Here is a 70,788-nt window from a genome sequence, read left to right as displayed (position 1 = left end):
CTTAAACACACACACATTTTAGGCTTCCTAACATTTCTTAGTTATCTATTAAAAATAAAATTTACATAATATGCACTTAAAGATATTCATGTCATATTGTATCCTAAACTTTAAAGACTTGAGGAAAATCATATCATATTTTCTATGTGATAATAGTGACTTCTGCATAGTTTATCAACTACATAGATATGTATTATACTATTATATACTAAAACCTACTAAGCCAGCACCTCTTCTCTATGACAGAGCGATGTAACATAGGGAAGGGAAGGATCTCTTAATTATATAAAACGAGAACCAAAAAGCTCACTGAATTGATCGTAGGGCTTATTGCATTTCAATTATAGAAAACACCAAGCAAGTGTGAGTTTTGTTATCAAGTTCAATTCAAATTTAACCGAAACTCAAAAGATAAAATTAACATGTACTAGTAGATACTTAACAGTTCCACAACCCCAGAAAACCACTTTGTAAACCAACAAACAGTGAAGTTGAATCAATCAATGGCTAATTAAATTTAAAATTCATATCAACAAAAAAGACTAATTTTGTTTAGACTAAAATATGAAGCAATGATGGAATACCTAATAAGATTTTTGGAAGTAATACGGGGAGCTTTGATTGCAGTGCCGATCAAACTGCTTCCGGTTATGTAAATACCCCTATCAACAACCACATAATTACAACATTAGGATTTTCACAAATTTTAGAGAACAAAATTTTCATAAAAATGAAAGATATTAGAGAGTAGAGAATTGAAAGAGACCAGGCGATGGCGATACTGATGGCGGAGAAGGTGTAGGGGGACACCTTTACGAGGGCGTGGGCCCACATGCCTGGATATGCTCCTATGCTTGGCATTCTGATTTGATTTGATTTCATTTCATTTCCTTCGATTTGATCTGTTGCTCTACACCAAAATTCGCTAATGCAATTTGATTTCTAAATCTCTTTGTCTCTGTCTTCTTCCTTCTTCCAGGTTTCCTATCTCCTCTTTGTGGGACAGACAGTGGAGGATTTTTTTTCCAATTAGTCTTAAATATCAAACATTTTCATTAGTTGTCACATTTTAAAACAATATGATAAACTAGCATCTCAAGTTTTTAAAACTCGAGATCAGTTTACAACTCGAGCTTTTAGAACTCTAGTTCTAGTGTTTGTCATACCCTTACGCGGACAAATTTTCCATGTGGACCAAATTTAGCCACGTAGAAATTGAGTTTATAAGACTCGAAATCTACACAGTCTAAACTAAAAACACAGCCACTTTCAAACGCCTCTCTCGTCACTCTTACACTTCAAACTTCAACCACTCTCACTCAAACACCCAAATCACTCACCCTTAACCCCTTGGCGTGCAACAAAACTCACCCTCACACCTAAATAACTCACCCTTAACCCCTCGGCGTGCAACTAAACTCACCCTCACCTTGGAAATAGGTATCTTAATTGTGGCCACTAGATCCTTAATTTCATATTATCAAAGTGAACTTGATGTTGCAACGATTAAATTGATTGGTCTTGGGCCTTAATCGAATCATTAAATTGAAAGTTATCATCAAATTGAGTTTTAATGGACGAGATACACTATCACAAATTGGTCTGATTATATGTGATTATGAACAATTAATTCTAATTGGTTATAATTATAATCAATTTGAAATTAATGACGTGTCATAATTTGATTGACTAGGACTACATCTTATAGTAAGGTTGCACACACTTGATTAATTAGATAATTAAATATTAATTATTTAATGAGTAATTTGTGTAATTGTCTTTTTTAATCGGGGTAAAATTGGGACTGATTAATTCTAAAATGAAAGTAATTAGGCCTATTAATGTTAATTGGAAACTAGTTTGAGACCTATTAATGTTAATTATGCTGAAACTATTTTCCAACAAATGACCTCTGCTCACCATTTCATTAATATCACTCAGAATATTTTGAATTTGTTAGTGAGGTTAACTTCACAAGAAATTAGACATTTGGGGCTTCAATTTGAGTACAAGAATGAGGCTATTTCGATTAGAATTGAGAAATATATGATTTTTCGAAGTTAGCTCTGAAAGCTATTACAGGAGTTACTGGAACAACCGAGATTTTAGACATTTTTCTTGCTCATCAATCCCACCAACTACTAAATTTAATGCACCAAATTTTTCTAAATACTGAAATAGGATCTAGGTTCATGATTCTTTTTGATCCTTTGTCAACCCTAATTTAATGCCCTTCTATTTATATTTTTTCCACCACTACTATATAAACCTCCCCCCCCCCCCCCTTTTCCTCTATTATAGAACACACAGAAACACCCTCTTTTTTCCCCTCTTGAGTTCTAGTGAAGTAGAGCTGTCTTGTCATATCTTGGTCTTTCTAAGACTCAAGGTATTGAGTGAAACTCACTCTCTCTTTCTTAGTTCTTCTTTTCTACTCCACCCTTAAGACCTTTACCAAGAGCCTCCTTGTCCACCGTGTGGATCTTGCATGCAGGTATGATCCCTTTTCCCTAACTTGTTTTTTATATTGCTATGATGAGAATTTAAGATTAAAGCATACTAGTGATTATTTAAATTCCTTGAATATGTTTGAATGTTCTTGATATTCTTAAATATTCATATGCGTTCTTCATATGTTCTTGGTTGTTCATTACATGTTCATGCACGACACTAGCTTTTATCTTAAATCCACATCCAAAATATGAAAAATATGTTATTTTCATAATTTTCTCAAATCCTTAAATCCAGGATATTACCATTCACACACATTCACAAGAATTTATTTTTCAATCCAAAAGTAATGATTAATAAATTGAATTAGGGTTTATCACATGCACACACATTAAATTCAACATGCAAATTGATTGATAACATATTGGATGATATGATATGAATGTTTTGGCCACTATAGTCTAGAAGATCCATTTCATCGGGTAAGGTGGGTGTTTAACACCTTCCCACCTTGTAACATAGCCTCCAAACTTAAATCAATGATTAATAGATTAATGTTTATCTATGTAATTTTTAATTTCTAGATTGTAAGTAGGAAACAAAGCTGTAAGGACACAATTCTTTGGCGGCCCAATAAGGATGTTGGGCTCGCGCATGAAAGATCCCTCACAATATGATTTGTAGAGAGTGGGCTTGAAAAGCTTAGCCGTTGGTCACGGGGCGATGCCTGGTCTTGGTTTTAGAGGAATTCGTGTGAAAAAAGGATTTGGGCTTGAACATTTAAGCCCTACGGCGCCGCATCCTATGGGATAGGCCTCCTCGGACTTGATCCGAGGACCATTGGGGTCTTACCCCGGTTACCCGACGATGGGTTTTTTCTGTAATCTCAGGTGTTGTTGAGATGTTCTCACCCAGATCGTCTCCTTTTTCTTGGAGGTGGGATCGAGAGTCCCTTTTAGATTTACTTACTTTCTTCTTTTATACTAGCTTGCATTCGCTGTCCTTCGTCCACGTGTAGAGTCAATCTTTACAAAAACTGACATTTGTCCCATCAGTCCAATCCCGGAATTGTTGGGGATGGTTTGATAAAGCTAAAGAGTACGGCTCTGTCAGGGGCAGCGCATTGAATGGCAATGAGAGCAGCTTTCCCGGATATTCTTAGATTCTTCGGATATTCTTAGATTCTCTTTTAAGCTTGGCCCTATACCGGTTTTATCCTTCTTATTTTGGTGAGGTTTTGGATCTGCCGAGGACTGAGTTGTCCTCGGCTGCACCACAAAAATGTTTGGTGCTCTGCATTGTAGAGCTTGGGCCGTAGTTCTTCTCGGCTCGGGCCTTTGGACTCTCTAAGGGCGAATGGGCCTGGTCCATGAATTATTGGGCCCCACAATAGCCCCTCAAAACCCTTCTATCCGACTTCCGGGTTGGAAAGGAGGGTTTTGGCAAACCCGGGCCCTTAATATGGCTTATTTAGTTCAACCCCGTATTTATGTGAGCGGTTCTCCACCTGTCCAGGAAGTTAGCCGGTTTTCAAGGGATTCCGTTTAATCTGCTCGTGATCTACTCCTGCCACTTGGCTGTCCCAGACGCGCCCTTAATGAATCCCTTTTACGAGGCTCATTTATGTCCGGCGGCTCATCTGATAAGGTGGGAAAATGGAACGGACGTTTCTTTTTTCTTCAGATTCTTTTGGAAACTTGAATGCATTTAATACCCTCCATTTTGCCCTTCCTATAAGAAGGCAAGCAGGAGGCCATCACTTTTGTGCAGACTCCTTTCCTTCCTTCTGAAATCTGAAACCCGTAGCCTCCTTTAGCGTCTACTTAGCCCGTTTGTTATACACCATATCAGTATACGCCTACCATAACGAATGATGAAGGAACCATGCCCCTCCTCAAAACACCATGTTCTGATAAAGCTTGAAATGGCTCGATCAGGGCAAGGGTGGCGCAGACTTAAGATCTGTCCCGCCTCTCTTTCAGCCAAAATCCGAAGCAGGGGCTCGTCACGTCGAATTCTCGGCGTGACTGAGTCGAGAACACCCAATATCAGCACCACCCGGCTCCTCACGAGCGTACCTAACATGGCACCAGTGTGTTAGGAGTCAGGGTTGAGGCAGGGGCGAAGTGCTTCTGCTTCTCCCTCTCTTTGCTCACTGGTGCCCTCCTCCGCCTTCCTCTTATAGTCTTCCCAGCACCAGTTCCGCCCTGGTGCTGTCCTTCTCCCTCTTTTACTCCTCTCTTTGTCTCTTCATCTCTCCCCCTCTTCTTCTCCTCCTTCTCTTACTCATGTCCTCCATCTTCTTCATTCATCTCCTCCATCTTCTTCATTGATTTCTTCCTTACTATTTCCTTCTTCTTCATTCTTTTTTTTTCTTTAAGCGAGTTCTTCTCTTAGTATGAGCAACAATGAGGTAGAGATTGGAGAGACTTTGAAGACAAGTTTAAAAGGCGCTTGACCGTTTGCTTATCTGTACTGTGGATGTCAGTGCTGCTTCGGCAGTCCCTCTTTTGTATAGGCTTGTTGAAGCCCCTTTTTGTACATTGTAATAATTTTTCATATTAATAAAAGTTGTTTCTATTTCATTTTGCATGTTTTGTCTCTGTTTTATAAATTTGCAAGCGCCACTCGGCACAATAATATAGCATCTAGATCAATGTCAACTAAGACCAAAATACTTGATAATAAAAAGATGTCGTCATAACTCTAATAAAAATGCTTGGCATAATAAGGCCGACCAGTGAAAAGTAATAATTACCCATGCTAGCCGAGGAGAGAACTGAAGGCTTGATGCCGTGTGAGAAATAACCATTTGAAGACATATCACCCACCAGATGAACAGCCCTCTTAGGCCAATGAATACTGGGGCGTTCTAGCACCTTCCTTACACCTTCGTTGGGCCTAACCCTTTAGGGTGTTTAAGCCGCGGATGAAGTGACCTGACCTTTTTATCAAGTAGCCCATCTTGCGAAATTCAAACCTTTTCTTATCCGAGTAGTTGGTTTCCCCGTAGGCTTGGGTCCGAGGAACGTACAACGCCTTGGTTCCGTCCAAAACTTGTAGTAATCGGAATTTTTGTACTTGGTTTCCCTATAGGCTTGAGTCCGAGGACCATACAAGGCCTTGGTTTTGTCCAAAACTTGTAATAATAGGAATTTTTGTACTTGGTTTCCCCATAGGCTTGAGTCCGAGGACCATATAAGGCCTTGGTTCTGTCCAAAACTTGTAATAATAGGAATTTTTGTACTTGGTTTCCCCATAGGCTTGAGTCCGAGGACCATACAAGGCCTTGGTTCTGTCCAAAATTTTATGCTCTTTTTACGCACTTGGTCTTTCCTCAGGTATCTCACAAGTTTCCGAGCAGGAGGTTGTCCTCGGCAACGGTTATTCCCCGGCGTGGGCCGTAGTCCGTGGGCCTCCATGTAGAACGGGCCTGGGACGCGAATTTATTAGGCCCACAGATTTAGAGGCATTTCCGTAGTCTTTAATCACGCGGTACTTTTTGGTGTCCCAGTGTTCGAGGTGCGCCTTCACGAGGCTCCTTTAATATTGCAGATGGCGTGGGAAATCGAGCCGGAGACATTTTGTCCGTAGCGTTCCTTGGGACGTTGCGTGCATTAAATGCCACCACTTTAGCTTTTTGAATAAATAGGAGAGAAAGCTGTCTTGCCTTCGCACAAATCCTTCAGTTTCCTCTCCTAGTACATCATGTTTGAGGCGAGGGTTGGGGCAAAGGAACTCTCTCCGCCACAAAGGCGCCGTGTCTTCCTGAGACTCCAGATAGTGGGGTACGGGCAAAGGAGGCATAAATTCAAGAGAATATTCCAGTTCGAGAGAGGGGAAAGGGTGTTTCTCCCTCTTTTAGTCAAAATCCGAAGCAGGTTCTGGTCATGCCAGATTTTTGGCATGTCCGAAGAAGGAATTTCCGCCATCAGCGCCGTCTGCCTTATAGCAGACAAATTTTTGCGGGGGCTTCCCAACTTCCGGCTCCCTGCACCTTTTCTGTAGATGGTGTTAGCCTGAGGTCAGGTTCTTTGGCTGCCTGAGTTATGGGCACGTAGAAGCGTCGAGGAATAGTTTCCTTAGACGACATCTTGGAACAGTAGCCAATCTCTCCTCTGAACTATCTCCTCGGCATCATCTTCACTCTTTTGTACTTTTCTTTTGCTTACGCAGTTAACTCTAATGTAAGCTTGTTTCAGCTTTTATTGTACACTGTACTGTTCTTTTATCTTAATAAAAGATGTGTTTATTTCTTCATACATACTTTTTTTTTTTTGCAACAACCACTTTGGGTCTGAGTATTAAGTCTACGCCTGCCTTTAACAATATTCTGGGCAGAAGAATACTTTAACACAAATCCTTATTAGTTTAAACTCGCAAATATTATCAAGTATAACAATGGTAATCCTCAATAGATTAAATTCATGGAACTAACCGGGATAGCTGTTGATTGCTGCGCGATGCACGCTAGACCAATTCCCGAGAACGATAAACTCTAAACAATTCGTCCGAGATGATAGTCGAGTAGCGAAGGACTTTGTGCTTTCGGGTAATATGCTGTACCGTATCGCATCATTCCCTTTGGCACGGGGGATCCGAGGGTAGACCGGGGAATCCGTGCAGTTTTAGGGATCAACCCTACTGTTAACGGGGAGTTCTCCTCGGATGGATTTTAATGTTCAAGTAACAGTTTTTCTTTTATGTACTTGGTTTCCCCATAGGCTTGAGTCCGAGGACCATGCAAGGCCTTGGTTCTGTCCAAAACTTGTGATTTTTCTTTTTTGTACTTGGTTTCCCCATAGGCTTGAGTCCGAGGACCATGCAAGGCCTTGGTTCTGTCCAAAACTTATGAATCTTTCTTTTTTGTACTTGGTTTCCCCATAGGCTTGAGTCCGAGGACCATGCAAGGCCTTGGTTCTGTCCAAAACTTGTGGTTTTTCTTTTTTGTACTTGGTTTCCCCATAGGCTTGAGTCCGAGGACCATGCAAGGCCTTGGTTCTGTCCAAAACTTGTGATTTTTCTTTTTTGTACTTGGTTTCCCCATAGGCTTGAGTCCGAGGACCATGCAAGGCCTTGGTTCTGTCCAGAACTTATGAATCTTTCTTTTTTGTACTTGGTTTCCCCATAGGCTTGAGTCCGAGGACCATGCAAGACCTTGGTTCTGTCCAAAACTTATGAATCTTTCTTTTTTGTACTTGGTTTCCCCATAGGCTTGAGTCCGAGGACCATGCAAGGCCTTGGTTCTGTCCAAAACTTATGAATCTTTCTTTTTTGTACTTGGTTTCCCCATAGGCTTGAGTCCGAGGACCATGCAAGGCCTTGGTTCTGTCCAAAACTTGTGATTTTCCTTTTTTGTACTTGGTTTCCCCATAGGCTTGAGTCCGAGGACCATGCAAGGCCTTGGTTCTATCCAAAACTTATGAATCTTTCTTTTTTGTACTTGGTTTCCCCATAGGCTTGAGTCCGAGGACCATGCAAGGCCTTGGTTCTGTCCAAAACTTGTAAAATTTCTTTTATTCGGTTTACTTTTCGACCATAAGCCCCTATACCAGGGCGGGGAAAGTTGGCTTGAGGCCGGAAGCCCCTAGAGATGCCCGCGCCCTTGGCACTGTAAGGCGTAGCCCCTAACAGAAGCTTATGCCGGAGCAACAACTGTATGTCGTCGGAGTCGGAGGAAGCCCCAGGAATTTCTGCTTGCTAGAGAGCTGACTCCACCGCCGCCTGCGCCAACGCGCAAGCTTTCCCACAGACGGCGCCAATTGTAAGGACACAATTCTTTGGCGGCCCAATAAGGATGTTGGGCTCGCGCATGAAAGATCCCTCACAATATGATTTGTAGAGAGTGGGCTTGAAAAGCTTAGCCGTTGGTCACGGGGCGATGCCTGGTCTTGGTTTTAGAGGAATTCGTGTGAAAAAAGGATTTGGGCTTGAACATTTAAGCCCTACGGCGCCGCATACTATGGGATGGGCCTCCTCGGACTTGATCCGAGGACCATTGGGGTCTTACCCCGGTTACCCGACAATGGGTTTTTTCTGTAATCTCAGGTGTTGTTGAGATGTTCTCACCCAGATCGTCTCCTTTTTCTTGGAGGTGGGATCGAGAGTCCCTTTCAGATTTACTTACTTTCTTCTTTTATACTAGCTTGCATTCGCTGTCCTTCGTCCACGTGTAGAGTCAATCTTTACAAAAACTGACATTTGTCCCATCAGTCCAATCCCGGAATTGTTGGGGATGGTTTGATAAAGCTAAAGAGTACGGCTCTGTCAGGGGCAGCGCATTGAATGGCAATGAGAGCAACTTTCCCGGATATTCTTAGATTCTCCGGATATTCTTAGATTCTCTTTTAAGCTTGGCCCTATACCGGTTTTATCCTTCTTATTTTGGTGAGGTTTTGGATCTGCCGAGAACTGAGTTGTCCTCGGCTGCACCACAAAAATGTTTGGTGCTCTGCATTGTAGAGCTTGGGCCGTAGTTCTTCTCGGCTCGGGCCTTTGGACTCTCTAAGGGCGAATGGGCCTGGTCCATGAATTATTGGGCCCCACAAAAGCCATTTACTTTATCTTAGATTGTATCTAGGACCAAAACCATGTAATTTCCTATGATCAATGTAAATTCAGTTTCAAATTAATAAAATGATGAAAATTTTCTATTATGATTTTCTTATTTTTTCCAATAATTAAATAAGTGGCGATTCTATTGTAAAACCCTTAATATAAAGAGGAAAATATAATTAATTGAACCTCCATTTTGAAAGACAAATAACACTACTCCACTTATTCATGTGGGTTTGGCCCAATACCAAAATGGGCTGGGGCGTGGTCTCTCACAATTAACCAATAAAGCACAAACATTAATGTTGTTGTTGGTATCTTTTTTTATGACAATAAAATTCAATATATTCATTATTTGAATTTAATTAGAAAATCAAAAGTGAATCTCATTAGTTTCAAATCCTATGCTATCTATTAAAAGAGAAGAAGAAAAAAACAACCTTATTATAGTTTCATGGAAGAACTCTCTCTCTCTCTCTCTCTCTCTCTCTCTCTCTCTCTCTCTCTCTCTCTCTCTCTCTCTCTCTCTCTCTCTCTCTCTCTCTCTCTCTCTCTCTCTCTCTCTCTCAATAGAGTTAGGCGAATTATGTTGCAAATCATAATTGTTGACATAAATTTCTCTTCTCATTCTGCTTTGTATTTTGCAGGCATCTTTATCTTCTCTAAAGAGATATAGAGATCAAGTGGATAAATTTCATTGCAAAAGTGGCAATATTTGATATGACTAATGTACTACATGAATTCAATGCACATATGTTCTTGCGTATTAGTGTTTAATATAAATAGGTTCATGTTTACTTGCTAGTTTCTTGTTTGGGTGGGAGAGGAGGTCCTGTCAGCACACTAATGAAATGAAACAATCCTCTAATTTCCTAGAGATTTGGGTGAGACTCATTGCCACACGAGATGGGCCTGCAGGCCCATTATTTTGTGCTTCATAGGTTGGGCCCAAAAGCACAGTAAATGGGCCCATATCTGGCAAGGATGATAATTATTATTATCATTATTTTGGAAGCTACAGCACACCAAATGGGCTTATAAGTCCATAATCTCTCGCTTCACAAATTGGGTCCAAAGCCTAAACCTTTTTACTACATGGATCAAGTGACTTCACTCTGTCATAGGCTCGTAGCCCAAACAAGCTATAAGATTTTTTTGACAAGAAGCTAGAGCAAGCTATAAGTTTTTTGTTTTTTGAGGATAAGGAAAAGAGTAATGCTTTTTTTTTTTCTTTTTTTTTTGAGAAATAATTACAACATGTTGTTAACCCTGTATCTCGAACTTTTTCCTCCCTAGACGCCAATTTAGTTACAAGGCCTTTGGCAGAAAAGAGTAATGTTGGAGACACTAACTTTGGCACAACTTGTTTACGAAAAAAAATTTTGGCACAATTTTGTGTCACAAGGGTGAAAAATAGATTTGATTAAAAATACAGACCAAGACTGCAACAAAATTCACAAGTTGTTCATGTGATAAGTTGTGAGTGGTGGAGTTATGGACTCATTATTTTTATTCCACTTCTCATAACTTGTTATACAACAAATTGTGGCAAAAGCTGTGGAATTTGTTGAGGTGATAACATTTTGTTAAAAAAATGGATTAAAATAAAAAGTTTCACATAAAGTTTCAAAACAACTGATTCTGTTATTTTGCACTGCACACTGCACACACGTCATTCAACTATATATATTGTTGTGGTGATACTGTTACTATAAATACTTTTCTCCCGGGCCAATTCAATTTATATCTCTATGAAACAAAGAAAGAGTGGCGGGTGAAATCACACAAGTTTAGTTTGTGGAAGGCAAAGAATTGTGAAGAAGAGTGAGAGTTTCTCTGAAAGCTTTCCTCTCAATCTGCTTCGGTATTCACGTAGAAGAGTGACTGTATGTACTCTCTACTCTTTCTATTCGCTTCAGTTTTTTGTTTTTGTGGAAGTCATATTTATGTTCTGTATTGTGTTTGTGGGTGCTTTTTTTGGTTGGCAACACTATGAAAAATACTTGAAAGATAATGTTATAGTTTGAACTTTGAAGAATAAACAACTTCAAGTTTTTGGGTGTCATCAATAATAATGTATGAGCAATTTCAATGACTGGGAATTTTTCTTCTATTGAGTACTTAGAATTTTGATATTCACAAATCTGTTAACCCCTTAGTTTTTATTCTTGCGTTTTAAAGAAGCAGCATTAGGGTTTTGCTAGGGTTCTAGAATTTGGGAATTTGTAGGACTAGAGAGTATGTAAAGCTTTTTTGATTTCTGGGTCTTCCTCTGTTTGTCTAATTAAGCTATATATAAGGTAGTTCTTGCTCTTGAATGATTCATTCTTTAAATTATTTCAAGAATGAAATGCATTTGGAATCTGGGTCTTGTGGTGCAAAGTACTAATTCTTTTATATATATATATATATAGTGATTTCAAGATTTCTCATTGGACTTATTTTTCTGGTGCAGCCTAATCGTGATTTTCAATTCGTTTTCTTGTTTGGCAAGATCATTGATTTAAAAGCGATGAAGGTGTATTTCCCTCCTTATTCTTCATTAATGCTGCCCTGTGTTAAGTTTTGCCCAAACGAGGATGAGTTGATCTATTACTATCTTCACCCGAAGGTTATCGGTGAGCCATTGTCTTTAGGAGGTGTTGAATGTACATGTACCGGAATTTGATGTGTTTAGGGTGAAAGAACCTGACAAAATTTGGGACATGATTTGGGGTGAGGATTCAGCACCGGACCGTGTATATTTCTTCACTACTGCATCAGCTGCACAGTCATTGTTGGAAACTTGTTGGAGATATGAAGTCTCTGAGGTGATCTATGATGAAAATACTGGCTACCCTATTGCCATCAAGCGGCAGTTCTATTACGAGAACCATGATTCGCCTCAAGATGGTTACTGGATCATGAACGAGTACAGCCTTGACGTTGAGGGTTCTATGCTTCTATTACCTTCCTCCTCCTATGTAGCCTGTGAACTGTGTAAGAGTAATCTAGATGAGATTGACCAAAACGAGACTACTGCCTTTTTTGATGAGTACCAATACAAGACAAACACTTATTTTGATGAGTACCAAAATGAGATTACTATTTCATTTGATGAGGACCAAAACAAGACTACTACCTATTTTAACGAGTACCAAAATGAGGCTACTGTTTCATTTGATGAGGACCAAAACGAGACTAATTCTAAGACGAAGAAGTTGCCAGTACAGCTGCAACAATGTCACCCAAGAAAGAAGCAGAATTGTAATTGAACCCAAGCACAAGGGCAGAGTGACATTGAACTTGAACCGACCCAAGATCAAGATCAATTTGATATTGAGGAATTTTAGAACTGATATGTTTGATGATTTTTTTCGTAGAATTTTAGGACTCTATTCATGATCACTTGTTGCTCTTACCAACTGTACCACCTTTTTGGAAAACTTCTGTGTTCATTGACTAGTATTACTACTTTTGCTATATGTTCTAACAATTTCAAAATTTCAGTACTGGGTCCTTTATTTTATTGTGTTGAGTTTACATAGTTATTTGCATATTTTTTATGTCCCATTTTCTAATGCATTCTTCTATTCGCATTTCCCACAAATTTGGTGAGTATATAGGTTCAAAGAGAAAATCAATGTCTATTTTCCCCGAGTTTTATACATTTGTAGGATTACAAGGAAACTCCTTAAACTTGAAATGACTGGGCATGGACCCCTTCAAGCTACATACACTGCTATGTTCAATACAGCTCTTATTTTATTCACTTTGATTTTTGTTTTGTGGATGGTTGAATCGGGTTCAAGGTTGGGGGCTTATGGACAAGTGCTGCTTGGTATTGGGGGGGGGGGGGGGGGGGGTTGGTTGTGTGTGGGGCTTAAGAAAGAAAATGAGGATGTAGAACGCCCTGTTTCTTTGGAGAAGCAGATATGCAATGGTTTCTTTTTATGTGATTTTCATTTAAATGGTTTCTCTTAAATATTAGCATTGATACACCATATTAAATATGTTAGTATGGATGCAGAAGCGAAAGTATAAAGTATAGAATACAATAACACACGAAGGTTACGTAGTGGTTCAGCTTAACGGCCTATATCCACGGAGGAAACTCTAAATAGCTACATCAATAATATATTATAGTGTAGTACAAAATCCTGTATTACAATGAATCATAACATGTGTATATATAGTAGACTAAATTCTAGATTAATAGACTTCTAGTACAAGTAGGAGACTTGGCTTGCACACAAAATATAATTAGGCTTAGGTCTATGCTAATGGGCTAATATATCTCTAACACCCCCTCTCAAATTCAAGATGGAAGCTTGATGAAATCTTGAGATTTGATAAGGTTAAGAAGATCCCTTGAATGAAGTTTCGCTCTGTGACAGTAGTTTGAGGAAGGTAATGGTCTTGCAGTGTTGATGCGACTTCTAATGGTGGCATGACTATACCAGAGAATTTTGACGGCAGCAGTAGGAAACCAAAGAAGATGAACGCAGCGAAAAAACACCGAGGAAGACAAATATTGCTCTTAAATATACCGTAAGGACAGAAAACCATGGCCACAAAAAGGTGGCTCTGATACCATGTTAAATATTAGCATTGATACATCATGTTGAATATGCTAGTATGGATGCAAAAGTGAAAGCATAAAGTATAGAATACAATAACATACAAAGGTTACGTGGTTCAGCCTAACGGCCTACATCCACGGAGGGAATTCTAAAGGGCTACATCAATAATATATTATAGTGTAGTACAAATCCTGTGTTACAATGAATCATAACATGTGTATATATAGTAGACTAAACCCTAGACTAATAGACTTCTAGTACAAGTAGGAGACTTGGCTTGCACACAAAGTATAATTAGGTTTGGACCTATGCTAATGGGCTAATATATCTCTAACAGTTTCAGTGCATATAAAATTTTTAGATATAGTTTTTGTTCCATTTGAACTCCCTATATGCAAACAAGGAAGATATTGAGATAATTCTGGAAAATCATTTTCAAATGTTCTTTCATTTCTAGTGTTTGTGAAACATCTGGTATATGTAGGACACCATAAATAAGTACCACAAATTAATGTGCTTTTTGAATGTCAGTTGGACTGTCTTCCTTTCTAATTTATCATTACTCACCTATGTGGAGAGATGGTGACCTAGAATCCTCACTTGGGCCTTTTTAAAGGCCATTGAGAGATTCTAGTGGATGATGACAAGCTACCTAGCTCTTATGTAGATTACTTCATCAGCCAATGCTCTAGCTACTTGGCCTCTCGTTGTGGAAGTATATGTATAGTTGAACCGTATAACCCTCACTGCTTTGGTCGACAATTCGGTTTCAATCAACACATCCCTATGGAGCTTAATGAGGACTTTCGCACCGTCACCTTAGAGCAAGTGGTATGCTTCTGGCGCCAATGTCTTTGTCTTGTTACCAATTCAAAGTTCTTGATCCTTGCCTGCCCATCTGAGCATGGGGCTCCGTGCACGAAGGACTATATGAATTGGTGGGCTAGAAGATCTGATGGTTTCTTTTCTAGTAGGGCTGAGCAACCGATTAGGAATGTTAACCTAAGCAAGATAAGACTCAAAATAAAACAGCCCAATGAAGTAGTTGAGCCCGTGAAGCGCCGAAGTGATGGGAAGCCCTCTTTTGGGATTTCAAAGGCTACCGATGAGTCTTTAGAAGGAACGTGTGTGGACAAGGCACATTCTCCTAAGCGTGGGCCTTCTTGCATAGTCTCAACGCCTCAAGACATGGAGGTGATCAAGGGTAGGGATGCATCAGATTTTGAGCGGAATAGTGGCAACTCAGATTCTCATTGGAGACGCAAAAGGCAGAGAGATAATCCCAGCAAGAACTTGGATCATGAGGGGGTCACCCAGGCGACTGACCGTGGTGTCGATATGGATTCGCTTCCCGACCCTTTAGGTGGCAATGCACAAGTGAGTCTTAATTCTCTTTTTGATGATTTTGATCTTGAACCCATTAAAGACCTTTGTTTCCTTCACGATGACCTTGAAACTATTTCTGGTATCCAAGAACTTTTTGAGAATGACAATCTTGGTATTCTTCCAATGCAGGATGACAATTATCCTTCGAAAAGAGCAAGAGAGAAGTGTACACCAGTTGTCACTAGCCCTTCTATGAGCGAGTTTTCCATTCAAGGTTCGACAGCCTTTGATTTGGCTACTAAGGCAATTGACCCATCACGTTCGGGGAAGACTAACGTCATTCCTTCTTTCGACCCTATTCACATGCCTTCAAGGGACGTGACTCGAAATAAATCCATTATGTGTAGTTCAAGCATCCCGACCACTTCAACTGTCACAAAGTTTGAACCTGATGATTTGATTTTGAAGGCCGATCGACAGCGTGCAAAAACATTAGGAGGGGACCTAATTGAGAAGGTCGTCAAACCCCTTTTACTTTGATGACTTCACTTAGGGATGGAGTCGAGAAGATTCTCCAAGTTATCACACAAATAAAAGTTGGGGATGCAATGCCTTTAAGAGAGCGTATTTCGAAATATATGGATGATGCAGACTGATATTCTTCCCTCCATCATGCTCTTTCACAAGGCATCGCGCTTGAAGACAAGGAATAGAAGCTCACCGACGCTCGGCATCGTCTCACTCTTGCCCTCAACGCAGAAGCCATTAAGATCAATCAAAAAGTTGCAATCAAGGCAAACTTAGACAAGGCCTTAGCTAGAGAGATTGAATTGAAGAAGGAACTTGAGTTGCTTTCAATGCAAAAGGCAGAGTTTACAGCGTCGAGCACCTACTGTGATTCAGAGCTAGCCCAGCAACAAGTGATTATTTCTCAAATCAAGGGGGAGGCTACTCCAACTTTAGAATCACAGCGGGTGCTCGACACTGGGATACCTCCCCCTTGATTTGAGAAATGATCACTTGTTGCTAGCTCTGAATCACAGCGAGTGCTCAACGCTATAAACTTTGCCTTTTGCATTGAAAGCAACTCAAGTTCCTTCTTCAATTCAATCTCTCTAGCTAAGGCCTTGTCTAAGTTTGCCTTGATTGGAACTTTTTGATTGATCTTAATGGCTTTCGTGTCGAGGGCAAGAACGATGCCGAGCGTCGGTGAGCTTCTATTCCTTGTCTTCAAGCGCGATGCCTTGTGAAAGAGCATGATGGAGGGAAGAATATCAGTCTGCATCATCCATATATTTCGAAATACGCTCTCTTAAAGGCTTTGCATCCACAACTTTTATTTGTGCGATAACTTGGAGAATCTTCTCGACTCCATCCCTAAGTGAAGTCATCAAAGTAAAAGGGGTTTTGACGACCTTCTCAATTAGGTCCCCTCCTAATGTTTTTGCACGCTGTCGTACGGCCTTCAAAATCAAATCATTGAGTTCAAACTTTGTGACAGTTGGAGTGGTCGGGATGCTCGAACTACACATAATGGATTTATTTCGAGTCACGTCCCTTGAAGGCATGTGAATAGGGTCGAAAGAAGGAGTGGCGTTAGTCTTCCCCAAACGTGATGGGTCAATTGCCTTAGTAGCCAAATCAAAGGCTGTCGGACCTTGAATGGAAAACTCGCTCGTAGAAGGGCTAGTGGCAACTGGTGTACACTTCTCTCCTGCTCTTTTCGAAGGATAATTGTCATCTTGCATTGGAAGAATACCAAGATTTTCATTCTCAAAAAGTTCTTGGATACCATAAATAGCTTCAAGGTCATCGTGAAGGAAACAAAGGTCTTTAATGGGTTCAAGATCAAAATCATAAAAAAGAGAATTAAGACTCACTTGTGCACTGCCACCTGAAGGGTCGAGAAGCGAATCCATATCGACACCACGGTCAGTCGCCTGGGTGACCCTTTCATGATCCAAGTTCTTGCTGAGATTATCTCTCTGCGTTTTGCGTCTCCAATGAGAATTTAAGTTGCCACTATTCCGCTCAGAATCTGACGCATCCCTACCCTTGGTCACCTCCACGTCTTGAGGTGTTGAGACTATGTAAGAAGGCCCATGCTTAGGAGAATGTGCCTTGTCCACGCACGCTCCTTCTAAAGACTCATCGGTAGCCTCTAAAATCCCAAAAGAGGGCTTCCCATCGCTTCGGCGCTTCACGAGCTCAACTACTTCATTGGGCTGTTTTATTTTGAGTCTTATCTTGCTTGGGTTAACATTCCCAATCAGTTGCTTAGCCCTACTAGAAAAGAAACCATCAGATCTTCTAGCCCACCAATTCATATAGTCCTTCGTGCACGAAGCCCCGTGCTCAAATGGGCAGGCAGAGATCAAGAGCTTTGAATTGGTAACAAGACGAAGACATTGGCGCCAGAAGCATACCACTTGCTCTAAGATGACGGTGCGAAAGTCCTCATTAAGCTCCCCAAGGATGTGTTGATTGAAACCGAATTGTTGACCAAAGCGATGAGGACTATATGGTTCAACTATACATATACTTCCGCAACGAGAGGCAAAGTAGCTGGAGCATTGGTTGATGAAGTGATCTGCATAAGAGCTAGGTAGCTTGTCATCATCCACTAGAATCTCTCGATGGCCTTTAAAAAGGCCCAAGTGATGAACCTGAAGCTACTCATGGCACGAAATAGCTTACGGGCAGTAACCTCGTCGTAATGCTTGGTTGCACCTTCTCCGGAGTATCTAAACATGCGCGGAACAACCTTGGAGCGAGACCCTTCAAGTTCAAAGTGAGTGTCGAAGTATTCAGCTAACCAAGCATTCAAGTAGTGTGCAGGAAAAGTGGCATCACATTTACTAGGAGTCTTAGAAGACACAATTTCATTCAAGCCCCTATAAATGTTGGCCAAGACTGGGACTGCAAGTCAGTATCTCTTACCACGAGCCATCGCACTTGCGCTCTTGAAAACACCAGGCCTGATTAAGTTTGGTCCCCCGTCGGGAAGAGTGAACTCACACAGCCAACACATGATCAAAGCAGCTAACCAAGTCTCTTCTATAAGCCTTTTCTCCACTTTGAGCACATTGAAGGGAGCCTCGTCTTCTTTAGTCAGAATTCTGGGGGCATCGATTTTACCAGAGGGGTTATAAGATTGCTTGCCTCTTGCATTCCTCTTTATTGACCTTCTAGTCAGCGGTTTCTGATATTTAGACTCGCCACGGAACCAAAACTTCACCCATGCGGCTGTAGTGACCAAGTGCGAACCACTAAGCTCAAGACTCAGGTGATGGAAGGCGGAAAATAGATGACGACAACATGAGGGGAGAGATGATATGTCTTTCGAGTTTGGAACGACCTCTTCGTAGAATGAGCCGTACACGGGGAAGCCCACCGATCGAATGTAGGTCCCATAAGCTAATGGAAACCTCTCCTACAGACGTGTGTAATGTGTTCGTAGCTGCACACCAACACTCTAGGAAGGCTTGCAAAGACATGGGTGTTCCGATCATATGTGAATAATGATGCAAGTAGTGGTGCGTAAAGATTGGCATCATTTAAGACTTTAGTATTGCAGCTCAATATGTCTTTTAGCCACTCCCAATATTTAGGGAGGTAGGAAAACTTGCCCTTATATTGGAGTGGAGGAGTCTTGGAAGAAGGTAGGGCCCATTGCACCTCTCTCGCTCTGACGACTAAGGAGAGGAAAATGATTGATGTGATCCGCGGTTGAGTGAAGGTTGGAGGCCAAAGTAAACGTCCTCGAAACGACATGTGAATTCTTTCTAATCGGGTTGTGTAGTTCGTGAGATGCTTCGACCCACCATTGAGATAGACTCGGAGGACGAGGAATGGCAGTAGACGAAGATGAAGGGACACTGCTACCAAGTGGATGGACTTTCAAGACAACGCCTTTCTCCAGGGGTTCGTTCGTAGAGCGCAAGAGAGTGATGGATTGATCACTGAGAGTCCTCGATGAGTCGTAAAAGATGACCATGATGAAGTGCACTTGATGGCAGCCACTTGGAGAAGACAAAGCTCGTAGAGGTCACGACTTGAGCAAACGTAGAAGAGTCACAAAGTCGAGCAAAGGGTTGGCAAGCCTGAATCACCTGACACACCTGACAGCAAACCAAAGGAAAGGTTGAATACCTTTTTCATTCAAATGCTCTTTACTAATAAATTTATAAAATAATAATAATAATAATAAATAAATAAATAAATAAAATAAAATAAAATAAATAATAATAATAACAAAAAAAAAGAAAAAAAAAGAAAAGAAAGAAGCACGGCTTATTAGAAAGAAAGGACATGTGGTATTCAGATTCAAACTCACTCTACATTAACATGCAAACATCATGTGCAGGTGTTGAAATAGCCATATGATGGACACGTAGAGGCTTGCATTAACATGCATGTGAAGAGAAGGACACGTAGAGGCTTGCATGTCCACTATCCAAACTTGGAAAACCATGTTATAGCTTTTGGTTATTAGGCGTGGCATTGAAGTTCAAGGCTACAAGGAAACCATGTGTCCGCATGGGGGCATTGGAGCTTTAGGCGTGTATTTAGTGTGCACCTTGGTTGTCACGTAAAGATGTAGGCAGCAGCACAAAGTCTAAGAGGAAGGCAGCAGCGCAAAGTCCAGGATGAAACCGCCGATGCTCGAATCCGCAAGACGCTGAAAGAAGAGGAGCATAGTTCAAAGATGAAACAGGAATCTCACTGCAGTATTGCCTCCAAGAGATAAAAATTGGTGCTTGAATCCGATATGTGGCTCTCTTAATGCTCCAGCGCCAACAGCCGCGAGGTGGAGACGACGGATACGCGAACAGAGCTACGCACCTATGGTTGTGGAACAAAGGCAGTGAGAAGGATGCGCCGACGAAGCTCTCGCAATGATAGAAGTACACGCCGACGAAGCTCTCGCACTACAAGGCAATGGTGAAGGCAGTCAGAAAGGTGCATCGAAGAAGCTCTCGCTCTGATGGCCGCAAGACGAAGGCAGTGAGAAGGTGGCGTAGATGAAGCACTCACACCAATGGTCACGAGACAAAGGGCAGTGGAATGGATGCGCTGCTGAAGCTTACACCCCGTGTCCGAGGAAGGCAAGAAGACTGCTGTGCTCGAATCCGACGGACGCCAAGATAAGAAGGACAAGATGGTAGACTCGCTTGAAACTGAGGCTTGGCTCACGCAGTACCAGCTTCTATGACCTTGGCTCACGCAGTGCCAACTTCTATAACCTTCACAGAGTAAATCAAGGGGTTCAAACAAAAAAAAAAAAAAAAAACACGTAGACAAGCATAAGGAAGAATGAGAAAGAGAGAAGATGCCTGCTACGGCTGAAGAAAAAAAAAAAAAAAGAGAGAAACGGCGCTCAATTTCCTCTAACCCGTAAAACATTAAGTCCTTTTATAGGGGTGGCACTCACAAGAAACCCTTGTAATTTGTAAGGGTGCGGCTAAAAAAAAAAAAAAAAAAAAAAAATGCTTGCCGAGCAAGACAATTGTGACACCGACCTGCCTAACAAAACTAAGGTGGGCTTGCAAGGAGAAGTCTTTTGTGTGTGATCAGGCCCGCGAAAATGAAGCCCCAGTGTTCAAAAAAAAAAAGGGGTGTGTCCTCCATATGGTAAGCAGTGAAAAGATATCTTGGATGGCAAAGTTGTAATATAAAGCATTGGATGAAAGAAGCCCAAATTGCGCTTGGATGAAACCCGTGTGTACCGGTAAAACCAAGCCCATTATTAAAATAAAAAAATAATAATAATAATGAAAGAATACTTCAAGCTTCGTCTTTCTTGCATCAGAAAGATGCAATGTCGAATCTTGAAGTGGGGGCATTTGTAAACATCAAAATTTTATAATGTATTCACAACCGTCCGATTGTTCATGATAAAAAATTTGTGATCGAATTAATCTCCAATTAATGAGGTGGATGATCAGCAAATGAAATCAGGTCATGTGGCAACATCAAATAAGAAAGTCATATGGCAATGTCAAAAGAAAAGACCTATATATAAAGTTATTATTAAATGGGAGATTAAATTAAATCCATAATTAGCTCTCAATAAATGCTGAGAGAAAATTCCAAATTAAATATGATTGAGTTGCCTAGAAATAGGGGCTTCTCATATAAGAAAGGGAGAACACTTAGAGAGAAAACACTACTAACACTTTGCAAAAATAGAGAGTCATTTCCAAAGTTCACAAGAATTCTATTGTTCATCAAGGCCTATTCCTACTTCTTCAAATCAAAGTAGGGATTCTCCTTTAATCTAGCTCAAGATCAAGCCAACGGCCCTCGCATCAAATCAAGCACGTTCAACTATTCATTCAACTTGGAGACATCAAAACACGACTCAAGATCAAGCTTCATAGCCCCTTCGGATCGTAACGTTTCTTGGAGATCGAATCAAAAGAATTTATTGTATTCTTTCATTGTAAAGATTCATACAGAGGATTGTACTCACATATATACAAATCAAATTCAAATTTATTATTTGTTACACTATTTCGTGATCGTGTGATTCTTCTTTTACGAAAATTGTGTGTACATCCGTGTTTTTCTTTAGAAAGTCATTGTTTCCCTTGTTTTACTTTGTATGAAAAAAAACAGGATGATAAGTGTAATTTTTACATGATTTTTACCATTAGGCCAAAATACTAATTGGTTTTTGGTGATTGATGGGATTGAAATTGAGGCTGTGTTTGGTTCGCGTAAAATCATTTCCGGAAAATATTCTATTTTCCGGAAATGCTATTTTCCGGAAAGGAAAACGTTTTCATGTGTTTGGCTGTCACAAAATTCATTTTACGAAAAATTAATTTTGGTGTTTGGTTCATTTAATCATTTTACCAGAAAATACATCAAATCCAACGAAACGCTCGTCCGACGAGCGGCGCTCGTCGATCGACGAGCGCGCTCGTCGATCGCGATCGTCGATCGACGAGAGACGAGCGCGCTTGTCGATCGCGCTCATCTGTGCTCGTCGATCGAGCTCGTCTGTGCTCGTCGATCGCGATCGTCGATCGTGCACCGCGCCGCTCGTCGGCGCGATCGTCCCTCTCTCTCTCTGATCTGGGCTCTCTCTTCTCTCTCTCTCTCTCTCTCTCTCCGGAGGTCAATTGAAGTGAAAATGAAGGCAGAAATCATTTTCCGTGGTCAAAGGGAAAATTCGTGGTCAACTGGAAATCATTTTCCGGAAAATAACGTTTTCCGTGACAGCCAAACGCATGCATTTTCCGGAAAATCATTTCCGGAATCACTTTGAAGTCGATTCAAACGCAGCCTGAGATGTGACAGGAAACTTCACATATTGAACTTGAACTAACTGGAGAGTACCTGCTTCAAGGACTCTTTGTTTTTGCATGTTTGTTTGAATAATAACCCTCCCGTGACAGTTATGAAAGGATAAATAAATTAGTACCCTGCCCTGCCAGTATTGCCCAAATTCTACAGCAGAGAAGAATAATGTATGCTTTCAAACATTATAACTTTTACGGTGCCCATAGAATAAGCAATTTCTATGCACTTTACCTACTTTAGAACTCAATCAATGTTTATTACTGAAGATGACAGCAAAAAGGAGACTGATAGTAGTTAAATTCAAGAGCATGATGTGGAAGCATAGATGATCCTGTTCGATTAACAAGGGATATTTACAAACCAATGCTAAGCTAAGGGATTAATAAGGTTCCCAATTACAACCCAATCCCATTAAGCATCCCTTGCAGAGACTCCATGCACTATTTCGATTCCCCGCAATCTTGTAGGTCAGAGTTCATTCAGCCTGTTCTACTATTATGACACTTCATAGTAGCCTTGCAGGCATTACTAGTATCCAAAAGAAAATTCCTCAACAGGGAAGGAGCATATTGTGCATGTCATGCTGACTATAACATATCTTAAACATATTTACAAATCATGTTCCTAGAAATAGAATTCAAAGGTCTCACATATTTAACAAATCACCTCTTAGTCTCATTAAGTTGCAGCTACCCATCAGTAAGTCACTACAAGATAAAGACCTTCAGTGATATGCCCCCAAAGCATGAAAAAGATCAGGGAAATGGAAGCAAGCTGTTCAGACCAACAAATATAGCTTCTATTGAGCTTTTCTTTTTCCTTGCTGGTTCTAACTCTCTTTAAATTTATCTCCACTTTGTGTCTGCTCAGTCCTCATTGGTTCAGGGACAAGCTGACCAACTTTGACATATTTTTCCTCAAATTTATCTTCCCAGTCTTGTAAAATTTCAAGCTCGGGAGCATCCAGGCCTTCAAGGTTTCCATTAATGTCTTGAGGCTTAAAAGAAAGAAGGGCTAGGGCTCTGCTGGCTTCTCTTCCAGCAAACATAGCATATGGCCCACCAGGACCATAAAACATCCTGCACATAAACCTCAACTGAGCGTCTAGATATAACTAGTATCCAGTTTCTAAAGTTGTATGTCAAGAGATCGAATGAATGATACTGAAACAGATAACATGAATATAATTTGTGTTGAAGTTCCTAAGCAACAAACACACATACTAGTCCTAGTAATCATACAACAAATCCATGCTCAAAATGATTGGACAAAAAATTAAGGGGTATACCCAACTATGCTATAACCCTTTTGCACACTGCCTATATGTGGCTTAAAAAGTTGCACTTTACCCACTTTACCCACTTGATGTAACTCCATCATAGTTCCCATTTAACGAACGGAGTTAAGTGGGTAAAATCTGACTTTTTAAACGACACATAGTCAAGTTGTACACGGGCTATATATCATAGGTGGGTATATGCAATTATCCTAAGAATTAATCTATTGTGGGATGTGGAGGTTAACATAGGATTCGGTTTGGTTATGAACCAATTACAAACAACATATAAAGTCATCTCAAAACTAGTTTGGAATAGGATCTTCTCCATTTCACTTTAAACGAATAGAGATTTTCCATTCACAGTTTAAATCCCCCACCCCAACTATCAATGTATATACCCAAAAAAAAAAAAAAAAAAATTAATGTGAGCCTAATACAATTAATTGGGTTTATTTACTGAGTTGGGATTCTATTAACTAAAAAAAACAAAAAATATTGAGAGAGATTAGAGAAAGGGTACATACTTGGAGGTAGAGACATCATAGATCTGACCTTTGATGGCCATTAAGATGGGCTTATTGGGGTCAGACCCGTCATAAGCTCTGAGTTGTTGTTCAGTGACATCTCCCAAATGAACAGGTTTTTCATTGGTGGAATCGTTAAAGTTCAAGTTGCCGAAACTGTTGTTGCTGATGTTGATGTTTGTGGCAGAGGCAGTGATTGTGGGAGGCTTATTGAAATCCTCAGGAGCAACGAACATGCCACACACAGTTCTATAAACGACAACCATCAGAGCTGCGATGGTGAAGAAGGCTGTTGGGGATAGACCAGTGTGAAACGTTATCTCTTCCATCATTCTTGAATATAGCTCCATCCCTGTTCTTTTCTTTTCTTATTGGGTTTGAAATTCTAATGAAGGCAGATAATGAAGAAGAAGAAGGAGGAGGAGAAGATGAAAGCAGTTGAGACTAGGGACTTGAGACTTGAGAAATGTCCAAGCTTACCAACCACCAACTCACCTTAGCCTACCAACCTTCTAGCTAGGCTGCCACTTTTTGGTTTTTATTTATTTATTTTTAATCAAGTTTAGCAAAATAAATGGGCGAAAATGGGTAATTACCCATAAAACCCGAACTATTTAGTTAGTAGGGTCAGTTTGGAAAGATATTGGCAAACTAGCAACTCGAGTTTGAGGGAGTCGATTTTGGATTTCAAAATCGAGTCCCTAAGACTCGATTTACAAACAAATTTTTTTTTTTTTTAAACTTTTGAGTCTCAAGCGCAGCCTCGCCTCACCTCACCGGATTGGATCAGATCACAGAGGAAGAAAGAGTCAGATCAGATCAGAGAGAGGGAGACCATATCAGAGGCCGCACGACCTGGGTCGCGCGACCTGGGCAGCGCGACGCCGCAGCCAGGCCGCCGCGACCCAGGCCGTCGCGCGAGCCCCAGCTCTCGTGCGACCTGGGTCGCGCGACCCCTGGCCGCGGCGACCCAGGCCGCGCGCGAGCCTGGGTCGCGCGACCCCTGGCCGCGCGACCCCTGGCCGCGCAAGCCTGGCCGCGCGACCCCTGGCCGCGCGACCCCTGGCCGCGCGACCCCTGGCCGCGCGACCCCTGGCCGCGCGACCCTGGCCGCGCGACCCTGGCCGCGCGACCCCTGGCCGCGCGACCCTGGCCGCGCGACCCAGGCCGCCAGCCTCGCGCGGCCTGAGGTTCGCCGCGGCCTGGGTGGATCTGGTTTGTTCTGGGTTTTTTCTTCGTCGTCTGATTTTTTTTCTTCTGTATCTGATTTTTTTTCTTCTGTATCTGATTTGAATGTATAAGCTTATAAATCGAGTCTGTAAGACTCGATTTTTAAAATATGATCAAAATCGAGTCTTACAGACTCGATTTTGAAATCCAAAATCGACTCTCACAAACTCGAATTGCTAAAAAGCTAAATAGTTTCAAAATGGGTCTATTAACTAAATAGTTAGAATTTGATGGCCATTTGGCCATTTTCGCCAAATAAATGCTGTTTTCCATTTTAAATTTATGTTAATATTTTTGTAATACCTCTACTTCATGTAGTTTTCTTTTAAAAAAAGAAAAAAAAAACTATAATAAAAATTACCTCTACTTCATTTAATTTTTTTTCCCATTTTGATCCTTTAACTTTAATTTATTTTTAATTTAGTTATTTTGTTTGGTTTTGTTTTATTTTGTCATTAATTTTAACCTCCTTTAGATGGACTTCACGGTGTGAGTAATTAAAATAATTATATAAAATGAATGGGTTATTAAAATGATTTTTTTAGAAGGTTTTAATCTATAATGTCTGTTTTTGATAATATTTTTTATTATCAAACTAAGATACCAATCGTTTTTTTGTTTAAACTAACTGAACCCACTATTAAAATGATTTAAACAAATGAAACTTGAAAGATTGAATTCAAAATTGGTCAAAGTTAGTGTAATATATAATTTACCCTTAAAAATTAACTAATCCAATAAAAATAAACTTTCTTAAGTACACAAATTCAACCTGCAAATGATTTGTCTTGCTATATGGAGTTGCGATGTTGCGAATCAAATAGCATCTTCATTAGGACCAATAATTATGGTAAGCATCTTTTATTTATAAGATAAGATATATATATATATATATATATATATATATTATCATATAAAAGTTACATACATAAGTAGTTTTACATTTGCTTTTATTTATGACATGCTAAAGAATAATATTTTCACCGCTAAATTTAATCAATTGACTGTTAAAAAAAAAAAAAAAAAAGTAGACGTGGCAAAACAGGTGGGACGGGTCGGGTCGGGTCGGGTCAATCAAGTTTACAAGCTAATTAAGTCGCGGGTTAAAATGAGTCATTTTTAAATAGGTCAATCGGGTTGCAGGTCAATCGGGTCACGAGTTGGGTCGGGTTGACCCATATTTTTCAAACAAATTTTTTTTTTTCAATTACAAAAACAAATCAATGATATCTTGTTTAGAGAGAATGAATAAAATCAATTAAGGAAATGAATTGCACTTAATGCCACTTATTAATATCCTCCCAATTCTTATAATTTTGAGCATGATAAGAATTATTTATAGTCATAAATTCATGATGGAAAAAGTCTTCAATGTTAATAGTTCACTGTCAAAATGCATATAATTACAAGTTTACAACTTCAAAAAGAAATAGATCTTAAAACAAACAAAACAAGTAAGCCAGCAAAGTAGCAAACCATCTTAATCAACTTCACTGATGATGCAAAAGTTAATAAAGTTAGCTAATCTGAATATTGGCTGTACAATTCATTGTCTCGCACCAGTATATAGAAAAGCCACCTAGTAGTAGCTAGCAAGATAGCTTAATCAACTTTAAAGACCACCAAAATAAAATGGGTGTTAGAAAGGGAATCCTGCCAGTAAGCCAGAGTTTGCTTCTACATTCAAACTCCTTTATCAGAGAAGTATTTGCATACTTAGGTCACAGGACACCACTTCATATGAGGAAAATACTTCTATACATACTAGTCCCACCAGAAAGAGTGCCCATGAATCAAGAAAGAAATAAACATATGTAACCATTATATATGAATCATGACCTATCCTTATCAATAAGTCTAGCACCAATACAAAAAGTTCAGATTCTTGCTCTATAAAAATATAAATACATAATTAGCATGGAAAATCAAGATATTTAAAATAAATGTTTGATTTTTTTTGTAGAAAGGTAAGTAATTTACACACATGATAGCAAACTTGTAAACTTGTAAACAGTATATTTTAAGTTTACATCACTAATAATATCATTCCCAAAACCAAAAAAAAAAAAAAACTACAAGTCATGGACTAGAGGTACATCGTGCAAGTCAGCTAGTCAGATTTGGCCTTTGTGGTTTCACGTTTGTGCCTTATTGCCTTTGGCTTTGGACAACAGCTAGTCAAATTGATTCATTGAATGAGATTTTTTTTTTTTTTTTTTTAATGGTTGTCTTGACAGTCTTGTGTTGTCTTGTCAAGTTGTCTCATTCTCTCATGTTTGAAGCTTAGCTCTTATTGGTTGTGACTTGTGAAGCTCTAATAGTCAAATTGAATGTGAAGCTATTGTTGTCTTGTCTTATATTTGTTTATATCTATAAAGACTATAATCTATTGATTATTAGTTTTGGTACTTTGTGTTTTATGCACCTAGTATCAAAATGTAATCTAAATATTTTTTTTAACGATTTTTTTTAACAGGTTGGGTCACGGGTTATTTGGGTCGGGTCGGGTTGGCCCGAAAAAAAAATGGATCAGGATCACAAGTCAACCCATTTTTACTTCGGGTCAAAAAAATCGAGTCTGGATCAGGTTGGAAAATTCTAACCTGTTTTGCCATGTCTAAAAAAAAGTATTAACTTAAATTTTGGACTCTCTCTATTAGTACAAAGTATTATATTTTCCGTTCGTATGAACTAAACCCTTTTCACTGCAGTGCAGTGCAGAGAGACAAGCCCGTGAGAATAGGCGGGCAAATTCATTTCCATTTTTGGTGAACATCAACCTCTGAAATTTCTCAGCTCATTAAGTTTAAAAACCAACAGTTTTGAGTACCACAAACATACATTTTTTGTATTCTCATCTAGAACTTAAAACATTAAAAAGTGAGACACATTGAGCAAATTATAAAAAACAATGATGTGATCTATAAATATTTACTATATGTTGAATATTAGTTAAATTTGAATTTGCACTCTTACATAAAACAATAATTTACGTATGAATTACGAAGTAGCAATCTAAATAAGAGAGAAAAAAAAAAAAAAAAAAAAAGGGACAAGGAAGAAAGGAGAAATAAAAATCTAGTATACATAAACAAAACAAAAGAAGCATCTGGAAAACATTGGACTTCATTCTCCAACACCAACCTTGGCTTTTTTATGATTATGTGTACTTCGACTAAAGGAGAGGAAAATTTCCAGTCAAAAGGCAAACGAGGAACATCAATGACAGTCCTCTGATATCCCCATCTTTCAGAAGAAGACTTCTTATCTACAGTAATTTTGGCTTTCTCAAAGGAATCAATTTATTCTTTGGTTATTTTCTGAAATGGCTTTGGCTTTCTCAGTGGACTTCATGGCTTTATAAGCTCTCACTCTCTCAATGGACCCAAAGGCTTCTCTGGGTGATTTATAACTGCCTTTGGTTTTCTCAATCGACTCCAAGGCTTCTTCAAATGATTTCTGAGTGCAAAAATAACTTTGTCAGCAAAAAAATTTAGAGCAGAAGTTAAACTACATAAAATCCTGTAAATTCCACTAAGGACAGGTATTAAAGTGTTCCAAACTGCAGCTTTATATATATCTTTTAAATTAAAAACAAGAAGACCCAAAGAAATCCACACATAAAACTACTCAACCAGAAAAAAGCTACAAAGACACCCAACTGAAAATAGATTATAAATGGTGGAACCCATTGATATATTTGTGAGATATCGAACTTCCTCTATATTGTAGATTTCTTTGCAATCCAATATTTATTCTTTCCCTAACCTACCATCATCTGGATAAAAAACTGTAAGGTAATTATGATCTTTATATGTAATTTCTACTTACACAAGAAATCTCAAATGGACTCTCTGTGGGCCGTTTTGGGAGAACAAGGGAAGTACCATCTGGTTGATTTGGACAGTGTGTGTTCTTCAATTCAACCTGAAGGTGTGGTTTTAAGGAGACTTGGGGTTTTCAGAAAAGCTGTTTTAGTGATATTGCTTTGTAAAAATGCAAAGGAGGGAAATCTTTAGGATGAGGGTGGTGCAGGTGGTGGTGGGAATGAAATATGGAGAGGAATGGGCTCAAATGTGTTCTTCAGTGGTTAGTGTCCATGGACTGTCTCTTCAAACACATCAGATTCAATCTTGTCATAGGAAATCACTTTTGGCATGTTTTGTGGTGTGGGGATGTACATTTAATAGATCCCACTTCCTTGATTTTTTCTGCATTGCAGTAGATAGGAAGACAACTGTTACAGATTACATGCAATGAATCAATGGTGTCTTCCACTGGAACTCCAAGGTTTTCAAGGGCATTAAAAGATGCTAATTAACTTGCTATATGCTGTGAGAGTTAGTGTGCAAGATACATATATGATGGGGTGGTTTTTGTCAAAATCTCAGACGTTTGATGTAATTATTGGGATTTGAGAGGAGGTTTAGGCATCCATTTTTCCTTCGACCTTGGTTTTGTATTTGGAGGATAAAAGTTATCATAAAAGGTGTTCTTATTTTGTTTGGACTGCTGCTCATAATAAAATCTTAGTGACGGACAATCTCAAAAGAGAATATTTGCTTGTCGAAGGCAAGTGTTGAATCGTTAGGGCCTAACGGTTAGGCTATGTCTTCTTTCTCATTGTGATTTTCCTGGGGAGTTACGATCATTGGTTTTCTTTGTTTAGGATGCCTTGGGTTACACCAGTTAATTAACACAATTTTTGTCTGTCAGCTTCTGCACATGATAGTGCATAACAACACACTGCAGCACGTGACAAATGAGGCTTGGCTGTTAATATTGGTTAACGCAGTTAGCATTCAGTTAGAATAGATGGTTTGAGTAGTTATAAATAAGTTTTTTTATGCATAAGTTACTAATAGCAGATCCCTCTTGTAAACCTTCAGTTAATTGAATAAAGTGTTTGCCTTTGCATTCTCTTTTCATTTGGCTCTTTCTCTTCCTCTCTTTTCTTTCTATCTTCATGTAATGCAGCTTTCTAGACATGGTATCAGAGCCATCAATGAGTTCAACCATGGTTGCCAATTCTTCATCCTCTATTAAACTTCCAACTCTAACCAGACCACCAATCTAGCTCCTCAAGCACCTGTTTGACTCCTCTCCAGCATGTCAAATCTCATGTCTATCAAGTTAGATTGCACAATAACATACTGTGGGAGAATCAAATCACTTTTATACTCAGCATATTCACTACTTGGATTTGTTGGCACTCTAGCATGTCCAACTCAATTCTTGTGAGAAGATAACAGATCAAAACCTATAGAAAATCCAGAATACCAATACTGGATTACCAAGGACCAAGCATTGCTCACACTTATGAACATAAATATCTATCTCCTTGGGCTCTATCTCTAGTTGTAGGAAAAACAAGTGCTCAAGGAGTTTGACAGATCTTGGAAAAGAGATTTACTTCTGCATCATGGATGTTCTTGAGATGGAACTTCACAACACCAAAAAGGGCAACAATACAATAACTGAATATCTGCAGAGGATCAAAGAATTCAGAGACAAACTTGCTGCCGTCACGATTGAAGTGGATGATGAAGAATTGCTCCATATCATACTCAAAGGGCTTCTAAAAGAGTACAATCCATTCTGTTCTGCTATTAGAACCAGGAGTGATGCTCTTGAAGATCTAGAATTACTGCACTCTGAAAAGCAATCAATTAAATACTCTGCAGAGGATGACAATGATCCAAATTCTATGGCAATGCTGGGCTCAACAGGACATAAACCTGGAAATTCTTTTGATGTAAAACAGAAACAAACTTTGGTTGAGGCAGAGGAAGAAATGACCGAAACTCTCATCCTCCAAATTACAACTACAATTCTCACTCTTCAAACTACAACTATCCTAGACACAGCAACAACAATTCACAGGGAATGATTCCTCATCCACAATATCAGCAAGCACAAAATTCAAACTCGGGCCTACATGCCAGGTATGTGGAAAGTGAGGACACAGTGCCCTTGACTGTTATCATCACATGGGTTTCTCATTTTAAGGGAGACATCCGCCTGAAATTTGGCTGCAATGGCCCTACCTTTCTAACTCAACAAACTGAGAGCTGGTTGACAGATATAGGAGTGACAGACCACTTGACCTCAAATCTTTCTAATCTGTCATTGCAGCATTCCTGCACAGGTTCTGAATTGGTATCAGTTGGCAATGGTCAGACCCATCCAATTACACATGTTGGTAATGGAAAGCTAAGAACTAACCTTTACCACTTCAAATTATGTAATATTCTCTGTTGTACTCAAAGATCTCAGGATGTTCCTTCATCACATTCCTACTCAATGTCTCCGTGTTAGCTCTTGCCTCCAACCTATTGTTTCACACAAGAACCAAACACATTGAAGTAGATTATGATTTCAGACCAGAACAAGTTGTTTGCAGAGATCTAGCTGTTAAATTTGTTTCTAGTCTCGACCAACTAGCCGACAAGTTTACTAAGAGTCTTCCTTCACAAAGATTCATCAATCTTAGGTCCAAAATCACAATCACTGGCATGCCCATGAGGGGGGCATTTCTCATAGAGACTTTCCTTAGCATTCTCATGGCTCTTTCTCTTATTCTCTCTCCTTTCTATCTTGATGTAATGCAGCTTTCTTGACAACACCTAACTCAGTGGCAGAGTTATTAAGGTGCAGGAAGACTCAATTTAGAATGCCTTACTATCATGTTTTACATGGAGTATTTGGAGAGAGATGAGTGCTTGAACCTGTGAGGGAACTGAGTTTTCTGTGATGAGATTGAAGTCTCTATTGAGATCTATTTTCAGTGGGATGAGGCTTAATGTCCTTTTTGAAAATTCCAGGCCTCTGTATTTAGATCTCAATTGCCTTTTCGTGTTTCTTTTGTGTATTTCCTGTATTTTCTATTTTTATGTTTAATGAATCTATATATATATATTCACAGAGAATTGATCAACAAACGCAGCATGCATGTGCTGCTAAATATTTTATTGGGGAAGTTAAAAAATTTTCACTGGTAGAGTAAATTTATATAAATGAAAGAAGGGGAATTAAAAGAAAAAGAAAAAGAATGGCTTCCTTATGCAAACTAGCTTGGGGTGCAGAGTGGAATCAATGGAATGCCAGAAATCATGGGAGGTTGGTGAAGAATGAGGATCAGATGTAGCAATCAATTGGGATATAAGAAAAAGGGTTGGTGCAAAAGGAAATTTTAAAAAATTGTGTGTTAAACAGAACCTTGTGCTGGTGCTGAGGAATTTCAGTATCAGCTCTAACTAAGAAGGCCTGAGTTATGTATTCTGAGGCTTCCTGCATTGTTTGTTGTTTTTCTGGTATTTTAGTTCTGGGTTGTAATGCAGAGGTGTTATCTCTACTTGATCCAGGATGAAGCTTGTTTTGTTTAGTTTGAGAAGCATGGGTGTAACTTTGGGGTTGTAAGAGCAGATTTTCTGCAGTGTTTTCAATGATATATCTCTCATTCATCTAAGAAAAGAAAAGAAAAGAGTCTGTAAGAATTGCATTAATACATTGTAACAGCAAATTGCATATGCATATCCTGTTACTGGCTAATACTAAATGCACCATAGCATACTAGTCAAGGAATTTACAAAGTGGGGCAAGTTGGGATTTTATTTTCTATACGAACCAACGTGTTATATGACATAAATCTAGAGCCATATTTATTAATAGGAATGAAAAAGAGAAAATCTATGGAGTTGGAAAAGCAAGGAAGAAAATATCAGTTACATACCCCAGAATTTTGTGTCTTCCATATGGAATCCATGCTTGAATCAATTAAAAACATCCCACCTACCAAAGCACTGCATGAAACTACTATATTAGGAAAAATTTTCAAACCAAAAGGTTGATTAATATCCGTACACTATTTGATAGTCATGAAACTAGTGTAATAGCAAATAAGCTCAACTTACTAGACATATCTAAAGCATCAACAATAGAAGTAAAACAACTAGAATCGAATTAGACTAGAAAAACCCAAGCCAACCACCAATACCTCAACATTCAAAAGGAAGCCTATGTGAGCTTAAACAATGATGGAAAACTGAGCTTTCACAACAACAGATCAATAGATTTCGAACATGTTTCAGTTAGAGAAATTTCCAAATAGTTTTATTGATGAAGTTATTGTCTCTTTTTACTTTTTGATAAATAATGGAATCGTATTAAACAAAAAACCAGGTAGATCAGGGGTGTATATGAAAAACAGTACAGAAGTTATTGTCTCTTAAAGGAGGACACAAACAAAACAATGAACATAATGTCTTAAGCAGAACTATATGTTTAAAAGAAAGACTCTCAGGCAAACACAAACATCATACACACATCTTTATAGAATGGCCAGTTAGAGTTCCACTTGTTTGAGAATCATAAAACTAAAGGAAAAAACCTAGCAACCAGCAACGTACCTTATTAAAAAAGCTATTTGCAATCATATGGAGGTGGTAGTGCTTATTACAATTGGATACTGAAAGCCTTACTTTTTTCATTCATTTAAAAAACAGAAATAATTTTGACCAGGTTTTGGAGTCTTTAAGGTAGTCCTATTGTGATAGCAGAAGCTTTGGCACTACAAGTCATATGAAACAGCCCTAGACCTAGGATAATTCACAAGCAAAAAAATCAATGTCATGAGCATGAAGACACATAATTTCAACTTCCATTGAAGGCCTTGGCCTGTTTTCAGACTGCAAAAATTCCCCTTTCAAGTTCCCGTTTGAGAAAACCAAATTGTATGTATATTTTCTTCTACCAATGAATGCGGTTTTGTTGTGTGTATATACATTAAATTTTTCCCAAAACAATTTGAATCCAAACACGACTTTGCTAACTAGTTGCATCGAAAACGAAAATGCAATTTCATGAAAACAATAATTGGGGCACACAATTGCTAACGAGCTCTAGCTCAAGCGTCACTTTCTTCATCAATAACAACGGGATGGAGTTGAGCTTATGCCTTATGCCATTGTAGCGATCACTTTTAGTCCCTTAAACGACATGACCAAACTAAAATTGACATGTCATCACTCTAGAGAGACTAAAATCAATCACTTTAAGTTTGGTAGAGACTAAAATCGATCAGTTTTAAGTTTTTTAGGAACTAAAATCGATAACTTTATTCACTTTAAGTTTGTTAGAGACTAAAACGATCATTTTAAACTTCAGAGACTAAAATCGCTCATGGGTCGAAAAGAACCACATACATACATGATATCATTTGAAGGAATAAAAATAAAAATAAAAACCCAATTACACAAACAAAAATTTAAATCGAATTCCGGTCAATACTGAAATAGAAAGGATCAAAATTTGCACAAATTGATAGGAAAGAAAGAATACCCAGCAAAGCCAAGATTGAGAAGAAACGCACGAGTCGTGAGTAACCTCAGCGCAAACTCAAACCTGGAAACGAAGTCGGAAGAGGCAGACCCAGGTGGTCTTTTTGTATATCTTGCTTGGTAAGCTTTTCCATTCCAACTATAACTGTTATTATAGTTATTATTGTAAGAATAACGGTTATAACCGTAACTGTTACCTGTGGAACGAGAGCGAATGTTGTAATCTGCACGCTTACGGTCATCGCTGAGAACCTCGTAGGCTTCGGAGGCGAGTTTGAATCTGAGTGTGGCATTTTCTCGAACAGGTTTAGAGGATTGTGAGTGCTTGTCAGGGTGATATTTGATGGCCAATTTTCTAAACGCTTCTTTGATTTCGTCTTTTGTTGCGTTCTTGTTCAATCCCAACACCTTGTAATGATCCCCAGTCCCAGACATCCTCGTTTCTTGTCACAAATGCAAAGCATATGATACGAAAATCCAAATGTATCATTTTTGGTCTTTGGATTTCAATGTTTTGGACCTCGTGTCGTGTCGTGTCGTGGCACTGCTACAACCGCTTCCTTTCTATTCTGCAAGCTGGTAGTGTATGTGAATTTGTTTTCAGCGTAATTGTGACCATAGACTTGGGCCTAGATGAAAACATATATGGGCTTGGCCCAACTTGATGATTTTCTTTTTCTTTTTTTTCTTTATTATTATTATTATTATTATTATTTTATTTTATTTTTTTAAATTTGGATAGATAGGATCGTTGTTCAAATCTATAGCATCCGCCTGATAGTGATGTATAAAAAACTGGTTTGACTATTCGACCACACTTAAATGAATTGTCAAATGCGAACACCACATTCAAACTGACCCAAACTAGAATAAAAAAAATAAAATAAAAAAAAAATAAAAAAAACTGACCCAAACTAATCCAAAATGGGAATAAAAGCTCAAATTAGCAACGACCATATGGAATAGAGGGTTCTTTGCACCTGTCTAAGCATTATTAAAATGAAAAATTATGACCATTCTAGCCGGAATAGTATTCAAAACCTTACATCTACCACTAATGCCACTTCTATTATGAACCAATCACAAGAAGCAAATGTTTTTTTTTTTTTTTTTTTTTGGAGATAACCAATTCATAATTTGGATAACTGTGGAGTAATAACAAGATAGAGTATGCAAAAATAACTACATAGGAGCTGGTTTAGCTTTATCATACGCTCTTTTGTGCTTTGGTTGGCCATAAACCATTCAAAAATACACATCTCTTCTGTATTTATCAAATCATAATTGACAAATTCATGCTTGAACTCGAGATAAAAAGTTAGGATCAGGTTAGTGAATTTTGTAAGAAGTTCCTAAAAGAAAGCAGTATTGTATGTGTGTGTTATAAAACTCCACCAAGAACTTTAACTTGCCACTTTGTCACTATATTGTTGAGCACTTTGGTTTACCACTTCATTGTGTTTGGTGACTTATTTACTTTATGGAATTTAACTGATAATCAATTTGAATACATATTTGGTTTATTTGTTAAAAGTTGATTAATTACAGTATAAAATCAACTTCAAAGTCTAATTTTTTTTTTTCCAACAAGTGGTATTAGAATAGATTCACTTTGAATATAGGATTAAGTTTTTGAGTGTAATCTTTAACCTTTGTTGTCCTAGATAAAATTAAGTGTATGTTTGGATTGCGTTTTAGGCCTTTAGTTTTGTGTCTACGTTTTATTTCTGTGGGTCTCATGCACTGTTTACGGAACCCACAAGTATGCAATTTGGGAAAATCAACTTTAAAATTGGGTCCCACGGCACTATTCACATATTTAAAAATTATTTTGCTATAGTGTTTTCAGTTTTCAGCAATAGGCTGTATCCAAACAGACCCTAAATGTCTTGACATACTTACCCATAAAAATTTAAATAAATAAGGCACTATTGACATAATTTATTTTAGAAATATATGCAAAACTCTATGTAAGGAATTATTTAAATCTCCTAAAATTAACAAAAAAAAAAAAAAGAATTCCACGAATAGTTACAAAAAAGTAAAACTTAAAAAATATGAAATAATTATAAAATTGGATGAAACCAATGAATTGATAGAAACATATAAAAATCATTATTATCTCATGGTTAAAAGTTTGGTTTTAAGGGAAATTATTGAATACTCCAGGAGTATTATAAATGCGTACTCCCTCATCTCATATGAATTGTGGGTTCCACTATAAATTTAATTAGTGGGACCCACAGTTATGTAAGGAGGGTACACATTTATGGTACTCCAAGAGTACTCAATAATTATCCTGGTCTTAGAAGAGTAACTAGTGAGCTATTAAATTCCAACCACATTTTTATCAATCTAAGATTTGGTTTACTTCTATTTTCTCTCTCTTTTGTGTAAGATTTAGAGACTTCTCTTTCTTTCTTCCTCTCTCTCTCTTCTTTACAAATTGTTCTTTAAGATTTCGTCTTACACCCTAATTTATGAAATGTGAAAAGATATCGTGTGTGTTTTTTTTTTTTTTTTTTGAGAAAGACCCAAGATATCGTGTGTTAAGTTATGTAAAAAGACTACTTATCGATTGATATAAAACGTGTAAGACAAATCATATTGACCCCCTTTTCACTTATACATATAAGTTCGATTTGACAAGGTATGTTTGATATAAATTTATAGAATTCTTTCTAGTTCAGATTTGACTCCACTCAACTCTTTTGAAAGACCTTGAAAAAAAATTCTGCTAATATAGAGAGCAAAAACCTTAGTGAGCACAATATCACTTTGTTTGCATTTCTTTTTTTCTTTTTCTTTTTTTGGTTTTTCCTCATTTTGACACAATGTTATTGCCATCTAGCAAGACTCAGTTTGATAGAAAATTAATTAAACAATATTAAGAGTAAAACACAGGTATTGGTATTGGTATGATACGGCGATACAAGTAATTTTTTAAAAATTATAATATGATATGACAGATAGGACACCATTATGACATGGGTACAACACTCCAAATGAAGTGTTCGTGCATCCTAATCAATAACTTTATCATATGAAAGGAGAGAGTATGTCATTATTAAACTATCTTAAAATAGGTGCACGAGATTCTCATTTATGAGACTGCTGTGGCCTCAGGTCTTTACTCTTTTTTTTTTTTTTTTTTGGCAACCCCCATCTGCATGCATATGGAACATGTTCAATATTGTCAGTAGTAAGGCTTATTGCTTTTCTATTTCTTCGATGTTTGATTGTTATACCTCGCTTGTAAGTGGCTGTGAAGGTGAACCCATTTGGCCGATCGAATCTCATTCCTTTCCTGTAGTGTAGTTGTCAGCAGCCACAGGGAAAGAGTGCAGTACACAAAGTATCAAAGCTCCAATTGTTCCAAAGATAGTTACTCTACTAGTATTTAGCAAGAATCTCTCTCTCCCCCCCCCCCCCCCCCCTTATTTTTTCGAGGGTTAAAATTTTCAAAAATCATCCTTATACTTTTTATCTTTTAAAAGGGTCCTAACCTACATTTAAGTAAGAAATGAAAAATGTTAACGTAGAAAAGGATGATTGTGGCATGAATTCCATTTGCCAAATCAATATTTTTCATCAAGCAAATGATAGCAAGGACTTATTCTATAAACAATTTTATTGAAAGGATAGAGATTAAAGTCAAATATTTTAAACAATAAGAATGGTTTTGAAACAAAAATCGAGGATTATATAAAGTCAATTATTTTTTTAACTTGTTAAATTTCTATATGCACCTAATGGGCTCGAAATCGAACTGTCATTCACCACCTATATTTATGAGAAGTGGAGGTCTCATTTGATTCAAAGGCTTTTAACTAGAATTTCGATGTTTAGCATTGCATAAACTTTCTTTATTCCTCTTCAAATTAATTATCTCGTGATGGATATTTTCTTAGCTGTGTTGCGTTGTGCAGTATCTATATATATATATATATATATATATATATATTAATAGCCAAAGATCAGAGAAAATCCAATTAGATTTTAATTGAATTCTCAATTTTGCGCCATGTGTTTCATTTAATTTTTAATTTTGCACCCAGTGAATTACTGAGTATAAAAATTGAAGAATCCAAATTCAATTAGATTCTAAAGTGGAATCCAATTTTCCGCCACATGTCTTTTTTTAAAAAAAAAATTTGTGGCAAGTGAATTATTGGGTGAAAAAACTAAAGAGTCTAAATTCAATTAAATTCTAAATATTTTATATATATATATATATAATATGAGAAACCATTACATCTTTTAGAAATGTATGATTTAATAAAAGTGTAAGTTAATACTATGTATAATTTGAATATCTTTTAAAAAAATATATAATTGTGATTGTTTTTAATTGTATCTGTACATATGCACGAGACTACACTCTAGTATATATAAAGCAAGAAACTTGCCACTAATTGAGTGTATAAATTGAATTTTACTGTTAAGCTATCTACCCAAAGTGCTTCCATGCCAAACACGTTAAATGTAATAACCACAACAAAAGTTATCTTCGATTGAAGCAACAGTGTTAGGCAACCTTGAAGCAACCAATTCAGAAAACAATTCCTCATGTCACGCAAAAGAAGAAGAAGAAGTAAATATTCATGTTTTCACTCTCATTTTCAATATTCCTACCAAACACCCATTTTCTAAAAACTGTTATTGTCAAAATTAACTGATCGAGCGTATTATAAGGTCAAATAATATATTTAAAATTGATGCACAATTAATATAAATATATATATAATAATGTATACATGATTTCGGATAAAAATTAAGTATAATCACATAATGGTGCAATAGGCATGAACATTATCATCACTGAAAAGATGGACAGTTTGATCAGGGACAGTTGAGTAAGCTTGGTCTGGGAAGTATCCATGTACACTTTCGTTAAAGCCATGCCTGTAGTAGTTATAAGAGGTTGTGTACGTAGACTCGTCTAAGTAGCGAGCTGCGTAGGGATAGTATTCACTGTCATATGGGAATGGCCATAACTCTGCTCTCCTTCCTGTTCTTCTCACAACCTTCAGCACCTTCCTCTCGTCAATGCATCCTGTAACGGTCACCTTTTGTTGGTCCATGTCGATTTCCAAGCTATCAACACCTGCTTCCAATATGAATTTGTGCGAGAGAGAGAGAGATAGAGAGAGAGTTGAAGAATCAACAAGAGCTCCAAGCTCAACATGTTAATAAATTTAGAATAGTGCATAAATCTGAATTGCATATATAACATCATTTCTTAACTGCTTAAACTTTTAGGACAATTGATAATTTATTATACAAGTTAATGAAAATCTAATTAAGAACACCCACCTCCCAAAACTAAAGAAAGAAAGGAATTAAAAAGAAAAGAAAAGCATTTGAAATCTTAATCCAATTCTAAGTACATGGTCGTGTTTGAACATGATTTAATGATTTTTTTTTTCTTTCTCCTTTTGTAGTCATTGTCTATATATGTGAAAGTAAATCTTGAGTGAATAAAATAACAATCAAATTAATTGGGGTGTATTAGTAGATGAATTCTTGCCCTCTATTTTCGAGATCGCTCTTCGAATTCTCTTTTCACATCCTTCACAATCCATGTGCACCATGAGTTCCACAATCTGTGAGGTAGACCAATGAAAAAGATGGAAAATGAAATAATCATCAAACACATCAATAATTACCAAATCTGGCATGCAAGAGATGTATCACTTACAGACATGGCATTATATACTCGTGCTTTCCTAACTCGCCAACCAAACATGATGGGAGATATTGCTGTTGCTCCACAAATTAAACCTGAATAATACACTCTTCCTCTGTCTTATGGTACATTAATTTGATCCTAAATACATATATATGCCTTTCTTGATAAGCAACTTGTTTTCATCATGTATAGGCAGTTGATTTTGCTTGTGTTAACTGTCACTTTTGACACAAGCTCTATATTCCATGCTAATATTCCATTCCTTTAACTTGAAAGGTCTCATTTTTTTTTTCCTGCAGAAACAAACTATGGATTAATTATGGGGTCATTTTCAAAATCCATCCCGAACTTAAACAATTTTTTACAATTGAGATTAATTGGTAATGTCATCCTAACAATCCATAAACGATGTTAAGTAAAAAAAAAATCATTGAGTTGATTGGGGTGGACATTGCAAATAAATGGAAAATAACCCATCTCATCACCTAATGGTCCCAATCAACCCAATTATTTGTAATTATTTAAACTAAATTAAGATAGTGAATTAAACCTTACAATTTTGATTTTAAGGTAAACCTTTCAAATTAATCTTAAATTAGAGTAATGGTTTCAAAATTTTGTAGTTTACAGTGAGATTTTTTAACGACCTTGTAGTTTTAGGTAGTCATAGATGTTTTTATTTTTATTTCCTTTTTACCTGGGGAGGAAACAAATTAAGCTAACTAGCCCAACACAACATTATCTCATTCCCAGCTACTATCTTTATCACAGGTCCAGCCTGCCTTCACGAGTTTTGAAGGCATTCCACTTTTTAGCTGAATTTCCCCTTTGTCATAAAAGTATAAGAACATAAAAATGGCCAAAATGTTCAAATTGTTTTTCAATTCGAATATTATCCTCGCTTGATTCTTTCTTCTTTTTGGCTAGCTATATTCCTCAATTCTAAATTATAAGCTGAGAATTTAAAAAGGTTTGTGTATGTTCTATTATTGAAATTAGCCGCAAACCCGCGCTTGATAATTTTTTTTAGAGTAGTTTCATTAAATTTATTTTTTACAATTTCGGCTAATTTAATAAAGAGTAATGTATTTCATAATCATATTTTTTATTTAGTATAAGAGCAATCATAAATGTAATATAAGAACAATCATAAATCATAAATATAAATTGAACAATTTTATTTTTATTTATTATAGGAACAATCTTAAATCATAAATATAAAATTTGTTGTATTAAAATAAAAACAATACAATTTTTCTTTAAAATTCAAAAGGTAAGTTAACGAAAATATTCATTTTTTAATAAAAATTATTTACAACATTTTGTGAATCATTAAAAAGAATATAAATTTTGAAAATTTTTCTTTTAATTTTAAACAAATTTTCTCAAACCCCATTTTTTCTACCCTACAATCCAAAACACCAATAAACGTAATTAACTTAAAAAATTAATAAAACTTAACAATAATTAATTGGACCAATTAGGAAAACATTTTGTTGTTGATAATCTGTTAAGGTTATTGTAAGAGAGGATTTTGTTCCTGGCCACCCGCAAGCTTGTTTGTCCGCTTTGGGGAGCCAAGTCTGCACAGTTTTGTCCTCAAGTGTAGTAGTGGTACACTCATGATTGTGCCAAGCGCTTATAAGGCATGAGTGAGGCGCTTCTCTTACTGATGTAGGACCGCACTCAAAGTCTTCTCACGTTGCTTAAGGACAAAACCGTGCGGGTTTGGCTCCCCAAAGCGGACAAACAAGCTTGTGGGTGGCCAGGAACAAAATCATCCCCCACAAAAAGGCGCTTTTGAGGGCAATGCCCATCAAAGGTATTGTCCGCTTTGGGCAGCCTCAGGTTCGACCCATGTGTGGGAAGCCTTTGGCACATCTGCACGATTTTGTTACCCCTGTGCAGGGCATGCCTCTACCACTACTACACATGTGTAGTAGTAGTACACTCATGCTTGTGCCAAGCGCTTATAAGGCATAAGTGGGGCGCTTCTCTTGCCGATGTGAGACTGCACTCAAAGTCTTCCCATGTCGCTTAAGGACAAAACCATGCGGGCTTGTCTCCACAAAGCGGACAAACAAGCTTGTGGGTGGCTAGGAACAAAATCCTCCCCCACAGTTATTTTCTTTAAAGAAATTGCAATTTTGTCCAACCAAAACATATTATCAAATAAACAATTATTAGCAAAATCAAATAATTAAATTTCTATATATGCATTGTTATAAACTAATAATAATTTTCTTTGAAGAAATTGCAATTTTGTCCACCCAAAACATTTTATCAAATAAAAAATTATTTGCAAAATCAAAGAATTAAATTTCTATATATGCATTGTTATAAACTAATAATAATAATTAAAATACAATTGCAAAAACTAAAATATGTCACCCATCCGATTATTTTCGTTTGACTAATTTTTTTTTTCTTTGAATAAATGGCATTATAAAGTACTTCTAATATAACTATTAAAAGTACTTTGTCCACTCCAAAGGATTAAAAAATAAATAAAAATTAGTAAAGTCTCATAGTTTAACATTTAAATTGTTCACTATAAAAATCAAATTCTAATTTGCAAAACAACTGATTATTAACCCAAATCAAATAAAACCAAATGAGATAAAGAAAAAGAATTTGCGATCGAAAATTGGAATACCAAAAATATTAACAAATGTGATGTGACAATTGAGTCGGCAATAACAAAAAGAACCATTAGTAGGGGGAAAAAAGTGGTTGAAACTATATATATATATATATATATATATAAATAAAAATCCACCAAAAGAGAAAAAAATTTTGAGAAAGAGAGAGAGTATTGACCTTTTTGTCATGGACAACTGGGAAGGAATAGGGGATAGAGATGGAAACGAAGTAAGAAAAAATTTATATGAAAATTAAGATGGAAGAGAAAGGATGGAAGTAGATGAAAAGTTGAACGAAGTGAAATTGTAGACTTTAAGAAGATATAAAAGAAAATTTTAAAAAATCTAAAGGGAATCAAATGAATTTTTTTTTTAAAAAAACAAATTATTGGAGGGGATGAAAGATTGAACTAAAAAGACAATGGTTGAAGAAGATGAAAAGATGAACAAAAAAAAAAAAAAAAATTATGCTAAAAGATGTAGTGCATAAAGAGCTTTATAAAATTTATTACAAAATTTCCATAATTATATATAGTATAGATATATATAGACTTTGCATTTGGTTTTTGATTATCCATTTATTTCATTATTTAGCTATGAACATTTAAATTAAAGTAGATGAATATGTAAAGACAAAATTATAAGCAATGTTAAAATTGCCCAAGATGAATGTGTAAAATCAGTAAATTATTTATATTTTTTAAAATATGAATAAAAAATAAATAAGATAATAATAATTATGTGGCTAGTGATGTGGCGATGATGTGATGCAACAGGAGCTATGGCTATCCAAGGGTCGGGTTGAATCGAGTTTGGGGCTGACCCGCACCCGACCCAATTGAATTGGGTGAACAGAAAATGAACCCGCGACCGATCGAATGTTCAGGTCGGATTCAGTGACATGGATCATTGGTTAAACGAGTCAAAATTGTCGAGTGATTTCGAGTCTAAATCACAACAACAAAGAAATCAAAATTCATATAACACAAACCAAGTCCAAAAATATCAAATCCATGAGACTGAAACAAAAACGAGGGAGATAAGACAAAATCCCCACCACAACCACCATTCCTTCTCCCACCATCACCATATCCATAAGATTAGTACTTTTTTTTTTAAACTTTTTTTTTCACTAACACAAATTGCATAAGATCAGAGGAAAGATTCATCAAGATGATTTTCAAGTTGAACTTTGAGTTAGTGATAGCAGCTACAGTGACAGTAGGCCCAAATTAGCATCGGTGGTAGTATGGAGGCTAGGGTTAAGGGCGACAATAGAGCCCAACTCAGCAACAGGAGATGCCGATAGTAAGGAGGCTAAGGTTAGGGATTTGAGAGAGAGAGAGAGAGAGAGAATTTTTTTGAAACTAACAAGGGTTGAGGTAAAGGTGTGTTTTTTGTTTTTGAGAAGGGTTGAGGGTCTAACTGTCTAAGGCGTGTTTAGCGTAGAAGGTACCAAGTTCAAGAATTTCCTTTTTAAAATTATGGGAAGTCAGGTCAGTTTATACGAGTTAGAATTCAAGGGACCCAAAACCGACCCGTAAAACCAATTTTTAAATTTATCATACCTGTACTCTACCCGTTTGGGCATTCAAATTTGCTCATGGATCTTGAGGTCGGATCAGGTCGAGCGGGTGGGTTGGGTTTGACGGGTTGATGGACAGTCCTAATAGGAGCTCGACAACAATAAATTTTATGTTTCAACTTTTATATATATATATATATATATATATATATATATATGGGTAATTAATAATGAGTGATCTGAGTCTCTTAAAAAAAAAAGTATAGCCCAAGAAAAAAAATATGATCTATTCTAGTGGTTCTAAAATGTCCCTGATTTAGCAACTACTTTTTCTAAATAATTAAATTTTCTTTTATTTCAACAAGGCGCATTTACTATGTCACTTTGTTTTTTTCTTTTTCTTTTTTTGAGGAAGTCACATTGTTTTTGTTGAATCAAGAAATTAAAGAAAAATCTTATAAATATAACCTTAAAAGAATGAATGTCTTAGAATTTTTCTTTAAATGTAGGCCTAATCCTAAAAGCAAAAACACCCCATTTGATTTGGGTTAGTTGCAAAAACGTTTCTGGGATTTCCATTCTTCCTTATTACTCCTTGAAGTTTCCATATCTGCTAAATTAACCCTTGTAACTAACTTCCAATAGTTGTTTTGGAAGGAAAAATCACATAACCATCACATGACTAGTGACACAAATTAATTGGTAAATTTTCTTACTGTGGTCACGTGATTTTGAAAACCTCTGGGTCAATTTGGCAGATTTGAATTTTGAAAACCTCTGGAAGTTATAAAGAAAATTGAAATCCCAAAGATGTTTTTGTAACTAACCGAAACTTAATAAGGTGTTTTTGCATTTTGGCCGTAAATGTATAATGAACATAATTAGTTTCTTATTCCTGTTTTGTTGCTGGGAGGTGCAAGTTGAATTGAGGGGCAAATTTTCTTGAAGGGAATATAAAGAGGAAAGCAATGTTTGAATTGAATGTTGTTTGGGCAAGACAAGTTGGTGTGGCGTCAGGCTCAGGCATGCACGCTAAAGGAATCTGTAGCTTTCACGGCCATCTATTGTATTCGTATGGCATTGGCATATGCTTTGTTTGCATTGTCTTGCTTTCACAATTTAATAACCCATCCCCAAAGTCTGAAACTCCTTTTTTTCTTTTTTTTTTTAAATACAGATTATTGATAAGTTACAATTATATAATGTCTTGATTCTTCCTATGCACATTACCCACATAAAGGGTATGACTAGTTCCAAATTTCCAATATAAGAGGGAGAAAGAACACAAATTATTATGATTATAATGAAAGGACTTCGATCTCCAAAGAACTTTATTCCTTTTTGTAGACCAAGAAGTGCACAAATGGTCATTGATATTCTTTAGGTCGACGTTGAATTCCAAACTTAATTCTTGGAAGGAATCGAGTCTAATAAAACTACTCCAAAAAAATATTCAATTAAATAGAAACTCAAATATTAGTGAAAATTGAGGAGCTATTGTCATTGCACATACCATACACACACACACTTGATCGTGACTTTGAAATAGTTTGAACTGAAATTGTGACTTCAAGTCACGATTGAGTTGCCAAAGGTCTTGTAGTTGAATTAGTATCTTCTCATGTATAAAGTGCTTGGGGGTCTAAAGGAGAAAAAAGTTCGAACTGCAGGATTAGCAGCATATTGTAATTATTTCTCCCAAAGAAAAGAAAAAAAAAGTCACGATTGAGTTAAAAACAATCGTGTGTAAAAGTTATTTCCCAAAATTGAATGACCGCACAATTTCTCACCACATATCTTCTTGTAATCATCAACACACGCACTTTGAGTTGCATCAATTTTATAGATACAATTTTACAGAGAGAGAAACTTGTTTGCGGAAATAAACTTGAACTTGATTTGAGTTGGTACTCAGTTTGATAGCTCGACTAATGAAGCAAGTCAAAGCTCAAACTACTATTTATTTGTGGAATTAAACTTTAGCTTGATTTGAGCTAGTACTCAATTTGACATCTTGACAAATGAAGCAAAAAGTCTAAGTCAGGTCGAGCTCAAACTACTTCAATTTTTAAGAAGTTTAAATCCGAAAATTATAACTGAACTCGATTCAATCTTAATCTAGCTTAAACACCCTGTTAGTCTTGTCAAATAGAGATTGAATAATATTACATGCACAACAATAGTCAATAATAACCAATTCTTATTTGAGATAGAATGGGAGTAACACTTCACTTACTATGAACTCCTCCAACACTAGGTTGAAATAGTTTGATCCTATAAATTCTTCCAATCCATCGTTAAAATTGGATTGGAATGGATCCTAGATCCTTAGTCAAATCCATTTGATTTTAAATAAAAGCATGTACCTTATTTTAGTTGGATTGGCCATGGATTAGGTGTTGCAATATACTAATCCAGATAGAACAATATTAGCATTTACCAATAAAACAAGCATTTAGTAGAGGCGTATTAGACAATTAGTGTGTACCAAAACTCATATCACACGACACAACCAAGATAACATTCTACAGAAAATTCCGTAGGTAAGGACATGACGCACAAATACCGCCCAAAACATAAGGGCTGATCTCACTGATTTCCCCATTTTCTTTTGTCGAAATATCTTGATGAAAGTTCTAAGGGATCATGTTACTCCTTGGAAACCGATTCCATTGTCTGGGCTGGCGGAGCTGTGACTACGGCCAACTTCAGATCAGGAGATCCAGAATTACCAGATCGTTCACGGATCTCGCGGTATTCTTGACAAATGGCACACAAATGGCAGAAAAAATGAGTAACAAAGTCCCCGCATGGTGCTTCCTTCATAAGACATCAAAAAGAAATGGTAAGCCATAACAAGGTCTTAGCAACAACAATTTTATCAGCCCATTCAATGGAATAGAACAATTTTCCATTAAGAGCAACCTAATCTACTCAGTTAAGGAAGAAATTGCTCCAGGTTCTTATAGTATTCTGATTTATATAGTGCTGTAAAGGTTTAATTTTGTCACACAAATCAGATCAATCCCAATGTCATTGTGCAACTTGTTAAAAACCCCCCACCAACAACCCCCCAAGAGCATGCCTCTCCTTTTTACTTATTTATTTATTATAAATAACTTACTGAAAAAAAATGTTCAGTTTCCTATCTAAAGAAGAATATTAGCTATGATTTTCAGGTAGCCAAGTAACTACTAAGCAAGTAATTATGTTTACGGTGGCGAAGTAGCTTGAAAGCATGAAAATGGGGCAAAAATCAAAATTTGTAACAAATAAAAAGAGTATATCTGCTACACAGATGTAAATGTCATACCTGCAAATTGTACTTTGACCGTAGGGCCTGACGATAGCCACATGCATAACATGCAACAAAGCATCCAGGAAAACCGAAAAAAAGGCCATCAGTTAACAGGCAACAGAGAGAATTGAAAAGTGCCGACAAAACAAAATGGGTTGCGCATGATCCCGTCAGAGTTCCAGAACCAAGAAATTCTGCATTCTTTCCAAACAGAAAGCAAGGACAAAATAGACCTATACAACCTGTACCATGGCAACAAATTGCAGTTAGCTGATATTCTCAATTTTTAACAAACATAGAAAGTTAAAATATTAAACTGCAATATCCTCCATTAAATAATATTGAAATGATTATTCACTCGCAGGCTGTTGATTAAATATGGACAAATACACTTTTCCAACCCAGAGTATGGAGTTAGTCTGGTTTCCCCACCTGAAGTCTCTTGTACTTTGTCATTAAAATTTAACATGCTATCAACAATCATAATTACCGCATCATAATTACCAAATGTGGATAAAGTGTCATTTTTCTAAGCCATTGATAAGTAAAGTGCTAACTTTTAAAGCACATGTAGGTAAATACATTTTCTCAAAGCACATGATTTGCATGTGCATAAATTAATGGCATTTGATAGAATGTTAACGGATGAACCTTAGGTTGGTAAAGTGTAACTTTCTACACAACAGGAACTTGTCCCATATCACAAGTGGGCAATGTGTAGTTTCCCCTTAAAAATTCTACATTCTAAAACTTACCCCAGTATGCCTACATCCATTGGGAGAAATCATATCACAGACCCTCCACCTCAATCCCCAAAGACCATTTTTGTCATTTCAAAAGTGAGAAGAACAAAAATGTTATATAACAATGAAGAAGCTTTTCCCTCCCTCCATTTCTCTTCCTAAAATTACATTTTTTGTTTAGAAAAAGCCAAATGCTTTATTACTACATTTTACATTTCTTCTATCTTAATTTGATTTAATCTCTAGAAATAGTACCAACATGAAGCATTTTTTCATTGAATTTCTAGTAGCCACCGCCCCCCCCCCCCAAAAAAAAAAACAGCTCACCATCTTTCTCTCTAATTTTTCTGATAAACAATGTATATAAAAGTGCACTATAAAGATATGTACATGATAAGATTTGATTTAATTGACCAAAGATGAGAAGGATGTGGGTCTGTTGGGGAATAGACCAACAAGAGCTATATTTGACATTTGATGGAGATGAACATCATATACTATAGGAAACCTCACTAGTGGTCTGATCATAAAAAGACTGGGCTATTACATCAAAAAATCTCAACCCTTCATCCATCCTTAAAGATGACTGGCATGGTTCCAATGCAGTGTACAAGACCAGGGTTGCATAGGAGAATCAGGAAGAATGGAAGAATCAACATACTCCTTTTTCTGTAAGAAAATTTTCTCCAAGGAATATCAGTAGAAACAGACTACCAGCATACTCCTTTTTTCTAGAAACATACCATCTACAATATGCATAAGACAATGATTGCATAGGAATTTTGTGTAGAAGATCAAGTACTTTTTCTGTAAGGCTAAGATTGCCAAGGAATGTCAGTGGAAACAGAGTCTACCAGAACACTCTTTTTCCTCTCTCTCTCTCTCTCTCTCTCTCACAAACACACACACACACATCCTTTCCTTCTACTTCTTTCAGCAGACAAGGGGTTTCTACGCTCTGTTTTAAAGGTCAATATCCCAGTCTCCAGTGCACATGATATCAAATAGCAACCACTACCATGATCTGAATGCCACTATTTTCTCTTTAATCCATTGGTTAAGATTGAACATAAGACCTGAACCCCATCCCAAGGTGGAAGATCTTCAGATTCACAACACAAGATCTCAAGTTTCTACCAAGTGCCAACTATGAAAAGTAATGCTCAAAATTTAAGAAAAAATATTACTAAAATCCAAATTAGTGTTTTCAGGATCCAAAATCACACAACAAAGGGGATGTGGCACATTTACATGCTTATATCCTACAAAAGTATTAAAATAAAATAAAAAATGACTGCATAGGTATAGCAAGAGTCCTCAACAAACACCTCCCCCTGTGCCCCTGCACAGGGGTCTCTTCCGAAACAGAACTAAAAAATGTTGACGTTAGGTAAGAAATTTCAAGTATTACTGGGTAAGCCTCATAATTCCAGGATTAAGCACCCAGTTTACCTGGCCAACCAACATCCTTAGACAATACACAGTAGCAAGACAGTTGACTTAAGAAGCCAACTGTCCTGCTACAGCAACAGATAAGTAAACCTTAAGTGAAAGTTTCATTTAGATAAAGATAAATTTTAAAATATGTATGCCACTGTGCAAAAAACAAACAAGAACACCACATGACGTAATAACTAGAGTGCCACTAGGACCATTTTCTGTCAAGATGAGGCAAATGGCAATTTCTGATCAACACAATGTGCTGATAATAACTAGAGTGCAGCTAGGATATATTGACCATGGTCTGCTATGAATGATGTTCTAACAAATGTTGATACCGCAACTATTGCAGGACAAGAGGAAATATTTCCTCTTTAAAAGCTTAAGATTAAGGCTAGGCCCAAGAAAAGTAGGTGTCCCTGGTAGTTAATTTGGTTATTACTTATTAGTATTTTAAGTTTTATCTGGATTTTTCTAGATTCAAGGATATTTCTGTAATTTTGCAACAGCTGATTGTGGGTCCTAGTTGTGGGCCTAGGGTTTTTTTTATTTATTTATTAATAGATAAGTCTTTCTTTGTTTATAAGCTTTTATGTGTGTTTTGGAATTTAATTAGGATTTGGTTTACTAGTCAAAAGAGTTCTGGTTTTATATCAGTTACCGTTAAGATTTTTAGTCTATGTATGTATGTTTATAGTTTTCAAATAAGATGAAGTGGATTAATAAAAATAAGAAGCGATTTGAGTATTGAGGCATGTTGCCTTATTGTGTTCTTCCCTCCTGTTCTCTTCTCCCTTTCTCCTCTCTTTGATATTCTATCATTGTTCATGCTACTGTCACATGCACTGTGCAGACTATTATTCACATGAATCGTTCACATATTTGTGGAATATTCAATTTCATTTTTTTTTTTCACATCTTTTGCGAATCCAAACGGAATCTTTTCCCTTCTCTATTGTAACCCTAGTCATTAGTCCACAAACAGTCCTTACCTTAAACCCACCAAAAGAACACATAGATTGATTTCCCTATTTGTCCTATGTCAGATGTGCTACACAAGCTTAGTATATATCTTACAAAATCCTACTAGAGTTTGGCATTTGTTATTTTTATCATAGATTTCTTGTTAGTGAAGCATGGATTGCACAGTTCAAGGTCATCACACATTATCAACTTGGTAAGAAATTGTTGTACCATAATCCATTTAGGTTTTTTCATAATTCCCAATGCATAAATAGCATTAATCTCATCAGGTTTGCCTATTTCCTAACAGATCATACATGATATCAAACTAAGGACACTCCTAGTCCTAGCCAACTTGAACAATTAAAGTATGACATTGAAAGGGTAGTGTTTACCATTGAACACACCTGAAATCTATGACACCATTATCGAACTGGTATTTTTTTTCAACAATAGCTATAAATGATATTTTATCCACCTTCAAAGGAAATAAATTTAACTTCATAAAGATGAGTAACAAATCCAAGTGGGTGCTATATATTCATAATACATTATACCTCAATCACCCAAAAAAGATATGAACATTTCTAAGCAACTTAAATCTACAATTTGATGAAGTATGTCATATACTGGCTTTGGCTCTCACATATACATTTATTGAGCTTTTATGTACCGAAGTCTAGATAGCAAGTTGGTCTCTCTTTCGGACCATCCCCCCTCCCCCCCACTTCTTGATCAATAAGTTACACAAACACCTAATAAGTCTTGAACTCATGACCACACTCTTCACTCTATTCTTATAAGAAGAGGAGATACCATTGGAATTAGAGATTATTAAGAAAAAATTTTATTCTATTAGAAGACATCAAAGAAACTTTTGTAGCATTTCATTTTAGAGGTAAAACCATGATAAAATAAATAAAAAAATAAATGGTAGTAATAGAACTTAAACCTGAAACCAAGCAATAAATAAATTTTATTTATTTATTTATTTATCAATTGCCATATTCAAGAGGCACCTTCATAATTTTATCTTCTGATAAATCAAGGTCACAAGGCAAAAAGTAGCGTACAGCTCTGAATGTCATCAAAACAAGCACAGATTCCAGAAGACCATTGTGTTGGCCCGTTGCTAACGTGACCAAGCGTGGCAACACCTTCATCGCGTGGAACGATCTCTGCTTCAGCATCTGATTGTTCCAATGGAACATAAGAGGGAGGTACATAACTGCTCTGGTTTTTCATCTATCTAATGCACACACTGCCTGCATTCAATGAAGAGTGTAACAAGGCAATGATTAAGAAAACACAAACATGGAACCTTGAAATCTACAATAAGTACAGTTTTCAGAAAAAGATATATCACACTTATAATTAAACCCTAGTTATTGGCTGTTGCAACTAATAAGCCATAATTTCAAAAAAGTCAGCATTTCCCACTTTCCTTTAATCTTAGTTAATTTAGACCAACAAAAAGTTTGTGATGCTCTAACCGTTAAAAAAGTACTAGGACCCTCTCCATTTGAAATGAATCAATCTCAAGGTTCAAATTAAATATTTTACAAATCTAAAGATGTATTCAGTGTCACTGTCACGTCATTTGAAATTTGAAATGACATGGCACTTTGTACACTGTTAGACCCAAGAAATAAAATCTAAACCGTGAAATAAACAATTTCAATTTCATCTTGTTCCCCAAAAAGGGCCTTTAGGCCTCCCTATACCCATCACATAAGGCATTAGGATCCTCTCCATTTGAAATAGATCCATTTCATGGTTCAAATTAAATATCAAAAACCTAAATGTGTATTTAGTGCCAAATCATCCACAGAAAATCAATTTCTACTTCATTAATGTGGCGTATGTCAGGTAGGCTAGGCTAGGGTTCCTGAACCCATACTGGCTGTCAGCCTTGACGATTCTTTTCTCTTTTCTATTGTTGATTTATTAGTTTTATGTAATTTTTGTAACTGATTTTTTATCCCAGTATACTTCCTGTATACTCGGGTGACTCCTTTTTCTGATATATATATATATATATATATATTTCTATTACTTATTTAAAAAAAAAAAAAAAAAGAGTTCTGAACCCATACTCAAAAAGTCCAACATAATCCATAAAAGCTCAAAGAACCCAACTTTAAAAGTTAACAATTCAACTTGAAAATTATAAAATAGAACCATCAAATACATAAAAGATCAACCAAACCCCAAACTTGAAGCCATTTTCAAACAGACAGAAAAATGGCATATAAACCCCAAAACTATCACACCCTCTTAAGAAAAACGAAACCCAGTAATGGGAAAAACGATTATAGTAGAAACTTCACATGGGTGTAATCAATTTCCATCCTATTAGATTAGTACTTTACACACTTATGTATTAAACCTAAATCAAACATTTAGAATGAGTAAAGTTAGAAATACCTTTGATTTTTATATAATAATGGGTGCCGAGCTTAGAGAGGGTAGCGTGGACAGTCGCAGCTGGTGGTGAGTGATCTAAGAGTATGTCAACTGTCAAAGCGTTGGATAGAATTAGGAGAGAGAAAATAAAACAGAGCAAAATTATATAGGGGCTTTCCAGAGTTTTCTTTCTTTCTTTTCTTTTTTAAAAAGAAAACCGTGTAAAAAAAAAATATATATATATATATATAGGTTTTAAAAAAAAAAAAAATTAATGTGGGTATAATTAATCACTACTTTCTAAAATAATGGGAAAAAGTATTTTCCTTGGCTCTTTGTTTTTTTAAGTAGTTCACAAATTTCATTTATCTTTGAAACCAACCAGTTTCTCCCTCTTTATTTACAAAATGAAAGATTACCTCCAAAATAATAATGCAATTCTCAACTTTTTCTTTTCCTCCTTATGTACAACTAATAACTTCTTTAAAAGATTTATTAAAAGTGTATTTAGATATCACTTATTTTGCTGAAAACTAAAAATTTGTTGCTGAAAACAATAAAAAAATAATTTTTAGATTACTATTCACTCCCCCAAATACTGTACATTTGCCTTAATGCACTGTTCATATCTCATGAATAGTGAAAGAGGCGCTGGTCCAAAAAAAAAAAAAAATCGCAGACGCAAAGAGAATAATTTCTATCCAAACACATATTAAGTATCCGTTTGGCAAAGGTTATTTTTGCTAAGTTATTTTACTATTCAGTTTATTTTTGCTACTATTCATGAGTCTCATTGCACTTTTTGGTACTTGTAAGGACTCAATTTGTAACGATCCCAAATTCGTATTGGGTTCGAACGTTAAAGGCCCAAATAATAAATTTGTAGAAAGTAGGCTAAAAGACTAGGCCTTGGTGAACGTACAGTCGTTAATCATGGTGTTCATAATGATTGCACAGAAGTGAACTGAGCTTATCCAAGAAGACTTTCTCCCTAGCTAGGCCTGAGTGGCTCCGGTCATCGGACCTCATCCGAGGAGTTTAGTGTTCTTATTATTCATTTTACGCTAAGTTACAATGGTCCCAGAGACGATACATAATACTCTTTATTTTTTTCCCTCTCCTCTTTTAGCGGATGAATTCTTACATTATATAGCCCCTCTCAGTTGATCCTGACCTTCCATTTGTTGATCAGGAAGGTAACTAATCGAGTCCTTATCTCATCAGCCGCCTTCCCCTACTTTCTGTTAGTTGCAATAACCGAAACCACACTGTTCAGGAATCTTTTCCCATTAATGTGGCCAGGACGTTTGTTGGCACATTTAATGCGGAGGTGACAGTTTTTCCTTGAACCGCTCCCACACTGTACCCCCGTGCGAGTCCTACTATACTCGTCCTTTCTTCTGAGAGCGCTTTGGGGGCTGCCTTTGATGGCATGTCGTTCTTCCCTTCTAGGTTTTGGGATGCCGAGGACAGGATCGTCCTCGACTGCATTTCTAGGCCATTTGTACTTTCGCTGCATGTCCTTGGCAACGTCTCTCCTCGGCTCGGGCCTTGGGCCCTAATGTAAAGTGGGCCGGGGTTACAAATTCTCTGGCCCCACAGTACTATTAATGGATCATATTGTACTATTTTAACTAACTTTTACCTTTATCTACAGTACTTTTAGCAAAAAGTTTTCAGTTTTAGCAAAATAAACGGATCCTAAACGGACACTAAAAAAGTAACTGATTGAGAGTATTTGTTCATTTCCCAAACCAAACTTAAATGGTGGAAAGTGTGTTTTTCCCTTCTAAAAAACTTTGATATCGTACTAAGGATATTCGTATATTAAAATTACTAAAATATATTTTTATTTATAATTCTATATATTATTAAGCATTTATTTTTTGTGTATTGTTAAGTATATATAAGTGTAAGAGTAATACTAATAAATAATAAAAATGAATCCATAATCATTAAATAATGTTTTGAATACAACCCAAGATCTTAAAGATTAAGGATGAGTTTGAAACAAAGGAAGGAAGAGGAGAGGGAAGGGGGGTGAAATATTTCCTTCATCCAAACATAAAATTAATCAAACATAACTAGATTGACATGTCATATTAGTGCGTTAATGCATACTAGTCATATTAAAACTTGATTAGGTTATGGACATTTGACATACAATTAAAAAACAATTGAAAACTAATTTGGATTCTAATTGTGTTTTAACTTTTATGTTTTCAATTTGGATTCTAATTGTGTTTTGGAGTCATTAGACATAAGATACAATTTGAGTATTTTTACTTAAGCAAAATCTCTAAATATCGAATCATCAGGAGTAGTTAAATTTATATTAAGTATTTATACTAGCAATTGATCTTCAAATTTCTTGATTTTAAATCCTCAAATCCAAACACAGCCTACTATTCATAAAATTATAACAGTACAAGATATCTGTGGAGTGCAATGGTTCATCGCTAGTATATACATCTATATATAACCAAATTTATGAAGATGAGGTATTGATCACATATAAACCTGTTGATGCATTTCATTCAACAAGTAATCTGAACACTGTCTCAAATTAGTTAATCTTCTATCCCATTGAAAGGGACTTAAAATCTCCATATGACCCTGCTGAAATGTGATTCTCCAAAGTCCGAGAACAACTCCATACTTTGTGCTAAAGAAGCCATTAGATACCGTTTCAAGGCATATGTTGTTGTTAATCTTAAACGAAACAGCAGTTGAACACATCTAAACATTTGCAAGGAAAAAAGAAATGTATAGCAAGAATGGCCTTAAGTCGCAAGAGAACAGAAAATTAGAGACAAGGCAACCAAATATTGATGAAAGACGATGTCAATCTAGAATTTAAGAAAATATACGGTACTGCATAAATTCCAAATTGAAACTATAAAATGTACATACAATGAAAAGACTCACGAACTACAGCACTAGCAAGAAGACAATGTTTGAAGGGAACAACGAGCATAGTCTTCTAATTGTTGAGGAGACGAGAGAACTAAGGTCAGCTGATGAAAATTAGAACTACATAAACCAGAAGGTATCATTGCAATTGTTATATATGACATGTAGATGTCAAATGGGGGCCGAACTTGTCCTGCGGAGCTGATACTTGGGCTCAGGAGGTGGTGCAGATGGCACGACCTTCTCCTCCTCCTACAAAGAAAATTCACAGAGATATATTTACTTCCCAAAAAAACAACCTAGAAGAATTAAGTACAATGTTGCTTCTTTAAGCAACAAGAAAGAAGGAAAAGAACAGTATTCTTCCAGAGTCCCATTATCAGAGTCAATTTCATTCGATGACAGCAAAACTAAATTCAAACACAAATATATACAGGGCAGTCATTTCTGCAGCAGAAAAGTAAACAGCAACACAAACATAACACTTGACTAAGCCAACAAGTCATAATCTATTGTACACTCTAAGTAATCGAGATACAAAACAAAATTCATTCCAACTCTTCCAACTCAGAAGATAGCCAGTTTAACATGTTAATTATAATAGCATGTTGAGATCAGGTAATTCAAACACAATGGTAACCAGATAGGCCACCCAATCACAAAAACACTATTCATAATTCTAGGAGACTTGAGAAGAATTAAACAAAGATAAGATGAATGGCTGGGTGTCTATAATGGAATCCTAATGAACAAAGCACACAAGGAAAAGGCAGGGGAGGCTTTTCCAGTGGAATGTTGCCCTGTCAATAAGTCGATATCAAATTCATCAAAATTTTGGCTCATGATCACATTGCGTTTTTTGCCCTGTGACATTACTCAGTTTCAAAATTCAAAAACTTCCAAGTAGCCTTCAGCATATAACATTAACAAACAAGAACTAAGGCCTCAACAAGTCCACAGCATTATTCTCTTGCTAAGAAAAAATGGTCTAACGCAAAAATGCCCAAAAGGAAAAGTCTCCATTCTTCTCTATCTTATTTACTAAGATGGTTATAAACAGGAAAGAAGGTGGAATAACTCATATGATTCATATGACTTATAAAATTCATGTTAACATTGCCAGCATCTATGATCTGTTTTTATGTTATTTCACATAGCATGAAGTAATAATCTAACATGATTCCACAGTAAATATTTAAAATAACTAGCCCGTGAAGTACTATAATGCAATGCTATAGTGCTCCCTCTGAAATCATGAGTACATGCATAAGGATGGTCTATTGAACCTTGGCAGACAAGGTTAGTATTGGTATGTGTATCAATCAGTTAAAACTAGAATACAAAGTAGAGTAAAAACCTATGGCATTTGTTAACAAATTACAGAACATGAGATGTATGTTATAGCAAGTTAACAATACAAACAAACGTGGTGATGTTTACTTATCATGTTCCGTAGGTCTGGGGAAACAAAGAAGCAAAACTTTTATTTCGGCATTACAAAAAAACAAATTTTAGCAAAAGTTGATAAAACTAACATGTCTGGCTATAGTAGTCAAATTATATCAAAATGCCAAACTGAAAAAAGTAAATGATTACAACCTAGGAACAGTATTCTCTGAAAATATTCCTGACATTTATTTACCTTTTCTAAGCATATTTGAATATAAGATCTACCCAAACCCTAGCTTAGCTGAATACCACCTGAGTCAAGGCCTAGGTAAAAACATAAAAATTGCCTAGGGAAAAGCCCAAAATCTTTTGAACAGGGAAAAGGCTTAGTTTGGCTATGGAGTGTAATCATCTTAGGTTTTAGTAATCTGGAGTTTTAGAATTCCTTTCACTTATTTAAATTCGCCAGGCCCAAAATTTTGGGACCAAGGCTTGGTTGTATTTAAATTGGAAGGTTTTGTTAATATTAAAATGCCAGGTGCAATTGACATGACCCAATGATGGCCTCAAGATTTGACAACTATTTACACAAATTTGCTACGCTTTGGATTAGAGTGGACTATTAAATCAAAATTTATTTTCAATATAAATATTCTCTCCTCTAAATTAAGAAAAAGATATTTAGTTCCAATATACATTTCCAAAGCTAAATAACATGCAGGTTTGTGCTGCCAAATCATTATTTTGGCATGTAATATATGTATATAGATCTTCAAAGTAGCATGATAGTTAATGATATGAAATAGGACAATGATAAGCCAAAGAAAGCTGAGTCTGGTTCACTAAACCACCAAAAATGATGCACTCAAGCACTCCTCATTGCAATGCACTATCACAGCACATAAAAAAAGAGTCTATCTCAAAATTTTAACTAAAATGCTGTTGAGAAAAGAACCATGTCAGAAGATCCCTCTTTGTCTATGGATTCGTTTGGTTAGGCGTTTTGAGAGATTAAAAAAGTGTTTTTAAAACTCAAAACTTTGTTTTGCAACCACAACTCCTCATAACTTTTTTACAAATGCTCATTTTAAACTCAAAACACTGTTTTCCAACAGTTTATACAAACACACCCTATATATAAAGAGCATCTCAAAAACAGCCTCCAAATATTTGAAATCTCTCCAAAAGGTCAGGGCATGTCATGTGATTGTGAACAACACTGGAGGGGGTCTACATCTTATTATGTGCCCAATTTCCACAGTCCAAACATTTGTGGGACACAAATTGACACCCTGATACACCTTGTGCATGTTTTAGCCAAAAGCATAGCCTAACCTAGAGACTGGAGAGGCTTAGGTTATCAAAGAGGATGCATGCCTAAAAAGGGATGACACTCTGTTCTAGATATCTCTATATAATCGTCACATAACTCCCTAGAACTAGATAAAAGACTATCGGTCTGACCTACGACAGGTTGCAAGAGTAGGGAAAGAGTGCAAAAACATAACAACGCCTAGCTTCACCACCTAAATTTGATTGAAACTCTAGGCTTCACCACTTGTGAAGGCTTGGAATCACTACATCGACACGGCAATCTTTGAAAAATTAGGACACGGATATGGTGAGGATACATATATTAATTCATTATTAGATATATTTTTATATTTATTTTTAAATATTGTTAAGCATTTATTTTTTTCATATAATGTTAAACAAATATCAATTTAAGAGCAATTAGGGATAATAAAGTGAATTCATAACTAATAGATGATATTTAGAAATTAGAATACAAACCAAACAATAAGATCTAAAAGAGTAAATAAAAGATAACTAGATAACTGTTCAAGATTAAAACTAAAAAGAAATAAAAGATAAGTGTCCCAGTCGCATCCTTCAATTTTTCCAAAAAAAAAAAAAAAGATAGGTGCGAAAGTGTCCTTGGTGTGTCCTAAGTCCAACACAAGTATGGCACCTCAAATGAAGTGTCCGTACTTTCTAGACGTTAATCTAGCATATACATCAACTATCTTGGGGTGAGAGAAACTTGACCCCATCATGTGCAGCTCATGATGACACTAGGTGGGTCATAGACCTGGGAAAGTGTGGGGGCTCAAAGATAGTTTAAGTTTTGGTCCTTAATTGGGACGAAATGGGTATTTTTTTTTTTGTTGGGGGGGGGGGGAGTTACCGGGTTTGTTTGTTTTGGGTTGGATTGCAACGTTTGAGCTTTAATTAATGGGCTAACCTGGGCTTGCAGTCATGCTTCATGTTTTGATTTTCTGGTTTTTTTTTTCCCGGTCTACACAATCGAAGCTAACCAACAAAGGGATTGTGAGTCTTGCAGAAAACTTGGTCGAGCAACTCAATTTGGTGGTGGCAATGAGTGAGGTGGATTTCCAAAAGACTCCATAGGCTACACAATATTTGCTGGGTGCTGATTCCTAGCAACTTAGGTGCTGATTCCTAAGTTTTTCTTTGAAGAGGATGTGAATCATAGGATAAGAGCAGGGTGGAAGGTGGACAAAGTGGAGAAGTGCATCAAAAGTGTTGTGTGATTGTAGAATACCTATTAAGTTAAAGAGAAAATTTTATAAGAAGTAATATATTCATAGAGTGAGTGTAACTGAAAGGAGAACCTTAAGATAGATAAGTGAAAATACACGGAAAGATAGGAAAAAATTCGAAATGAGAAAATTCACTTAAAGATACGGGCACGGGTATGGTCATGTTCAAAGGAGAGCAACTAATTCACTGGAGAGAGTGAGTTGATCCAATCTGAGGAAACGAAGAAAGGTAGAGAAAGACCAAAAATATGACCCATTATGTTTAGTGTTTACTGCATACCAAAAATACCTATATGAAGATCCAGTGCAAATAATCATGAAAACCTAAGAAAGGAAAAAGGAAATCATAACAAATGAACAATCACTAATGAATATATGTCTTTGATCTAGATATCCCAAAAGGTTGCTCTTGATTTATTAGACCATATACGCAGTCAGAATGAACATGTCTCTGTTTACACTTATATATAACATCCAGAAATAATTATCAATCTGGTATCAGTGATCGATGCCTCTATAGGCAAACAGGACTCTTAAATTAGAGTTTCCTTTGGTCAAAAACTATGGTGAAATTTGTATGGTCATCTTGAAAGCTATGACAATTACAATAGAAGCCATAAAGCACAGAAATGATTCTACTGCCTTTCCTGCCAGTATTTTTCCTACAACACTCTAAATTAGATGGTTAGTTTCAATTAGTTCCTCCAAGAACCAACATCTGGTATGGATTGATATATTGAACGAATTAAAGAATTACAGTCTAGAAATGGTGCAATTTTATTGAAACATTCAAACTGGAGAAAAGCTTTTCAAGAGATCACAGGCCTTGGTGCTTCAGAGACATTGGACACTTCCATTGATTATGAGTTTTGGCAGTGCACTAAATAATAAGATGGGAAATGTGTCTAGACTAGAGCATGGTAAACAATGAAGGAAGCAGAAATGGAAGATGAAAATGGAGGCAGAAGATTGAGAAGCAACAAAGAGAACAATATAGTAAATGCGGTAAATTGCATCTTAACAAACATAGGGCAATTTTACCTATAAAATCTAAGGATGTTTGGCTCCCAAAAGTTCCAAAAGCTCTTTTTTAAAGGAAAATACAATTCTGAGCATGGCAACAGATAATTACTAAACTTGAGGAAAAAAATACTGCATGAAATTTTCAAAGTTATATTTGTTTGGAAGAAGTCCTCTACAATAGAGCAGCTCTCCAAAACAGGAAAATGTTTCCCGTAACAAAAGCATAAAGCCTTCTCCCTGAGCTACTATCCCAGCTATTCCTCCACTGATTTATGTATCTTAAATGACCATGTGTAGTGTGCAAGACAAGCACCAAGAAGCTATGTATCTTAAATTCAACCAAGCTTTAGTTTATCAAACTCTATCAAACAAAGGTGCTACCAGAAGTTCCTTTATATTTTGTATCTGGCTTGGTTAACTTGTAATATACCTTTCGATAGGATATACATGTGTCTGGTTATTTGACTTTTATCTTATCTATCATGCAATGACATTACAAAGTATAAACCCATGAAATTATCTATGCTTCCTGACAGCATTGTTATTTGTTCCACTAAAAAATCGCAAGGAGGAAAGAGAAATATGGAAAGTTCAGGATTTGAAAAATTAGTTTTTACTTTTTGCAACAAAGCTGTTCCACATGTCACATCAGAAATAAAGGATGGTGAATCGCTAGGGCAGTAACCTACTTTGCTAACTCTGCTTTGCTATACATAAAGTTCATACACAGAAATCACCATAATAAGGTATCCATACTATCAAAGTGGGGGGATTTAGAAAAGGGGGGGGGGGGGGAGTGTTGAAGCAAATGAGAGCAGATGTAAAAGATGAAGGATACCAAAATACAAATCACCTCAGAACTTTTTTCCCAAAGTGTCATCTCATTTTACCAAATCTCATTGGAGAAAAATATACTAATCAAAAACATTCATTGGAGTAAATTATATTGCTATACTATATTGGGATCTTAATGGCAGTGGGAAGTTTGACACTTGGTCTTTTTATCATAAGATTCGAAATGCAGCTCCTTCCACTTTCCCTTGGAAAGGATTTTGGAAAGTTAAGGTTCTTAAAAGGGTGGCTTTTTTTATGTGGACAGCAGCCTATGGTCAGATTTTAACTTCGGATAATCTTATACTTCGTGGTCGCCCTTTGGCGAATCGTTGTTGTTTGTGCTGTTGCAATGCGAAATCCGTGGATCACCTATTACTGTTTTGTCAGATAGCTCATTCTTTGTGGATTTATATGCTTCGGTTGTTTGGGATTGATTGAGTCATGGCAGGTTCAGTTGTGGACTTATTTTTTTGTTGGTATCATTGGCTTGGGAAGCATAGCTCTGATATTTGGAGTTTGGTTCCAAGCTGCTTAATGTAGACTATTTGGACTGAACGGAATCGGCAGTCTTTTGAGGATGAGGGGAAAACTGTGGTTCAGTTATTAGAGTTTTGCCTGCGGACCCTCTTTGATTAGTCTCGATCGATGTTGGGGTTTCTTGGATTGTTCTACCCTTTTGGATTTTCTTTCATCTATTAGAATAGATTAGGGGCTGCTTCTATCTTTTTGTTCCTTTTTTTTCCGTTGTTCACTACCGTAAACTCTTTTGTGTTTCTCTTGCTATTCTTTTATTAATAATATTCTCTTCTTACTTATAAAAAATATATATATATATATATATATTGCTATACTAATTTGGGATGAAGGTTATAATTGAACTATATAGATATAAAATGCAATCTAGAGCAGAAGAAAAATTTCCCAGCCTCATACTATACAGACCAATCCCCCAAATCATCTCAAGACCAAAATTCATATAAAAGCTAATATAATTGATAAATAATAATAATAATAATAAAATCCTAGATAAACCATTTTTATCACTTAAATTTGATAAGTTTTCCCATTGGTTCAATTTGCCCCTTCATGATTAGCTACATATTAAACTACTAATCTGACAGATTACTTCCTCTTATTCAACCTCAGAACTTAAAAATCTAGTGCAAAACTTAATCTATGTTACTAGAATCATTTGAATTGGATGTTGTCACACATAAAAGACATCATTAATCCAAAATATAACACAACCGATAGAGACTCCAGCTAATGTGATGAACAAGAGATGCAGTGGATGACGAACTGTTAGCTTTACAACAACCCAAACAACAAAGATGCAGGAAAATCAACTAAACAAGAATGAACAGCCAAATTGTTCCTACCTTCTGTTTTCTAAGCCTTTCGTTCTCCTCTTCCAGACGTGAGACTTTGTTCTCCAGCTCATGTGTATAAGCCTGTCCATCAACATAATTATCTACTAAGATCACAGGGAAACACATATAAACAATCAGAAGGGATTTTTTTTTGGGGGGGTGGGGGATTTAATATTTAAAACTTGACCTGCTTTCTTGCTCTAGACCGAGCTGCAGATTCCCTATTCTTAATCATTCTCTTCTGCCTCCTTTCAACAGTCCTCTCAACCACTTCCCCAGTAGCCCCCCTTTTCCGCCCCGGTGTCTGAGTATCCGATAATGTGCCAATCAAAGAAGTGGGAGACATTGTCATGTGGGTATCCGAGAATGGTGCATCCATAACCGGAAGAGGCTGCTGCTGAACCTGAACCGGAACTGGATGATGCATAAGAACCATCATATTCTGCTGTTGTTGCTGCACTGATGGGAGCTGAAATTGCATTTGCATCCAATGACTATGTTGGGGTGCAGCAATTGAATCAACCCCTAAAACACCAGCAGCAGCATTGCCTTTCTCACTATTATTATTATAAGATTCAGTGACTACCCCAGCTTTCACCAAAAAATCCTCAAGGGTTATTTCACCAAGAGTAGGATTTCTCTCCTGAACCTTATTCCTCTCTTGATCACTGTACTCGTTGTTCTTATGCTGAATATCTTTCCACACCTCATCAACAGTCTTCTTGCTCAGATCCCTTGAAAGTGTTAAGCTTCCCTGCTTATGCAGACCCGAGGCTGAACCAGAAATGACATTATTACTATTATCAGGGGCCTGAGTAGCTTCTGCAGTCCACACAGTCTTGAGAAGCTCATCCAGATTCATGCTGCTTAATGGCTTCCCCAAATCACCAAGCTGGGTCTGAACCTCATCAAGGGTGAGGCTGTACAAGGAGCCTTGGCGAGCCAATGACTCTGACTTGTGCATTTGGACAGTACTAACACCACCAACTTGAGATCCCACTGACTGAGCCCCCATTCACCTATATAGTTTCTATCATTCCAGAAATCAATCTCAAATACCCTTTTATCAAGAAGAAAAAAAAATTTATAATCCTAATGTAAAGATGGTAACTTGAATATCAATAAACCCAGATCATAAATCAACAAATAATTTAAAAACAAAGCAGTTTTGGGGTATGAATTAAAAGACCCAGATAAAAAAAAAAAGGTGAAGGAAATGTAGCTATTGACACTTCGAAAGCAAGAAAAAAGGCCCAGAAATGAAACAGAAGCACCTACATTCTATACAAGAGAAAAAGGAGTTTTTAGTTTATTTGTTTGATTTGAGTATAGAAAAATGAATTAAAAAGAAAGAGAATTTAGGAACCAAACACAAAAGAAGAAGAAGAAAAGAGAATCTGCACTTGTTCTGACTTATTAATAAAAAGAAAAAGAAAAGTGTATGTGTGTGTGTGTGTTCAGGTGGCAGGACTTTCTCTTTTCTTTCACTTACACTCGCCGCAGGATCCGATCTGATGAATCTATAAAAGTGACATTTTCTGGGTAGTGGGGACAATGGCACCCTTGTATCAATTCTTCTTCATACTAAAACCAATTTTCACTTCAAAAACAAATAAAAATACTACTACTTAGTAATAAAAACATACATTCCCAATTTCCCATTCCCCAACTGCATTCCATAACCATTCCCACCTTCTCACACTTTTCTTTTTTATAATTGAGATATCCTAGGTTCCTCTTTTTCTTTTTTTCTTTTTTCCTATTCAACTGCCACTTGTTTTTTTTTTTTTTTCCATTTTTTTTTTTTTGTCTCAACTGCCAGTTAATTGCAGTTGAAGTAAACAGTTTAAATTTTATAATCCAACTTTTTAAAGACAGCCTGCTTTTTAGTTTCTACTTGTACTAATATATTTCTCCAAAAAAAATATATTTCTCAGTGGATGACCGCGTGTACTACGTTTCGTACACGTGAGAGAGATTGATAAGAAGAATAAGAAATCGATTTACAGGACAGTCAAATGAGCCAGGTAAAAAGCTGAAGTATATTTGCTAGCCAATCACACATAAAAGTTATGCATGAGACATGGCAAAACGGGTTACACCCCACGACCGGTCCGAACCCGAATGTTTTGATCTCAAAGTAAAAATGAGTTGATTCATAACCCAATTTTTTTGCGGGTTGAACCAGCCCAATCTAACCCTTTATTAAAAATAAAATTCAAACATCTGACTTATAGGGTCTATTTGGATAGAACTTATTTTGTTGAAACTGAAAATACTGTAAAAAAATAATTTTTAAATGTGTGAATAATACCGTGGGACTCATTTTTAATGAAAAAATTGATAAAAAATGAAATTTGTGGGTCCGTGAACAGTGCACGAATGCACTGTTCACGAAAAACTGGTCAAATGTTGCGGCTACTGTTTATGTACAGTACATGAACAGTAGCCGCTTGTGAGGGGGAAAACGAGTGAAAAAAAAAAAAAAAAAGGAGAAAACACAGAAACAAAGCAAACGCAGCAAACGCACTATCCAAACATTACCATAGTGCCCAACTAGAACTTACGTTCCATTTATTTTAAAGTAAAATGTTTTCAAATGTAAAAATACTTTTAGGTATTTTGTTTGACATGTAAAATTCTTCAAACAAACCACAAAAATTAGTGGCTGACTAGAGTCGAAGGTCCAGTGACCAAATTGTCGAAATTAGCAACCAGAATGGTGGCTTCGGTGACCGGATCACTAGTGACTGTTGCCAGAATGATGTCTCCAATGACCAAAATGCCAAAATCGATCACTAGAACATTAGCTCCAATGACCAACAAATGTCATTGGAGCAGCGTCTCTGTTGAGCAGACTATTAGCACCAATCATCGAAACAACTGCTCTAGTCACCAAACCACTAGCAACTGCCATTGGAACAAGGGTTCCGATGATCGGACCCTTAGTATCGGTCACCGGAACAACGACTCCGGCCACCAAAACACCAACATTGGCTGTCCAACTACCAGATCAATGACCTAGCCAACAAATGAGGAGGGGGGGGGGGGGACACTATATATTTTTTGAAAATGTTTTATCACATTTTTAGAAGTAAAACATTTTGCAACTTTTTATAAAGGATTTTACAGTCAAGGGAAAATATTAATTTGATCACAATTAAATGCAAAAACAAACGTTTTAATTGAGAAACCATTTTTTGAAAAACGTTTTACTTTATAAAACAAACGAAGTATTAATTGTCAAATTGACAATTACATGCTACTGCTACTGCCAGCTGCCCAGCCACATAATTTGAAAAACAAAAATAAAAACCAAATGGCTACACGTTTCATGTAATTCCTCACAAGGTTCTTTCTCTGGTCCACTCTCAGTGCATCAAGTTCTGATGCTCCACGTTTCGTGTACTTCCTTGCCAATTGCACTCGTGAGAGCTTTGTTTGCAATGAAGGAATTACTACAGCATGACACATTCTAGCAGCTAGAGACACATAAACACACCTTTTCCAATGGTAAGTAAATATATTTTATCTACATTAATCATGCAGTGGCAGCAATGAACTTACTATGTCATGTAATTGGTCCATCAACCTTGGTATATAACCTGGATTGAAAGCTAATCAGATTGCAATTTTTTGTCATTACAGGGTGCACATTAGCAAATTAATTCCTATGAACCTAAAATCTTACGACCTAAACATTGTTAATTCCAAATAAATTTTTTTTAAAAAAAAAAAAAAAAATTCAATGCAACATTTTGAAACCAATCTCACAAATCACAATCAACTAAAATGGAACCTTCTTTCTTTCTTTTGTTTTTTAGTTAATTTAAAAGCAAACCTTTGTGTTTGTACTATTTTGTTTTTGGTTAGCAATGTTGAGATTTGTGTAATTTTATGATTTTTATGGTCTTAGATTATTTTGGATATTTTCGTGTAATTTAGGGTTGATTTGGTGATTTTAGTGTCTTAAGGGTATTTTGGTCATATGTGGATGAATCATGGTTAAATTGATAATTAAGGGGTTTGGTACTCTTTGTAAAGTCCAGAGCAATTTTGTAATTTCTTAAAGTCATAAGGTCAATTTGGTAATCTCAATGAGGTTTGAGAGCAATCTTGCAATTTTCTATAGGTTCAGGAATGTTTGTGTAATTTTTGGAAGTTATGGGGGGCATTTTGTTTGTATTTAGAAATTGTGGAGTATCATGTTAATTCTTGGAAAATTTAGGGGTAATTATGTGATTTCTTGGAGATTTGGGGGAAGTTATGTAATTTCTGGAGGTTATTGGGCTAATCTATAACTTTATAGAGTGTAAGGGTACCTACGCAATTTCAATAAGGTTCATGGTTGATGGGCCTTCAAGATTAATTGGGCTTGGTATGAGTTTTGGTTTTGGATACTAAAAGTTGGATTATTGTGTTGGGTTAAAAATGAATTGACACCTTATAATTAATTAATTACCCAAGTTAATTAATTAGATCAAATTTCATACAATAGCGTGGTAGTACAAACAAATCACCAAATTATCTAAATGCAATGAAAAATAAATTTGACATAAGTGATTTGTTTAAGAATGAGGAAAACCACCGAGACAAAACCCCATTTGGTGATTTTAAGGTTACCACTCCCAAAAATCCACTATTATCAATTACAAGCGGTTACAAGTATAAGAAATCTTACCAAACCCTTTGGCATATCTCGAAATACTAACCTACAGTTGAACCTTTACCCCAATACCCAATTGGACTTGTATTGTAACGGTAATCTTTCCCTTGATGCACGAATTCCAGTACATGACTAACCAATGTGCACAAATCTCAGTACATGACTAACTCCAGCAACTTGAAGAGGTTGTTGGTTGCAAAGTTTTTCGGTTCATCAACGATAAAGATCAGGAAGCTCTTTGATCACAAAACCCTTGACGTAAAGATGCAATAGCTTCTTCAGAGAGAATAATGAACTTAGGCACTTTCTGCATGCACGACAGCCTTCTAAAATAAACCTTATATATGTCTAGGGTTGTGAGAAAAGAAACCCTATACAAATATTTCAACTTGGGCAGAAAATCAAATTTGGAAGTTCTGATTTCGTAAGTCTCGACAGAAACAGCTTATGTCGAGCTTCGACTATAAACCTCGATAGAAGTCTTTCTGCCGAGGTTTAATGAATAGCTTTTCTTCACTTATTTCTTAGTCAGATCTTCATGGTTTTAACACTTGATTTGAAAAATATGTTTCCTGAAGTCCTAAACTCATCCTAGATCTACCCAATTACAAGTAAAGTGCATTTTGTCAAAAGATTAGCCAATTACATAAAATATGTCTCTAACATATTGGATTATTGGGCCAAGTATAGTGTGTTAGAGTTGGGCTTGGGTTGTGTGGCTTAGTGTAGGTTTTGAGCTTTAGGTTGTAGTTGGGCCAAGTGGAGTTTGGGCTAACCCATATTGGCCTATGTCGTGTGGCTTAGTGCTTGGAGTGCTATGCATACAAGTAAATCTAGACACCGTATTTTGTACTCTTTATGACACGGGCACCCGTTCCCCAATGATGTTGAAATTCTAAGGCCCACAGTTGGTTTAGGGCCCAATCAGATTTTAAATTAACTTGAGAGATGTTAAAATGGAAAATATAACTTTTTATGAGTAAATAAATCTATTTTTGGAAAATAAAGGTCAAGGAAACCCTCGGCCTGCATACACATACACGCGTATACGTACGCAAGCATTATGCTTGCGTACGTAGGCACGGACCTGCGTACGCAGCTAGGGTTCCAAAGAGCTATGAAATGCAAGTTCTCTATATTAAAACTGAGATTTGGAATAAATCTCATATCGTCTAGAAGCCATTCCAAACCCCCATTTTTCAATTATATAAAGCCTTACATGGTATGTTTCAAAATAGAACAGAAAATCCCAAGGGAAAACACAATATTTACTAAGAAATAGTAAATCAAAATATGAGTTTTTCATAAAACATCCTTAAGTCAATATTTTTTTATTGGGGCCTTTTCTGGCCTTGACCTTTGAGTTTTAAAATAACTAATCACTTCCTTGTTTGATTTTGAATAGATTTGACTGAGAGGAATGGTCAAAATCAAGCTTGGGAAAAGGTATTGAGTTCTAAACTCTTTTCTTTCATTTCTGCTTTAATCTTGTTTCCTTGCTTTGTTTGTGTTTAGATATGTTTGTTTAGCCTAGGGTTTAGTAGTTTTTATGTTTAAAAGCATGTTAGGTTGCTAGATTTATTGCTTTAAGTCCTACTCTATTTTATGTGTTTCTAATTTTCTAGGTTAGGGTTTATCAAGTGTGTCTACATACGCATGATTCTATATGCGCACGCAGACTCGAAGTATGCGTACGCATACAACTGGCCTGCGTACACAAGCCTATGTATGCGCATGCATACTCGTGCCCAGAACCCCTAGTCTGGGTTTTTCCTACTTCTATTTCTTCATTTCTTTTATATAATATACCTATGTTTGGATCCTTTATATGCCTTTTAAGTCTCTGTTCCTCTGTTTAATTACTTGTTTGCCTTTAGCATGCTAGATTAGGGTTTCTTTTTTATTTCTTGCTTTAATGCCATGGGCATGCATTCACATGGCCATCCATTGATGCATAGGTGCTGAGATGTAGCCAAGTAAGTGAGGTAAGTCATGCATTTACATGAACATGCATTGGGTATATGTTTGATGATGAGTATGAACATGTTTGCTTGGATGATTTATTCTTGATGCAATCACATGTTTATTTGGATCTTGTCATGTTTTTGTTTCTGTCATGTATACTTGCTACCATTATTTGTTTGCTGCCTTGGATGTAATGAGATAGGAACATGCTAGGGTTTATGATGATATGATGCCATGATAGATGTATGTTAGGGTTTTAGGATGATTGATGTCATGTTGTATGTTTAGATGTATGCTAGTGTGTGTGTGAGTATAGAATGCAATTTCGAATGTGCCTTTAATAGGATTAAGATGTAAGACACAATGACTAGAAGCCAACTCACAGGTCGGGTGGTTTTGGGTGCCTAACACCTTCCTAAAATCGTACCTAAACTCCAAACCCATACTCTAGTAGTAAGACTTAGTCTTTCCACATAAAGGCGCTATTAAATGGTTCCTAGACCTAATCTAGGTGGTAACTCCAATATTTTCTCTGCCTCGGTCCACTCAGTCGAGGCATACTCCCCCCACCCCCCCACCCCTCTTTTCCATTAAGGAGGAAGGCCCACTGGCACCTACAGTAAGGTTTCTAAACCTCCTATTTACTTTTATGCTTTAGCTTTTAGATCTAAGCATGTTTAGTTTCTAGGTTTTTTCACATGCTCTTAGATTAGGGTTTATTTCAATTTCAATAAAATGTTCACATGCTCTTAGATTAGGGTTTTTCAATTCAATGGCAT

General features: G+C 36.6%; 7 protein-coding genes across 9 annotated transcripts; 2 read left to right on the top strand and 5 right to left on the bottom strand.

Annotated features, from left to right (window-relative positions):
- Window positions 1–10,745: 10,745 nt before the first annotated feature.
- On the top strand, window positions 10,746–12,495 carry LOC115951317. Its single transcript, XM_031068509.1, has 2 exons — window positions 10,746–10,892; window positions 11,462–12,495. Exon 2 carries the CDS (start codon window positions 11,712–11,714, stop codon window positions 12,258–12,260), a length of 549 nt encoding a protein of 182 aa, XP_030924369.1. The 5' UTR covers window positions 10,746–10,892; window positions 11,462–11,711; the 3' UTR covers window positions 12,261–12,495.
- A 9,977-nt stretch (window positions 12,496–22,472) lies between these two features.
- LOC115951258 (membrane steroid-binding protein 2-like) lies at window positions 22,473–24,509 on the bottom strand. The gene is made up of 2 exons (XM_031068441.1): window positions 24,009–24,509; window positions 22,473–23,284 (listed from the first exon to the last, which is right to left on the bottom strand). The coding sequence occupies exons 1-2, from the start codon at window positions 24,356–24,358 to the stop codon at window positions 23,035–23,037; spliced, it is 600 nt and encodes a 199-aa protein (XP_030924301.1). The 5' UTR covers window positions 24,359–24,509; the 3' UTR covers window positions 22,473–23,034.
- A 3,628-nt stretch (window positions 24,510–28,137) lies between these two features.
- On the bottom strand, window positions 28,138–35,147 carry LOC115953394 (chaperone protein dnaJ 72). Its single transcript, XM_031071028.1, has 3 exons — window positions 34,578–35,147; window positions 32,971–33,040; window positions 28,138–28,697 (listed from the first exon to the last, which is right to left on the bottom strand). The coding sequence occupies exons 1-3, from the start codon at window positions 35,009–35,011 to the stop codon at window positions 28,536–28,538; spliced, it is 666 nt and encodes a 221-aa protein (XP_030926888.1). The 5' UTR covers window positions 35,012–35,147; the 3' UTR covers window positions 28,138–28,535.
- On the top strand, window positions 29,284–31,557 carry LOC115953395. The gene has a single exon (XM_031071029.1). The coding sequence runs from the start codon at window positions 30,661–30,663 to the stop codon at window positions 31,126–31,128; it is 468 nt and encodes a 155-aa protein (XP_030926889.1). The 5' UTR covers window positions 29,284–30,660; the 3' UTR covers window positions 31,129–31,557.
- A 4,179-nt stretch (window positions 35,148–39,326) lies between the features above and the next one.
- On the bottom strand, window positions 39,327–40,431 carry LOC115953569 (heavy metal-associated isoprenylated plant protein 45). The gene is made up of 3 exons (XM_031071300.1): window positions 40,278–40,431; window positions 40,107–40,182; window positions 39,327–39,683 (listed from the first exon to the last, which is right to left on the bottom strand). The coding sequence occupies exons 1-3, from the start codon at window positions 40,323–40,325 to the stop codon at window positions 39,361–39,363; spliced, it is 447 nt and encodes a 148-aa protein (XP_030927160.1). The 5' UTR covers window positions 40,326–40,431; the 3' UTR covers window positions 39,327–39,360.
- Window positions 40,432–46,816: 6,385 nt separating this feature from the next.
- LOC115953568 (protein PLANT CADMIUM RESISTANCE 10) lies at window positions 46,817–53,469 on the bottom strand. Its single transcript, XM_031071299.1, has 4 exons — window positions 53,307–53,469; window positions 51,953–52,144; window positions 47,749–47,975; window positions 46,817–47,255 (listed from the first exon to the last, which is right to left on the bottom strand). The coding sequence occupies exons 2-4, from the start codon at window positions 52,122–52,124 to the stop codon at window positions 47,085–47,087; spliced, it is 570 nt and encodes a 189-aa protein (XP_030927159.1). The 5' UTR covers window positions 52,125–52,144; window positions 53,307–53,469; the 3' UTR covers window positions 46,817–47,084.
- Window positions 53,470–56,081: 2,612 nt separating this feature from the next.
- On the bottom strand, window positions 56,082–65,117 carry LOC115953469 (ABSCISIC ACID-INSENSITIVE 5-like protein 2). 3 transcript variants are annotated; one of them, XM_031071117.1, is made up of 4 exons: window positions 64,871–65,117; window positions 63,566–64,438; window positions 63,388–63,459; window positions 56,082–56,450 (listed from the first exon to the last, which is right to left on the bottom strand). In XM_031071117.1, the coding sequence occupies exons 2-4, from the start codon at window positions 64,391–64,393 to the stop codon at window positions 56,370–56,372; spliced, it is 981 nt and encodes a 326-aa protein (XP_030926977.1). In that variant the 5' UTR covers window positions 64,394–64,438; window positions 64,871–65,117; the 3' UTR covers window positions 56,082–56,369. The 3 variants fall into 3 exon arrangements, with proteins under 3 accessions (XP_030926977.1, XP_030926978.1, XP_030926979.1); XM_031071118.1 differs by having other exon boundaries at window positions 63,566–64,408; XM_031071119.1 differs by having other exon boundaries at window positions 63,566–64,397; window positions 64,871–65,116.
- Between the last annotated feature and the right edge of the window lie 5,671 nt (window positions 65,118–70,788).

This window comes from Quercus lobata, chromosome 7 (genome assembly GCF_001633185.2).
Source record: "Quercus lobata isolate SW786 chromosome 7, ValleyOak3.0 Primary Assembly, whole genome shotgun sequence".
Lineage (NCBI taxonomy): Eukaryota > Viridiplantae > Streptophyta > Magnoliopsida > Fagales > Fagaceae > Quercus > Quercus lobata.
Note: the sequence above shows the minus strand (reverse complement) of the source record. Positions and strands in the feature narration are given on the sequence as shown.

Bases quoted from the DNA above. Each gene is read 5' to 3' on its own strand.
- LOC115951317 (XM_031068509.1), top strand. From the start codon at position 11,712: ATGATTTGGGGTGAGGATTCAGCACCGGACCGTGTATATTTCTTCACT.
- LOC115951258 (XM_031068441.1), bottom strand. From the start codon at position 24,358: ATGGAGCTATATTCAAGAATGATGGAAGAGATAACGTTTCACACTGGT. The intron at 23,285-24,008 runs GTATGTACCCTT...GTTTATGTGCAG, and splicing joins TATGATGTCTCTACCTCCAA to GATGTTTTATGGTCCTGGTG.
- LOC115953395 (XM_031071029.1), top strand. From the start codon at position 30,661: ATGGATGTTCTTGAGATGGAACTTCACAACACCAAAAAGGGCAACAAT.
- LOC115953394 (XM_031071028.1), bottom strand. From the start codon at position 35,011: ATGTCTGGGACTGGGGATCATTACAAGGTGTTGGGATTGAACAAGAAC. The intron at 33,041-34,577 runs GTATTCTTTCTT...AGTTTCATGCAG, and splicing joins CTCAATCTTGGCTTTGCTGG to TGCTTTGGTAGGTGGGATGT. The intron at 28,698-32,970 runs GTATGTAACTGA...TTTTGCACTCAG, and splicing joins GGAAGACACAAAATTCTGGG to AAATCATTTGAAGAAGCCTT.
- LOC115953569 (XM_031071300.1), bottom strand. From the start codon at position 40,325: ATGTTTGGTTGGCGAGTTAGGAAAGCACGAGTATATAATGCCATGTCT. The intron at 40,183-40,277 runs GTAAGTGATACA...TCTACCTCACAG, and splicing joins GAGTATATAATGCCATGTCT to ATTGTGGAACTCATGGTGCA. The intron at 39,684-40,106 runs GCAAGAATTCAT...TATTGGAAGCAG, and splicing joins AGCGATCTCGAAAATAGAGG to GTGTTGATAGCTTGGAAATC.
- LOC115953568 (XM_031071299.1), bottom strand. From the start codon at position 52,124: ATGAAAAACCAGAGCAGTTATGTACCTCCCTCTTATGTTCCATTGGAA. The intron at 47,976-51,952 runs GTACGCTACTTT...GCCATGGTACAG, and splicing joins TTTTGATGACATTCAGAGCT to GTTGTATAGGTCTATTTTGT. The intron at 47,256-47,748 runs GTATGACATTTA...TGTCTTATGAAG, and splicing joins GGTCAAAGTACAATTTGCAG to GAAGCACCATGCGGGGACTT.
- LOC115953469 (XM_031071117.1), bottom strand. From the start codon at position 64,393: ATGGGGGCTCAGTCAGTGGGATCTCAAGTTGGTGGTGTTAGTACTGTC. The intron at 63,460-63,565 runs GTCAAGTTTTAA...GTTGATGGACAG, and splicing joins GGTCTAGAGCAAGAAAGCAG to GCTTATACACATGAGCTGGA. The intron at 56,451-63,387 runs GTAGGAACAATT...TTTTCTTTGTAG, and splicing joins AAAGGCTTAGAAAACAGAAG to GAGGAGGAGAAGGTCGTGCC.